At 33.9% G+C, this 70412-nt stretch overlaps 8 protein-coding genes and 1 non-coding gene across 11 annotated transcripts in view; all 9 read left to right on the top strand.

The window, feature by feature from the left end:
- The window catches only part of LOC110657083 (polygalacturonase 1 beta-like protein 1), a 2269-nt gene extending 1983 nt beyond the window's left edge, over positions 1-286 (top strand). The window contains exon 2 of the mRNA XM_021814146.2: positions 1-286. This exon is cut by the window's left edge and continues 1687 nt beyond it. Coding sequence (XP_021669838.2) covers positions 1-140 — 140 coding nt within the window. The 3' untranslated portion in view covers positions 141-286.
- A 3085-nt stretch (positions 287-3371) lies between these two features.
- Positions 3372-5999, top strand: LOC110657117 (polyamine oxidase 1). Its single transcript, XM_021814202.2, has 8 exons — positions 3372-3581; positions 3777-4023; positions 4134-4283; positions 4368-4746; positions 4829-4978; positions 5067-5321; positions 5414-5495; positions 5576-5999. The coding sequence occupies exons 1-8, from the start codon at positions 3467-3469 to the stop codon at positions 5653-5655; spliced, it is 1458 nt and encodes a 485-aa protein (XP_021669894.2). The 5' UTR covers positions 3372-3466; the 3' UTR covers positions 5656-5999.
- Positions 6000-19405: 13406 nt separating this feature from the next.
- LOC110657085 (uncharacterized) lies at positions 19406-22441 on the top strand. Its single transcript, XM_021814148.2, has 5 exons — positions 19406-19792; positions 19967-20212; positions 20529-20610; positions 21812-22026; positions 22115-22441. The coding sequence occupies exons 1-5, from the start codon at positions 19563-19565 to the stop codon at positions 22233-22235; spliced, it is 894 nt and encodes a 297-aa protein (XP_021669840.2). The 5' UTR covers positions 19406-19562; the 3' UTR covers positions 22236-22441.
- A 971-nt stretch (positions 22442-23412) lies between these two features.
- Positions 23413-29017, top strand: LOC110657084 (E3 ubiquitin-protein ligase SIS3). 2 transcript variants are annotated; one of them, XR_009142624.1, is made up of 11 exons: positions 23413-23722; positions 23840-23878; positions 24408-24474; positions 24586-24659; positions 25010-25148; positions 25287-25379; positions 25591-25656; positions 25737-25856; positions 26423-26536; positions 27418-27902; positions 28879-29017. XR_009142624.1 is itself a non-coding variant. In XM_021814147.2 (10 exons), exons 1-10 carry the CDS (start codon positions 23694-23696, stop codon positions 27817-27819), a joined length of 1143 nt encoding a protein of 380 aa, XP_021669839.2. In that variant the 5' UTR covers positions 23414-23693; the 3' UTR covers positions 27820-27931. The 2 variants fall into 2 exon arrangements, 1 of the variants encoding a protein (XP_021669839.2); XM_021814147.2 differs by lacking the exon at positions 28879-29017 and having other exon boundaries at positions 23414-23722; positions 27418-27931.
- LOC110657087 (protein EXECUTER 2, chloroplastic) lies at positions 28908-35260 on the top strand. The gene is made up of 11 exons (XM_021814149.2): positions 28908-29261; positions 29776-29892; positions 29978-30043; positions 30671-30777; positions 30849-30930; positions 31850-32548; positions 33069-33195; positions 33341-33504; positions 33599-33673; positions 34616-34708; positions 34889-35260. Exons 1-11 carry the CDS (start codon positions 28908-28910, stop codon positions 34988-34990), a joined length of 1986 nt encoding a protein of 661 aa, XP_021669841.2. The 3' UTR covers positions 34991-35260.
- Positions 35261-36677: 1417 nt separating this feature from the next.
- Positions 36678-39731, top strand: LOC110657088 (CASP-like protein 4A3). Its single transcript, XM_021814150.2, is given in 4 exon segments — positions 36678-36752; positions 36754-37331; positions 38064-38199; positions 39273-39731. Coding segments are annotated over 4 exon segments (969 nt in total). The 5' UTR covers positions 36678-36686; the 3' UTR covers positions 39462-39731.
- A 6415-nt stretch (positions 39732-46146) lies between these two features.
- On the top strand, positions 46147-51080 carry LOC110657089 (serine/threonine/tyrosine-protein kinase HT1-like). 2 transcript variants are annotated; one of them, XM_058132510.1, is made up of 3 exons: positions 46147-47225; positions 48336-48791; positions 49866-50025. In XM_058132510.1, exons 1-3 carry the CDS (start codon positions 46866-46868, stop codon positions 49902-49904), a joined length of 855 nt encoding a protein of 284 aa, XP_057988493.1. In that variant the 5' UTR covers positions 46147-46865; the 3' UTR covers positions 49905-50025. The 2 variants fall into 2 exon arrangements, with proteins under 2 accessions (XP_057988493.1, XP_057988492.1); XM_058132509.1 differs by lacking the exon at positions 49866-50025 and adding an exon at positions 50648-51080 and having other exon boundaries at positions 46150-47225.
- A 270-nt stretch (positions 51081-51350) lies between these two features.
- TRNAL-UAG (transfer RNA leucine (anticodon UAG)) lies at positions 51351-51430 on the top strand. Its single transcript has one exon. It is a non-coding gene; the product is annotated as a tRNA-Leu (tRNA).
- Positions 51431-53240: 1810 nt separating this feature from the next.
- On the top strand, positions 53241-57250 carry LOC110657091 (protein KINESIN LIGHT CHAIN-RELATED 3). The gene is made up of 3 exons (XM_021814153.2): positions 53241-53749; positions 54335-56431; positions 56744-57250. Exons 2-3 carry the CDS (start codon positions 54381-54383, stop codon positions 56955-56957), a joined length of 2265 nt encoding a protein of 754 aa, XP_021669845.2. The 5' UTR covers positions 53241-53749; positions 54335-54380; the 3' UTR covers positions 56958-57250.
- Positions 57251-70412: the final 13162 nt, after the last annotated feature.

The raw sequence follows: 70412 nt of genomic DNA on the forward strand, positions 1-70412 counted from the left end.
GTGTTGCAATTTGCCATATTGACACGTCTGCTTGGGGACCAGAACATGGGGCATTTTTGGCACTAGGGTCAAGACCTGGGCAAATTGAGGTCTGCCACTGGATCTTTGAGAACGACATGACTTGGACCATTGGTGATTGAAGATGAGCCGCTGTTACTTGCGTTTGATTAATGAAATTTTGTGCTTGGTGATTTGTGTCATTTTTTTTCCTTCGATGAGAATTATGCAAGGAAACGATCTCCATAGACACATTCCATGAAAATGTACTCAATTTCAATTGCTTTAATATTGTTTTCCACTCATTTCTTTTTTTTTTCTTTTGCCTTGAGAGTTTTTTTATAATTAAAATATGTAAATTTTAATTTTAAATATTCTATATTTTTTTTATTTCAGCATAAACATTAATACTAAACTTAAGTAGCATAGTTCTTTATAAAGAGAGAAAAATGGGGTTAGGTGCTTCACTTCTACTCTCACCTTTCTTCATAAATTGACATTATGCTTTCACAGTTTCACTCCCACCTTTCCGTATAAATTGACATGACAATGGACCTTTTTCTCTCTTTTATTCGCAGGAAGTTCTTTGTTGGTGGATCTTATTTATAGCAACAATTTGATGAAGTAATATACATAACTCTCCACTCCACTAAACACCATTCAGAGTTGGCGAACGTAAAGACAACAATAATCGGCAATGATATGTCTAGAAACCTGAGGGCCATTGCCATATTCCATGGCAGAAGTAGAAAGTTAAAGGTCCTGGTGTTTGGAGTAAAAGGAAATCTTTGCTGGGTAATTTTGTCTATACAGTGTAACGGGAATTTTCTCTCTCTACAGCCAAAAAAAGTACCTTAAGACTCCAATCTGAGAATATAACCAATCCAGGCCAATTGTTGATAATTTGGTCCACAAATATAGAGTTAGAGACTGTTCCAGTTTCCGCTAAATAAGTTGTGTTTTCCAAGAAAAAAAGTGTGTGTTTGCCGAGTGAAGTGATTGTGCGGTGAAAAGCAAAAGCAAGGCCAAAGGCATGCCAGAATCCACTACTGCTTGCAGCTTTGGCTTTTGAGTGAAACCCAGGAAATATGCTTCCATCCAAGTGCAAGAAGCGCTGTAGTGGCTCGCACCTTTGATCATGTCATCACACCCTTTGGAAATTTCTGGCTCAGTGGGTCCCTTTCCCTGATAAAAGCTTGAGATAGAACCTCACTTCTCATTGCTTTTCTACAGCCGTCCATCATCCCATTTCCAGGTTTTAGACTAAAACAGTTCTTTTGATCCCATTGTATACCCCAATAAGAAACTCAAATGATGAAGCAGTAAATAAATGCAATTTTAATAATTCCTGTTAAAAAAAAAAAAAAACTATATACAATGATTGTTGTTGTTGGGCATGGGCCACAAATCTAAGCCCAAAACTACAAACACTAGAACTTCAATGCCCTATATTTTGAAGATTTGTTGGGCCTATATTTGTCCCTGATTCAGCTAAAATCAATAATTCCAACCAATAGACAGCCATAATAATTTAACCTAAAATCATAAGCTTAAATTCAAATTTTAATAATATCTATTAATTCAGATCTACCACATTTATTATGGACCAATGAAGAAAATTATGTAATTATATCATAAAGGGTATATCTAATATAAGGATGAACTCATATAAAAATAAATTTAATAAGTGTTAAATTAAATATTTATATCGAGATATTTATAAAATTAATTAAAATTTAAATATAAAGTATATAAATTAATTTATAAAAATTTAATTTAACTGTGAATATATTTATTTTCATATGAATTTGAGCACTCAATATAAAATATTCTATCTTAAAAATTCAATGTGGCTACTATAATAAATAGGAATCAACTTAATTCTTATGGTAATTACTTTTAATTAATTAACTCCAAATTAAATAATACAGGCGATGAAGTAACTGAAATTAACAACCAAATGAAATGATTCCACGCGTAACGGCAGGTGACGGTTGAGGCGAGCGCGGCGGCCAAGGACTTTGACATATTTTCTGATTTTATTTGGTTGTTAAGTATAATAATTGAGGAACTGAATAAGCTGCCAAGAACGTTTTGGTTGATTTGTTATAATTTTCTTTAAACCCTTGAATACCACCACCGACCAATATTATTGTTTCTTCTCATATTTCCATATATGAGAAAGCTAATAGGATTCCTAAAGCAGCATCCCTCATAGCCAATCTAAACGGTGGATGATTTGATCATTAATCATCCATTATTCAATTTAAATTGATATATAATTTATTTTATTTGATTTAAGTTTTTAAAATTTTAATTCAATTTTTAATTAATTTTTTAAAAAATATTATTACACTCTAATATCATAATTTTTTAAAAGTGTTTTTATTATCATAAAAATATTTAAGGAAAAAAATATTATTCTTTTTATATATTTCATTGTATATTACAAGAATATATGTGCAGTGTATTGGGGTTCGGTAGTTTTCCCATATAATTAGTTTTGTTCTCTCAAATTAATCATTTTGTTCTTGATTATACATATTACTATTGGACGTTGGCACATTAAATTTAAAATTGATTTTCTTGTAAAATATTTTTTACATTTTTTAATGTTTGATATATTTAAAAAAATAAATTAATAAAAAATATTTTCTTATTCAAAAAAAAATTAAATCATTTAAAAAAAATAACTTACCTTTTAAAAAAAATTATTTTTTATTTTTTAAACTTTAATATATGATATAAATATATAACATTAGCTTAAGATTATAATCAAAAAATGAAAAGTATTATCATAAAAAATATTTTTTATATATAAATTATTTTTAACGAAATAAATGAGTAAATATATATATATATAAAATAGGAAATTTAGTACAATAATTATTTTTAATATAAAATATAACGATCATTTAAAAAAATGTTCAACAAATATAGCAACTTTGTTTAGAATAAATGAGTAAAAACTAACATAAAAATAAAAAATAAAAGAAAGGATTAATTATTCAATATCAACTATGGAATAAAGGAATCAGAGATCAGGCATGTTTAGTGATGAATCACATCTATTAGTTCTAAAAATCTTTTGGTTGAATGATGAAAATATTATTAAAATGCAAGTTTTTCTTGGGCTTTCAAGTAAAATTTCTATGCTTATATATATATATAAAAAAAAAAAAAAATCTTAAAATGCAAAGGCGGATAAAATTGGAAATGTGTGTAACATCAACATAAAAAAAATACTCTTCTTTTGGTGGGTACTTCATGGAATTGGAATGTGACTTAATAATGATTAATGACCTGCAAAATTCTGATAACTTTTTCCTTGTTAAAACAGTCAAACTTGTGAAAATTATGGTATTGATTGCTGTGCTGCAAATATAAATTGGAATCCAAGGGAAGCCATGCTACTCACCTTCCAAGAAAAATAAGCTGCAATTACTTTACCTATCATACTGTTTTAAGAATGAAGAAAAAGAAGCTTTTGGCCAAGATGCTTGTCCTTCTTTTCCATTTCTCGTTGGCTGCAGCGTCGGCCTCAGAGTCTCCCACCGTCATTGTCATTGGAGCCGGAATGTCAGGTTACCATATCTACAACCTTAAGGAGAACGACTGTATATAGAATATAGAGTGTGGCTTCTGACTTGTTTTTACTATATATATTTTTTTTGGCCTATACTTAGAGACATGCATAATGTTGAATAAAATGTGTGCAAGTCATTCATTTTTCATGTTTCATGTTTCATTTTGGGTTCTTTATCACCTGTACATTTCAGGAATTTCAGCGGCAAAAACTCTGCATGAGGGGGGCATTCACGATATATTGATTCTAGAGGCAACTCCTAGAATTGGTGGCCGTCTGAAGAAAACTCAATTTAGTGGACTCACGGTTGAGCTGGGCGCCAATTGGCTTTTTGGTGGGGGACCTGTACCCAATCCCATACGAGACATGGCCAAAAAACTTAAGCTCAGAACTTCCCTCAATTACTATGAGAATATCACATCAAACACCTATAAACAAGAGTAAACAACTCCTGCTTTTTACTCTTTTGCCCTTTTTGGGTTTGCTTTAAAAAGTATTGAGTCTATTGAGTTGGTAACTAACATTTTTTTTTCGGTTTCACTCTCCACAGAGGTGGACTGTACCCTTCAAAGCTGGTAGAGGAAATTGACAAGGTTGCTACTGCCAGAGATGATTTCTGCGCAAAGTTTTCAGAACAATTGTCGGCCAAACAGAAGGATGTTGATGTCTCAATTTTGTCAGCACAGCGCATACTTAAACAGTAATAAAATATTTTTTATGTATTGATATGGTTTGAAGTTATTGCAGCTGAAAATGTACCAACAGAATTGAATGTATCTTGCAGGGAGCCCAAAACCCCACTTGAAATGGTGATTGACTTCTATCACAATGACTATGAAGACGCAGAGCCACCAAAAGTGACTAGTTTGAAGCACACATACCCTCGAAATGAGATGATGGACCACGGAGAGGATCTATATTTCGTGGCTGATCCGAGAGGCTTTGAGATTATACCTCAGTATCTTGCTAAGCAGTTCCTTTCCTCTTTGACAAGTGATCCCAGGCTTAAGCTAAATAAGGTAGTTAGAGAGATAATTTACTCAAGGAATGGAGTTATTGTAAAAACAGAAGATGGTTGCACATACAATTCCAAGTATGTTATTTTATCTGTCAGCGTTGGAGTCCTCCAGAGTGATCTAATTGAGTTCCAGCCCACGTTACCTGTAAGTTCACTTCCAACTTCCTTTCTCAGTTTACCTAACGATCTTCTCTGTTCCCTGACTCTTAATCTCGAAAATGAATCAGCTATGGAAAAGAATTGCAATAACAGATTTTAGTATGACCATATATACCAAGATCTTTGTAAAGTTCCCTTACAAGTTCTGGCCTACTGGCCCTGGAACTGAATTCTTCCTCTACACTCATGTGAGGCGCGGATACTATCCACTTTGGCAGGTATTGTACACATTAGACAAAGCATCACTGCTAGCTCCAAAATGCAAGAACAAAATGTTTGATTATAAGGTGTTGGTTTATTTTACAGCATTTGGAGAATGAGTATCCAGGATCAAATATATTATTCGTGACGGTAACAGCTGATGAGTCAAGGAGGATAGAGCAATTGCCTGATGAAGAAATTGAAGCAGAGATAATGGAAATACTTAAAAAGTTGTTTGGGGACAACATTCCAAAACCAGAATCCATTCTTGTGCCCAGATGGGGCTTGGACAAGTTCTACAAGGGCAGCTATTCTAATTGGCCTGATAACTACAGTAAAAAACGCAAAGACCATTTAGCGGTAAGAGTGAATGAATTGAATTCCTTTGTTGCCATTGGACACAATTTTTTTTTCCCTGAAAGTTAAAAGAAGAAGTATTTTTCTATATGCAGTATCCTGTTGGTCCGGTATACTTTACAGGGGAGCACACCAACGATAGATATTTAGGATATGCTACCGGTGCTTATTTTGCAGGTTCTCTTATCTCTCTTTCTCAGTTTATTGAAGAGACGGGTTGATGTACTAATATATGCATTGTGCTAATGTATTTGCAGGTATCGATACTGCAAATGATTTAATCGAGTACATAAAGAATAAATCTTGTAAAGGCTTTAACAGAAACAGATGGCATTAAGTCCTGGCTTGCATCTGAAGGTGAATCTCTATTCGATTTATGCAAAAAAATGAGCACAAAATACAAAGAATAGAGATGAGCAACAGCATAGAGTTGTCTTCCTTCCCATGACAAGTCTTTAATCAAAGCTGTCATTGAAGTTGTCCTTTGCACAATGTCCTGTCTATTGTTGTGCTTAATTTGATACATATATAATATCAATGTGCATGGGAAATTTCACCCCCCAATCCGTATAGGAGATATGATTGATGAGTGGCTCATAGTCTTTAGAGTGAATTTGTTTCTTTCTCTGTCCATTACTACGTTAAACTTGTGGCTTTATATTAATAGAAATTTCTTTCTTCTGGTGTGCCTTTGATTAAATTTAAAGATAAATTCAATATATATATATAATCACCAAAAAAATATCATGCAATTAATTTTTAATTACTTTTAATGAATGTAATTTATAAGTGGGTAGTTGGCACGAGAAATGTATGTCAAAAATTAAAAATTAATTCTTTTGAGAAGGAACAATTAAATTTAAATTAATTTTAGATTAATTGTAATATATAATAATTAGGCGAAATCAATTTTTTCCATTAATATAGGTAATAAAAAAATTAAAATTTAGATAAGATATATTTTTACATAATCACTACAAAAACAATTACTATATGGTTAAATTTAATTTATTAAATAAGGAAATAAAAAAAATCAATTAAAAATAGTTGAGAATTTCCTATTAAAATGGGTGCAAATTAATTTATTAATTAAGAAAGGAAAGAAAATCAACTCGTTATTAGTTGAGGAATTTCCTATTATAAAGGTTGAAAAATAATTTGCTAACTAAATAAGGAAAATTAATTAAAAAATTGCTGAGTAAGTTTCTATATATAAATGTGAGTGGAGATTTTTTATTAATTGTTGGGTAAAAAGTAATAAATATGAAATTTCTTATTAGTTTAAGTAGTAATTAATTTACTATTATTCTGATAAATCAATTTTGTTAGAAAAATAATTTTGTATGTGATTAACAATAATTTTAAATTTTATATTTTTAATTTTAATATGTGAAAATAAAATAATATTTGAAAAAAAATTTAATTACTCTATATTTTGTTTTTATTACTCTTTGGGTAGACTAGCATATGTGAAGGAAGCTACTCATTACCGGACGAAGATGGTAGGCCAAGTACGCCATTGTCTTATTGCCTTGGATTATTGTCAAGGATGTGACGTGTTTCAATCTCAATCCAAAGGGAAAGAGCTCCATTGTATACTGACTGGGATGGGATTGAAAAACCAGCACTAAAATTTCTTGCTTCAAGGCATGGATTTTGGAATTATCTACATCATTCATTCAATAAAAAAGAAGATAGAATGGATCCTAGCTGGACCCTGCAAACTAGCTTAAGAAAGAAGAGGCCCAGGGGACCCAAAAACATGATAAGCCTTAGGCTAACCGGGTTATCAACCCGAAAAGGGTTGGCATCGACAAGCCAGGCAACGCCGTAATCCAATCGTATACCTCTCTAATGTTGGCCATGCAAGACAGAGGAACACCCAAAAAGAATTATAATAAAATTAAAATAATAAATATTAACTATTATAATATTGTTGTTTAATTTGATTATTATATAATTTCATAATATTAATTATATAATTTAAAACAATATATTACATTAAATTCATATACCCAAAAGTCAAGATATAAATATAAACACAAAATAATTAACCTATATGACATAAGAATATAAAATTAATAAAATTAAGGAAACAGAAAAAATAGAGATTAGTAAAACAATGATGTAAATATATCAAATAAAAATAAATGTATGTTTAAGTTAATTCATCTAAATTTTATGTAGAAGTTGAAAAAGTTAAATTTTTCTATTTATATTGATATATTATTGGAAATTATTAAATTTGCATGAATTTAATTTTAAAATAATAACTACCAATTAAATTTTAATCATAGATTTAAAAGTTTAAAATTTAATTTTTTTATTGAAATTTTTTTAATAAAATTATAAATTAATATGTTCAATAAAAGATTTGAGAGGGTCAAACGAAAAATAAAAACTTGCTACACTTATTTAATTTTTTTTATAAATATTTGGTGCGATTAATAGAAAATGGAGATTAATTAATAAAATTCAAATTTTAATAACACGTTAAAAATCTTGGAAATATTACGACTAAAATAAGCTAAATTTTTTCCTAAATACACATACATATACCGTAACAACCCAATTTTTTTTCTATAATTTTTTTTCTAATAAATATATTTTCATTATTTTTTTATATTGAGCTAACAATTTATTGATATTTTATTTATGAATTTAATTTTTTCAATAATAATTTTTGTTAAATGGGTATTATTTTTACATGTATTATTATTTTTATCATTATTATTATTATTTATTTATATGACTAGTTTTAAACATTCATATTAAATTTTTAATAAAATATTTAAATATTTAGTGGTAGTATTTAAATTATTAATTGGTAAAATTTTAAGGAAATTTAATTAAAAAAAATTTACTTAATTGTTTATTTAGAATTGGTAATAATAATAATAATTAAAAAAAAAAAAGAAGAAGAAGAAGATAGATAGGATGGGACGTCCAACTGAAAGAAAAAAAAAAAAAAAAAATATATATATATATATATATATATATATATATATATATATATATATATATATTACTTTGATGGGACGTGCAACAGCACAGCAGAAAAAGAAAAAAAAAATCAAATTTTGAACGTTGAAGAGACTCCCCCCCTTCTTTTTTTTCTTTCTTTCTCTTCTCATTTCCCCATTTTTACTCCGACAAGCCACCATCCCCACCGGTGAGACACCGGTGGCCTTCCCCCACATCAGGGCAACCTCCAGGCGGCGGCACCACCCAGCAAGAGGTGGCAGTAAGAGAGAAGGAGAGAGGAAAGAGAAAAGAGAGAGAGAGAGAGAGAGCGCGCAACATGGGCCCAACTTTACAGCGTTGCCCCGACCAACTCCGGCAGGCATTTCAGATGATTTCATGTGCTACGGACTCCCAAGATGATGAACTTTCAGATGAGACCACTGGCACCCAGTTTAGTGGCCGAAGGAAGGAGAACCGGCAAGAGAAAGTTGGAAGAAAATCAAATGGTTTCCGTCGGTTCCGGCCACTTTTCTGGCGATCCGACTGTTGGATCGAAAATTTGAGACCACCGATGGACTCAGAGCGACAAAATCTTCAAGATAGGACCGGTCACGCTACGATCAGACACCGTTTGAAAAAGGCAATAGTCTAACGATCTAGATCGCTAGGTGAGATTTTAAAATTTTTTCGATTTCCAAAATTTTAAAATAATTTTATGATAATTATTAACAAAATTTGGACTTAATTTAGGTGCGATCGGATCGAGGATAGCTCACCGGCTTTGGGACAGCATTTTCAGCTAGATTTGGCTGTCCGATGGCCCGTCTCAGAATGTGATCGATATTATAGTCAATCCTAGTATTTTTGGATGTTCTGAACGCGTTACAGGTGTCAGATTTGGCATAGGTAAACTTGAAATCTAAGCTACTCAATTTTTACCTCATACTAGATTTAGAATAAAATTCATAAAATATTCATGGATCATCAGAAAATTTTGATTCCTTTTGCAATAGCCTTATAATATTGCTAAGGACCTCGGAGCAAAATTTTTTAATTTTTAGAGCTTGTTTGAGTGAATTTTTATAAAATGTCAATTATAGGGACTAAAATGTAATTTTTCAAGTTTATGACTATTGTCTGATTTGGAGGGCTCAGGAGGAGCCATATAATGTTGATGAGATGTGATCATAGAAATTGAGAATTTGAAAGTGTTATTTGAATCTTTTTGCAGGTTGGGTAGGTCCTAGGTATAGAGGCAACTCTGCCGAATTTTCGGCATAAATTAGGATTACCTCTTTAGATTTATTTTTATTTGAATTAACACTAATGAAATCACAATAAAATTATATAGGTAATCAGGGTCAACCATTTTCCTTCACCCAATCTCTACAGTTGTCTCTGGTGTACTGTGAGTAAAATATTAATTTTAATTATAATTTCAATATTATTATATGTTCAAGTATGCCCATGCATCACTTATAAATATGTATCTATGTAGTTAAACACTAGGCACATTTTATATTGCATTCTTAATTGATGAATTGCCATGGATATTGTTTGTGGTAATTTGGAGCAGTGTGCGTGCGTTGGCGTGCGTGTGGTATGGTATTGGATATGAACAGGATAGGTAGACACGGCTTGAGAGACACTCGTTGGGACCCGATCCTTTATGGATAAGTCGAGGTAGACACGGCTTGAGAGACACTCGCTGGGACCCCACATTTGGTTTATTAAGCGAAAGTCCGACTTGAGAGACAGTCGCTAGCAAAGGTTGGATTAAGAGAGCTGTATAGGGGATCAGCTCTCATATATGTACTGTTTGAACAATGTTTGGTGTGTAAGTGCTCCAAATTGCTTTTTTGCTGTTATAATGTGATGTGTATGAAAATTTTGATAGTGTTGCATTCCACTCTTTAGGATGCATTAGCTTTAGATAGCTATAGAAATTGTACTTAAAATTGGTATTTTACTCTCTGAGTCGAGCGCTCACTCCTGTTTACCATATTTTTTCAGGATACAGGAGGAGACCTTTTTAAGAATAACCTGTTCCTTTCCTCGCAGGTTGTGAAAAAAATTATTTAACTGTATTGTTATTATTTAAATTTATAATTTAGGACTCTGCATGTACTAGTAGTAGCATCAATCTTGTCAGGGACTACATGTATTTAAGTTTTTGTATTAACAAATGAAAAATTTTTATGAGTTTTAAACAGTTTGTAAATGATGTAACAAGGTTAAGCTGGACTCCCTTAATTTTAGTTTCTGATAATTGCTGGGTTAAGTTGGCCCAAAATAAAATTATAATAGTTTAATTTAAATTATTTTATTTGCATATTGAGCCTAAATTGTGGGCCTGATCATGGGTTTGAGAACAGCAAGGCTTGCTACGAGCCTCAGGGGCTTTATGCCGGTCCAGGTCCTAGTGCTGGTCCGGCCCATAGGTTGGATCGTGACAAGAGTGGTATCAGAGTTTAGGCTTTAGATTCATGGGAAAGTGCACACCTAGAGTTGTCACATGCGGAGTATAGGATTCTGTTTTGTCTTTTTTCTGTAATTATTCATTTCTAGATTCTGCGTTATTCCTCGGTTAATATAAGAGTGCTTCAGTTTAGCACCTCAGTTTTGTGAAGTACATAGAAGTGCGAAATAGAGTTAGCAGACATGTTGAGGTCTGCCATGGAAATACATTTTCCAAGAAACACTATATTTCTATCAATATAGGTCTAAGTGTTATGCCTATCTGGTGCTAGGCACGAGTACACAAAGGTGAGTTTTGATAGTATAATTGCAATAGATAAGGGTGAGGATACCACTGCTGGTAGTCATCAGTGGATGACCTAGTCAGAGTAAGTTTATGATAATAATAGATTCAAGAGAGATAAGAGATTAGGAAACCTAGTCTGTCAGGACGTATCGTAGTAACTATACAATGTTCTCGATGTCTGCTCTATAAGCTGCAGATTACAGTATCAACATGAGATTATGGTGTAAAGCTGCATACATCCCCGTGGTGCTCCATAATGAGGGTATTTGCAGATGGCCTCTGTTTTGGTACAATTATGCCAGAACAGAGTTCTATATCTGCAGAGGAGTTGGAAACTCCTGGTTAAGGATCTAGAGCTAGAATATCGAAAGGTCACAGTTGGGTGGTAACTAGAGTCAGTAACTCGGTTACCCTAGCATGAGCTCGAGTTACATCAAGAGTTGCCATCATACTAGAGGTTGCAGATTAGTTGCAAAGTAAAGGTGACATCTATAGAGTGAGACCATCTGGTCTTCGGTATGGAATTTTGGATGGTTTTTGCAATACGACAGACATTTTGCTTAGAGCTTAGTGAGAATAGTATACCTAGTGTGTATCAGCAAGGTATAAGGTACAACCCTACTACCTAGAGAAGATCGAAACTGTGAATTGATGATTTACAGAGTTATGACATGATAAAAGAGTCATTAATTTGACATGGTTTTGGCAAGGTGGTAAATATAGTACCTTTGTTGTAGTAAGTTAGGGTATAGTCCTATCTTTTTAGAAGGGATAGAAGGTTATTACTAATAATGATGACTTATAGAATAGTATCCCAGATGGGACTGTAGTGTGAGATAGAGAGTTGTTAGCTCAGGTGTTCTGGAAAGGGTACAAGTTCCATGTAGGAATCATAAGATGTAAGATCAAGATGTATGTAAGCCTTTAAATTGAATGACGTGTTTGGATACCTATTATTTTAAGTTTCAGCTAATTAAATGGATATGAAAAAAATTAGAGTTGCTACAGATCCCCTCCCTAAGGTAGTAGGGGGTAGTATGTAGTCCAAAAAGGGTAAGAACAGAGACCACGAAGGAGAAGTATTACTGCTATTCCCTAAGTTCATCCTTAGCTTCTTAATGCTTAAGACAAAAGTATACTCCAAATAAAGTAAAAGAAAAAGGACAAAAGTTAGCATCGATAAATCATAGAATATGTATATATATATATAGATGGAGTGCGGTTCAAATGTAGTAGGAGAGATAGCCTGAATGCCAGTAGAAGTTTAGCTAAGGCAGTTAGAGGATCAATTCTGAGTAATATTGAGATATAGATGACGTGGTAGGGATAGTAGAAATGTATAAGTTTCTGACATGACAATCAGGTTCAAAAAGAATATAGGGCTAAAGAATAGAAGAGTGAAAGTTCATATTTGGGTAAGATAAAAAGAGTTGGCTAAAGAATAAACTAGAAAAATAGATTATGATAAGATTAAGAAGAATAGAGCCAAGATACTGAGGAGGTGAATGTGGTTCTAGGAAGGGTAAACGAGATAAACAAAAAAAAAATATAAGGATAGAGAGCGTAGAAAATGATGGAATTAGGAAGAACATTGTTAAGTTATGGAACCCAGAAGTACAGGACTTAGAGTAGGTCATAATTGATATAGTGTTAGGAGCCTAAGCCTAGAGCTTAGAGTTACAGGATCTGGATTAGACCTTATCTGTTTTCTAACCCCAAGGTATGATAATGGGGCAATGACATAAGAACCCTTTTAGTTGTTGACAGTATAATGGAAATTAGGTGAGGTGTGCGACCAAAGTAGGTAGTAGCTATTGAGCGTGCTATGGTAACTTGAATTGTATTATCAGATAAAGAAGCAAGATCAGTAGGAGTAAGTTGGATAAAAGTCAACATAAGGGATATAAATATGTAAGATGAGGGATAATGTCATAGAGGCTTGATGTTAAAATTTAGAGTGGTGAGACCTATAGTCTAAAATTGGAGTTAGACAGATTTTCAGTGTGATCGATAGGATAAAAAAAAGTAATAATAAATAAATAAATAAATAATAGTATGATAATATGTAGCAGAACGCTAGTAAAGATCAGAATAAGACAAGATAGGTATAGGTGTAATTATAAGATATTGAGAAGTATATGGATTAGAGGAGTGATTGTTAATAAGATTGGAGTAGATCTGAAAGAATCTGTGAGTGCTTTTATCTTCTAGAATATAACAAAGTATAAGGAGTATTGGACAAATAATTATAAGTATGGAAGATAAATGGAGAGTAAAAAGGAAATAGCAAATTCTAAGATGATATGTCAGGCAGGACAATAGTATAACAAATGGTAGATATAACTGATATCTTGTAATAAAGCACAGTAATTACAAAGAAATAATGAGACTAAAAAGGGAGACTAAGGGGTATGAGCTATATCTTGTTCATCAAACAATGGTATATCATAAATGATGGGAGAACATTTTTCCTTCTTTCCAAATTAGCTAATGTTTCGATTCTAGGAGATTATGTTAAAAAGAGAGGTCATGTCAAAGTGACCTAATTAATTGAATATTTGATGGGCGTTAGCACATATCCAATCTGTTGAGGCGAAAATGACGATAATGGTGTACCTAATGTTAAATACGAAAGAATGATCAGAGAGGTGACAAGAGTTAAATCAAGTTAGTTACTAGGGCTTACAACCCTTTTGAACTATAAGCTGAAGGAAGTGCTATTTGCTAATGAGTTACAGTGAATGGAATTGTTGCTAATGGGAAAAGTTGAGGCTGAAGTTTGAAAAGCTATAGGCAGTATATGTGATTATATTAAGGAGAATGAACACATGAATTATCTTTTTTGGAATTAAGGCATAGCACACATTTCCCACAGCCGTGTTGGTGCAGATGAAACTTATAGTTTTTGGGGCTCATATCCATCCAGGATGAGCAATTTCCTACTAAGGCTGGCAGGGAATGATAATGTTCTGATAGTTAAGTTGGGAAAGGGGATACAAAAAGAGTCTTCTATGATTAATTACAAGTGTTACATAATGTGAATAATGTGCTAGTAGGAGTCAATCGTAAGATTAGAATTCTCGAAGTAATGGAACCAGTAATCAAGATAAGAGTAAGAAATAAAAAGAAAGTTAAAGTTGATGATGGGATGGACATCCTTGGAATAAAAAGGTGTAAGGGTGAGACAGAACTAAGATTAAGAAATAAGTACAGCATGTTGAAAAGATATCAATAATAGCAAAAATAGGAAAAGGAAGTGGATAAGATCCAAAGGACAAGAAGAAAGCTCGGTAGAGCTAGTTATAATAATGAGGATAAGAAGGAATAGGTATGCTAGGAACACACTAAGAAATGTTTGAAATAAGTTATTATGAGATGATAGATTAAATGAGTAGTGGAGCCTCAATCTAAGTGCCAATGTGTCAGAAGTAGGCCACATACTAAGAAGCTTTAGGAAGAAGTCTAGATATTTCCATTCCAGAGAAGGAGTGGGAAACGATAAAGTTGCATTAACTGGGTTGTCAAGGAATACAAATACATTTGTCCTATAAGAGAAGAGACCTAGTTTACTTTCTAATATTGACAAATGGTGTAGGGTACGCTTGACACTTGGATGGAGCTCCACATAACTAGTTACATAAGATGCACAGAAGTTGATATGAGGACCTTAGTAATGACACAAAGTAAATTGGAAGCTTGTCGTATCATGATGTTAAGACGGTGCGAACGTTTTGAATATTGAAGGGATCTAGCTAAAGTTTCAAGGACCAACAAAATCAGTAATGATCTCTAATAAGGTACGCGAAAAAGTAGTTATTTTCAGATGGAGGATGGTAGCGAGCGTGCTACAATAGGAGCAGTTGCAAGCAAAGTGTTTTAACCACCTTTACTTAGCTGGAAGAGTAAATGCTCACACCTATCCCAATAGCTCTCTCTTTTTATCCCTTGTTTATTAGAAAATTTGAGGATGAATTTTTCTTAAGGGCAGAAGAGCGTAACAACCCAATTTTTTTTCTAATAAATATATTTTTATTATTTTCTTTTATTGAGCAAATAATTTATTGATATTTGATTCATGAATTTAAATTAATATTTTTCAATGGTAATTTTTGTTAAATGGGTATTATTATTTATCATTATTATTATTTTTATTTATTTATATGACTAGATTTAAACATCCATATTAAATATTTAATAAAATATTTAAATATGTAGTAGTAGTATATATATTATTAATTGGTTAAATTTTAAGGAAATTTAATTTAAAAAAAATTACTTAATTGTTTATTTGGAATTGGTAATAATAATAATAATAATAATAATAATAATAATAATAATAATAATAATAATAATAATAAAAGAAGAAGAAGAAGAGATAGATAGGATGGGACGTCCAATAGAAAGAAAAAAAAATGTATATATATATATATATATTATAAATTTTACTTTGATGGGACGTGCGACAGCAGGAAAAGAAAAAAAAAATCAAAATTTGAACATTGAACAGACCCTCCCCCCTTTTTTTTCTTTCTTTCTCTTCCCATTCCCCCATTTTTTCCTTCCCATTTTTATTCCGACGAGCCACCATTCCCACCGGCGAGGAACTGATGGCCTTCCCCCACGTCATGGCAACCTCCAAGCGGCGGCACCACCTAGCAAGAGGCGGCAGAAAGAGAGAGAAGGAGAGAGGAAAGAGAAGAGAGAGAGAGAGAGAGAGAGAGAACACAACAGGGGCCCAACTTTGTAGCATTGACCTGGCCGACTCCGGCAGCTATTTCAGATGATTTCAAGTGCCACGGACTCCCAAGATGATGAACTTTCAAATGAGACCAGTGGCACCCTGTTTGATGGTCGGAGGAAGGAGAACTGGCGAGAGAAAGTTGGAAGAAAATCAAATGGGTTCCACCTTCTGGCGATTCGACCGTTGGATCGAAAATCTGAAACCACCGATGGACTCAGGGAGATGAAATCTTCGAGATAGGACCGGTCCCGCTTCGATCAGACATCGTTTGAAAAATGCTATAATCGGACAGTCCAGATAACTTGGTGAGATTTTCGAACTTTTTTTATTTCCAAAATTTTAAAATAATTTTATGATAATTATTAACAAAATTTGAACTTAACTTAGGTGTGATCGAATTGAGGATAGCTCACCAGTGTTGGGACCGCATTTTCAACCAGATCTGACTGCTCGACGGCCCGTCTCAGAATGTGGTCGATATTATAGTTAATCCTAGCATTTTTGGACATTCTGAACACGTTCCAGGTGTCAAATTTGGCATAGGTAAACCCGAACTCTAAGTTACTCAATTTTTACCTCATACTAGATTTAGAATAAAATTCATAAAATATTCGTGAATGATTAGAAAGTTTTGATTCCTTTTGCAATAGCCTTATAATATTGCTAAGGAATGCAGAGCAAAATTTTATAATTTTTAGAGCTTGTTTGAGTGAATTTTTATGAAATGTCAATTATAGAGATTAAAATATAATTTTTCAAGTTTATGACTATTGTCTGATTTGGAGGGCCCAGGAGGGGCCATATAATAATGATGAGATGTGATCATGGAAATTGAGAATTTAAAAGTGTTAGTTAAATCTTTTTGCAGATTGGGTAGGTCCTAGGTATAGGGAAAACTCTGTCAAATTTTTCGCATAAATTAGGATTACCTCTTTAGATTTATTTTTATTTGAATTAATGCTAATGAATTCACAATAAAATTATGTAGGTGATCAGGGTCAACCATTTTCCTTCACCCAACCTCTACAATCGTCTCTAGTGTACTGTGAGTAAAATATTAATTTTAATTATAATTTCAATATTATTATATGTTCAGGTATGCCTATGTATCACTTATAAATATGTATCTATGTAGTTAAACACTAGGCACATTTTATATTGTATTCTTAATTGATGAATTGCCATGGATATTGTTTGTGGTAATTTGGAGCAGTGTGCGTGCGTTGGCGTGTGTGGTATGGTATTGGATATGGATAGGATGGGTAGACACGGCTTGAGAGACACTCGCTGGGATCCGGTCCTTTATGGATAAGCCTGGGTAGACAAGGCTTGAGAGACACTCGCTGGGACCCCGCATTTGGTTTATTAAGTGAAAGTTCGGCTTGAGAGACACTCACTGGCAGATGTTAGATTAGGAGAGTTGTATAGGGGATCAGCTCCCATATATGTACTGTTTGAACAGTGTTGGGTGTGTGAGTGCTCCAAATTGCCTTTTTGCTGTTATGATGCGATGTGTATGAAAATTTTGATAGTGCTGTATTCCACTCTTTAGAATGCATTAGCTTTAGATAACTATAGAAATTGTACTTAAAATTTATATTTTATTCTCTGAGTCGAACGCTCACTCCTATTCATTATATTTTTTCAGGCTACAGGAGGAGATCTTTTTCAGAATAACCTGTTCCTTTTCTTGCAGGTTATGAAAAAAATTACTTAACTATATTAGTATTATCTAAATTTATAATTTATGACTCCGCATGTACTAGTAGTAGCATCAATCCTGTCAGGGACTACATGCATTTAAGTTTTTGTATTAACAAATGAAAAATTTTTATGAGTTTTAAATAGTTTGTAAATGATGTAACAGGGTTGAGCTGGACTCCCCTAATTTTAGTTTCTGATGGATAAAGTTGACCCAAAATAAAATTATAATAGTTAATTTAAATTATTTTATATGCATATTGGGCCTAAATTGTGGACCTGGTCATGGATTTGAGAACAGTAAGGATTACTACGGGCTTCGGGGGCTTTATACCAGTGCTTGTCCGGCCCATAGGTTGGGTCGTGACATATACGAAAGAAAAATTTGAAGATCAAGGCTCCCCAGCTCCCTCCCTCTGGCCCCTGCCTCTCACCATGCCATCAACAAAAGCTCAAGCCAATGGCCAGAGTACATGCAAGTCTCATGAATCTCTCACTAAATTAAGATATAATAATACTCATGCGATATCGAAATAACAAATCTTATTGACTTAAAAATCTCAAGATTATATCCTTTTGTATTGTTATATAAAATCAGATTAAGAAGACCGTAGCAAATGATCAATATTCGAGCATTTTTTGTTACATAGAATCCTTAAGGAAGGTAAGTATAAAGCATACTTATACTTTAATGTGAGATGAATGAATAAGATATTATATCAAACTTTTAGGAGAAGAGAGAAATTTAGTAAACCATGGGCGTAGATAAAAGAACTGGTGTTATTTTTCATTCTCTTGATTTCTAATTCTTATTGATCAAATTATTAACCAATTTTTTTTTGTTGTATGAAAGTTCTGAGATCTGTATCAAATTGATTAATTATGAACTAAAAATCTACATAAAATTTTGCTACTTGAGCTGAGATAGAATTTACCTTTTGTTTCTATCAACTGAGTTTAACTGACGACCAAATCCTAAGAACTTAGTGAAAACATATACACAACCTTATCAAGACTCTGGATAGGGAAGAGGTTGTCATTTACCCAAATGGGACAGAGAAAGGTTGCACATCAACAATCAAAGAGGATGAACTCCCATAAGAAGACGTATCTGAAAGTGAACATTCGGTTAATCGAATCAAAATTTCAGCTAACCAAATTATTAATCAACTCTAAAATATTAACCGAATCAAATCGAAATTGAGAGAACATCAAATTTAACCACAATAAAAAATATTCGGTTGGTTATCAATTATAATTGAATTAATGGAAAAATTAAAAAAATATTTTATATTATCAATTATTTAATTATTAATAAAAATATGTTTATAATTTTGTTTATTTGTAAAAAATAATAAATATAATTTAATATTAATAAGAGAATTATTATGAATTAAATATTATTATAAAACTATAAAAATATTAATTATAAATAATATATTATTAATAAAATTATAATTAATATATCAATTAATAGAAATTCAATTAATTTTAGTTATCAAATAAAATATAACCAAATTGATAATAAAAATTAAAAATTTTTATAGTTATTAACAAAAAATCAAATCGAATTAAATTTACACTTATTAAAATAATTGAGTTTTATCAATTTAATTTAATTATTTAATTATAAAAAAATAATTTACACCCTACTCGCTCCTGAGAACTTTTTACTCTTATTAAAATAATTAAATTTTATCAATATAATTTAATTATTTAATTATAAAAAAATAATTTACTCCCTCGCTACTAATAACTTTTTTATTTTAAATTAAGGAAAGCCATAATTACTAAACATTACAATCACTAAACTTACTAATAATTTTTTTTTAAGGCTAAAGGTGGAAAGAGTAGAACTCACATTAATGCAAATATATATCTTTGAAGATATCTTGGATTGATAATTAAACCTTACACTACATGGGGGCAGAAAAAGAATATTCTATGTTTGGCTTAGCTGAAGCAACGACTTGCCGTTCGACTCAGGCGACAATGAATGCATAGGAAAGAAAAAGGCCCCATAGGAGAGGCTTAAATTACAGATACCAAACAACAGCACCCAGACGCCGCCAAAATGCTAGCGATAACCACCTCTTCATCTTCAATAACAATCCATCCTCCGCGCCTGTCTCCTCCTCCATCTTCCGTTACACCTAATCCCCCTCTAAACCCTCACCATTGCCTTAAACCCATAATCCGCCGCCACCTCCTTGTCCTTGCTTCACTCTCCATCTCCCCTCTTTGCTCACCAGCCGCCGGTGCCCGTGGCCTCTTCCAAATGCCCCCGTTCCGCCTCACTAACCGGTAATTCCATGAAAACCTACAAATTATGTTACGCTATATGTTTGATTTCCGAGTGACTGGGGGTCGTTAAATATAATTTTTTCCCACCGTCGTAGTTGAATACCGTTACTAGTAATCTAGCTACTTTCCTTTTGTTTGATTTTGGGTGATCAATTGTTTTGTTGGTAAGTAAAGGTACTATTTGGTGAGAGCTGGGGAATCTGAATTTGAGAGCCTAGGGATTATCAACACGAATCCAGTTGCGAAAACATCGGTTGATAGCGGTTTGTCAGAGAAAGGAAAGAAGCAGACTGTGAAGGCTGCTTTAGAATTGAAGGCAATGGGAGCTTGTGATAGGGGCTGCTGGATTTGGCCCTCCATTACTCAGAGAGCTTACCAGGCTGCAGAGATTATTGCTGCAATTAATGGAATCAGCAGGAGGTATGCTTATTATCACTGACTATTAATGTCTAATGAACTGATTACTATCAAGGAAGGAATGCAGATGTTGTAAGATTTGTTATTTATAGCCAAATTACCTTTCTTGAACTTTGGCTATTCTGGATTGTGAAGAATTTAATTTTGGAGTTCATTGTTGTAAGTTGAAGCTCAGCTTCATTAGCCATATCACTTGCCAATTTTTGCACATCATACTTCATTTTCTTTTTTAGACGATATTACCTTCTTTGATATCTGTTGATATAATTTTATGGCTACCTATTGTTTTAAAATGTCAAAAGTTTCCTGTTGGCTGTAGTTTTATAGTTCCGGAGTATAGCTTCTTGGATGCTCGTGGATTGGGAGCTTATGAAGGCAAGAACTTGGATGCTCTTTCAGAAGTAAAATCCCTTTCTCTTTGTTGTTATGGAATTTTATGGAATTAACTTCAATGCCTTTTAGGGTTTCCTTTAGATCCCTCAATCCTTAATTTCAGCCCTCAGTGGAATTGGTTTATTTACTTTTCTTTACTCACACAAAATCTCTTTGGATTAGAAGTAAAAATTGAATACTATTATAATAATTTTTGTAATTGTGAATGGTAAGTTCTGAACTATCAGCTAAAGGAAAGAGTTATTATTTGGGGATTCATAAGTAGGAGTGCGCATTGATCGGGTTTAACTGAATTGAACCTATTTAATTCGGGTTTTTGGTTTGGTTTTTGTTATTTTTTTAAAAATTTTCGGTGGTTCGGTTTGGTCAATTCAGTAAAAAAATTGAATTAACTGAACCGAACTGATTTTCTCCCTTAAATACTACAACATTTTACCCCGTACCATTCCAAAACCTAACCCTAACTATTTGAAACGATCCATCCTGCCCCTGTACTCTCCAGTGTTGTATATTTGGAAATTGAGGATTTTGCAGAATTTCTCGAGGGTTTGATTTAATTTATTGCATGTTTGATGTATTTGAGTTACTTGGCACAATTTTAGTTTGAGTTAATCTCTTAGTTTTCATTATGCGTTGGTGATTTATGTTGTATTGTTGATGAATTAAAGATTCGGGGAAGTGTGCTCAGATTTGGGAGGGGGTTGGGCTCTGTAATTGAGGTGTTTTGGAAACGATTGGCCAAACCGAACTGATTTTTTCAGTTCAGTTTGATTCAATTTTACCATTAGTTTGGTTCGGTTTACAGAAATATTTTTTCGTTTATTCGATTTTAATGGTTTGGTTCGGTTTGAAACCGAACCGACCGATTGTGCACCCCTATTCATAAGATTAAATTTTTGCAAAAGAACTTGATTGATTAACTAAACAAAATTTTGCTGAGTATACTTAATATTTTGATCGTTATAAATTTAACAATACAACAAAAGGAAATTAATCATTTAAAATACTTGGGGAATTTTAACAATTAACAATGCGATTATTTTTGGCCCCCAAAGAATTTATTTAAGGATCTATGTAGTACAGACAAGAATGTAAGGTATTGCATTTAGGATCCAGCTAAACCCCTTTTCTCTCTGTGCCTACTTAAGCTGCTGCCGAGTGTGTTGTGTAAATACATTCTTAGCAGTTGCATGTCTGGAAATGGTTCAGGTGTATGAATCAGATACTATTTCTCCAAGAAACAAGCCTCCTCCCATAGATGATGGCACCCCAAATGAGAGTGTTGCAGATGTATTTGTCCGTGTGACACAACTTATGTCCATTCTTGAAACCCAGTATTCTGGGGAGACAATCATTATTGTCTCTCCAGATTCTGACAATTTAACAATTCTACAAGCTGGTTTAGTCGGACTTGATCTTCGAAGGTAACCAAGGAATTTTAACTGCTATTATAATGTCTATAAAGGAATCATTGCCTATTATGTGATAACTTGCCTTTCACCTTTGTTGCAGGCATAGGGATCTTTCATTTGATCCTGGGGAAGTCAGATTTGTTGATACCAGTAGCATTCCTACTTACCAGCAACCAGCATCTGCTGTATATAGATGTCTAAACCCACCAGTTTGCAACTGAAATAATTTGTTTATTTAATTTGTGCTATTTTTTTTTTGGTCAAAGCAACCGACTTTTTATCCCTTCTGTATCTAATCCATTTTTATGCTTATGTTGTTATCCTGAAAAATTAGCTTTTGCACTTGTTAATTTCAACTTCAGAGTATGAAGATGAAAATTTTAAAAAAGTGTCTGCATATGCATTATTGCAGCGAACTCTTTATAGATATCTGATGTCATTGACATCTATTCAACTAGGGAAAAAAAGGGCTGTTTGTGTATGCATCTGTACAGTTAACCTTTTTATGCATTTCTTTAGTCCACTTCTCAAAATGGCTAAGCTCCTCCCCCTTCTTCCCTCCTTGTGATATTGACTTGAGCAGCATTGATTATTCTGTGCTTTGGGGCTGTTAGATTCATTATACAATTTCTCCTATGAATATTGGTAGTGGCTTTGGATAGCCTCACTGGTAGAACATGCTAGAGGTCATGACTTTGCATCTACATGTTTTGGTATGGAGTTCTTCAAGTTCTGGTTTCAGTATCTCGGCAGAGACCCACCTAGCTGGAATGGGCTCGCACTCTAGATTTACTCAAGTCATCAGAGAATCAATTTTTTGAAGGCTTTCACCTGTGGAAGGTTGGGGTGATCTTTTATTTTGGAAATTTTTTTGTATTTTAAAAAATAAATTAAAATATCTTTAAATTTTAATATAATTATGCACTTTCATTTTTTTCATTTATTTCTTTTTTCAACTTTTGCATCAATAAAAAGTAAAAATGTCTTAATTTTTCTCTGCATAAATTATTATTTCATTTACAAATTTTACTATTATGAACACTTTTATTTTTGAATTTTATTAATGTTTGTACTTTTATCTCTCATGAAATTATTTTTTATATTTTTAAAAATAGTTGGAAAGACTAAAGTGTAGATATAATTAAATTTTATGAATATTCTAATATATGTTTTGAAACATAGAGATTTAAGAATTAATTATAATATAATACAGAATTGAAAATTTAATTTAATTTTTTTTTTTAAAATTAATTATTAGCTCGTTATCCAGCAAGTCCTTAGCATTCGAGTCAGCACGTACTTAGCAGATTAAACAAAGCGTACGCCACGCGTAACTCGCTCCCGCTGCCCACTGGGTTATTTAACGCCGTCAATTAACGAGCCATGCAATGCCGTCAACCGTCTGTTCTCCGGAGCACCTCACCAATCTTTTCCTCTGCTTCTCTTCACTTTCTCTCTGCTTCACAGAAAAAGCATCGTTCTCTCCGTAGCATCTCTCTCTCTCTCTCTCTCTCTCTCTCTCTCTCTCTCTCTACTTTTCAATCTCTATTCAAGTAACTGCATAAAACGAAACTCATACATGAAAGATTCAGATTCATCTTGGGGCGTCGGATTCCGAGCATTGTCATGTCATGACTGAAACGCGAATTCAGTTCTTGGTCTTTTAGGGTTTTCTGGTTATGGCTATCAGAGGCGTCGATTTCAAGTGGTCAGTTTCTATCCCTCCTTTATGCAGCAGATTGCTGCGTTTCTTTTCCTTGCTACTACTGCTGCTGCTGCTGCTGCTTCTTTTTTTTTTTTTTTATGCGGTAATGTATTTTTGCAGGTACGATGGCTTCTTCTTGTCGATGCTCGCCACAAGTGTGTATCCTTCTTTTTTTTTTTTTTCCCTGTAGCGTTTTACATTCAAATATTTAGGGTTTTTTTTTTTGGTTGCTTTCTTTAGAAACTGATTTATAGCATTCAATTTCTTCTACTTTGGTTGTGTTGGACTCTTGGGTTAATGTTTTAGCAGCTTTGGAGTTATTGAAGTTTGCACTAACTCTTTAGATTCTTTACTAGGTTCACATTTTGTATAGTTTGCATCGCTTATTTTGATTTCATTTCCAGTCTTAATCGGTCTGTACTGACTTGTCTTTTTTGCATAAGAAGCTATTAATTTTTTTTACATTATTATTGTTATTTTTTTTGTTCCTTCTGGTACTTTTAATAAATAAAATCAAGATCATAAATTGAGCCTGTAAAGGTTGACAACCATTCTGCATGGATTAGTTTGTGCGATCTTTTTCGTTTTCAGAAATTCAATTATCATTGAGCGTTGCATTTTTTATTTTCTTATCTGTGACAAATGAAAATTTAATGTTTGTGTGCATTTCCTTTACAATCTTACATAGAATCATTGTTGCAATCAATTGGAAACGGTATCATCTTTGTACATACCCATTGCACATATGGATTGTGGTGAGTCTCTCTCTAACTTATTGAGTGACTTAATTCTTTATTTTATTTTATTTTTTTATTGAGTTGTACCCTTTACTGACAAGATTCTGGTGTCTTTCTTTACTGCTTCAGGTTGATTATACTACTGTTTTTGTTTTTCGCTTCTTGATGTTCATAGATAATGGACTTGCTGCTGGAATGGGTTTGTAAGGCCTCCTATCTTATATTCCTTGCTATCAATTTCTGTAATGAAGTTGTAGGATTAGATCAACTCCTACATTGTCCTTTGTGTCTCAAGAAAAGGATTATGTGAAAGAGATCTAATTTTATTGGAGTGCAAGCCTATAACATCTAACAGGATATGCGATCAACTAGCTGGAGAATTTGTTGCCTTTTTATTGTGGAATCCTGTTCTCATGCCAGTGAACTCTTGCATAAAGAAATTGAACTTTGAAATTAGAAATTTTGTTTTCCTTTTCATATAGTTAATTTGGCCAGGTTGAGGAATCTTTTTATAATAAGTTGTTCTCCTTTCTTCATTTTTAAATGCTTTTAGGGATTTTGGATGGCAGCAGCGGTACGCTCGTTTTTGTGGAAGAATAGTGGTCCTTTCAATTCTTTCTTTGCTGCTTTACCCATTCCTTTGGGCTTGGACTATAATTGGTACACTCTGGTTCGCTAGTGCAAGAAATTGTGTAAGTTCTTGTCCGATTCTTCATCTTTTGAGAGCATTGTCATCAGTGAGAACATCCCCTCCCCCATTTTCTTTTAGTTTGATCAGTGAGAACGCTTTTATAGAGGAGATGATGTGTAATATGTTTAACTTCTTGCAGTTGCCAGAAGATGGTCAGAAATGGGGTTTTATTATTTGGTTGCTTTTCAGCTACTGTGGACTCCTTTGCATTGCTTGCATGTCTATGGGAAAGGTTAGAATAGCACCTCCTACTTGTGCAGTTGTCATTAGATTTAAGCTTGATCTTGCTTTGTGAAAGCAGCAATAGCTCACTAGTTCTCTTTTCAATCTTTTTCCTTACTTTGCATTGTATTTTCACCCTGCCCATCCAGAAAATATAGCTTCTGATGTTTTCTTACTACTTATACTCCTTCTTACACTTGTTTTTTTGAGTTCTTCCATAGTGGCTTACACGAAGACAAGCACACCTATTGCGTGCTCAGCAAGGAATTCCTATTTCAGAATATGGGGTAGCATTTCTTGCATATTGAATACTTGGATTTTATTACCTTTTTTGGTGGTTCCTTGATTAGTACATATGATAATCCAGGTTTTGGTTGACATGATTCGGGTACCGGATTGGGCATTTGAAGCTGCTGGTCAAGAAATGAGAGGCATGGGACAAGATGCTGCAGCATACCATCCTGGACTTTATCTAACTCCTACTCAAGTGAGTGCTTGTTACCATTAAGGGCAAGAACTGTCTTTTTTTTTTCCTTCCTTTATGAGGATGACACAATGTTGTTATTGTGCATGACCTATAAAGTATGGTGGAGGATTGTTCATTTTTAATTCCTGGGTTTCTTGGACTCTAAGAGATGAAAGCTAGGGGAGTGGTTAGTTTTCAAGTCCGCATTTTAGAATTTTTTCACTATCAGTATTCATAGCTACAACTCTGAATGGAAAAAAAATACATTCTAGTTAAAAATTATTTGCAAAACAGGGACTTGTCTCCGTAGACATGGTGATTGGAAATCAATTAATATGTGAAGATAAGATTCTCTCTCTTGTATCTGTCCTCTGAGAATATGTTACTGTGGTCATATCAACTCTGATAAAATTGGGTACGTTTGTTTCATTTAGGTAGTTATTTTTTGTTGTACTATTTTATTGTACCTTGGGTCATGTATGTTTAATTCTTTCCATTCACTTGTATACTTTGATATTATAGGTGATAAAAATCTTTTATCAGTTCATAATTCTGATGGCTGACTTCTTTGTTTTGGGTTTTTGTAGAGAGAAGCAGTGGAGGCACTCATTCAGGAACTTCCAAAGTTCCGGCTAAAGGCTGTTCCAACTGATTGCAGTGAATGTCCCATCTGCCTAGAAGAGTTCCGTGTAGGGAATGAGGTAAATATTTCATTCTCCAACGACTACTCAATTATGGACAAACTGTTTTTACTGATCATATGTTACTTATTTAAAAAAGTAATGTTTAGTTTATATGTCATACTCTAGACTAGTCCCTATTCTAAAAGGAATTTTTCTGTGATATTTTGGAATCGGCCCCTCCCTCTCCCCAAAAAAAAAAAAAAAAAAAAAAAAGAGAAAGAGGAATATACAAGTGTAAATAAAAAAGAGATTCTGCTCAGCAGAATTTTTTTGTTTGGATTTAATCCATCTATGTCGTTTGAATCCATGTATGGGTATATTAAGGATTAGCTTGAAGAAATATTATCCCTAACCAAACTTCTAATCATAACTTTGGAGGAATGTGTGTTTTTTCGCTTGGATTTAATCCTTCTATGCCATTTGGATCCATGTATGACCATATTAAGGGTTAACTTGAAGAAAAACTACACTATCCAAACTTCGAATAATAGTTTTGGAGGTATAGTGCTGATAATTAACCTTATGGTGGTGGCAAAGCTAGAACCTGAAGCCAGAGAGAGGGCAGGGGTTCTGGTTGGGGTTTAATGGTGCCGACTGTTGCGGATAGGGAAGTTCCTTAGAAATGACGAGATAATGAGGGCTGGGGAAGCGGTGGCCTTCCTTTACAAACATCAGTTGCACTGCTTATGCATCTACTTCCTTTCTTATGACTCTTTATAGAGAGCTGTTTGAAATGCCAGACATATAGATGGTATAAATGGCATAGGCTACCTGATGTGGGATAATCAGACAATTGAACCATTAAAATCCTGCACCAAGACACTCATGAACAATGAGTTCCAATTGTAGTATCATTAATTATGTATTTTGATGGAAGCTACTTACTAGCGATGGTGCAGGTTCGTGGCCTGCCTTGTGCACATAATTTCCATGTAGAATGCATTGATGAGTGGCTTCGACTGAATGTGAAATGTCCACGGTGCCGTTGCTCAGTTTTCCCCAACCTTGATCTTAGTGCCTTATCCAATCTTCGCGCCGACTCTGAACGGCCCTCTGCCACTGTTGTAACAACCACCAGATATGTGAGAAGCCAACCTTCTAGCCAGAGTTACCTGTTGAGATTGCAGGGTCTGCTCCGACCAGTCCGCACTGAGAATGCAGGGGCTTCCAGTGATGTAGATGTTGATCTGGAAGCTGTTGAGAATGGAAATGCAGTTTTGGCAACTGGAGAAGCAACAGGTGTGGAGCCAGCTTCCTCAATTGGATGCATGCTTGTTGGTCAATCCCCATCTCAACACTAGTCTGTTAATCAATTTCTGACCTTGTGCTGAGAAAGGATCCTTGTCAACGGCCATTGCTTAGTGGTTGTACTGGTTCTTTCACGGTAATGAAAATACAACTCATTCATCAAAAGCCATATGAACGGAAAAATCAGTAATGATACACACACACACACACACACACACACACACACATATATACTTTTTTGTTTAGCTACTGGAAAAAAAAAATCCAAATCATGTTTGTTTACTGATTTCAAACATGCATGAAAAGAACAATTTTCGAACACGGTTGGTTCTGGTTAAATTGGTACTGGTTTTACCCAAGCAATATGTGAACTATACTATCTAGTTCACATTTTGGTGGACGTGGATTGTTTACGATTAGAAGAAAGCCCTGATGAAACCGACATGAAAATCCAAATGGAATTATGTAGGGTGTGAATTTTTTGTGGTGTTATGGCGAAGTCTTGACCAGTTGGTTTGCACAGCAGAGCTCTTACAAGTAAAAAATAAACAACATACGGTGTTCTTTTAATCAATTATTTGCCTGTAAGAAGGAATCAATCAAAGCATCATTCCTACTTTTGCACTTGCTAGTTGAGTCTTTTAGATTTCGACAATAACAGTGCAATTGAAATTATGGATAACAATGCAATTGAGATTATGGTTTTTCTTAGGAAATTAAAAAAAAAATTATTACTTTTTTGAAACTTTTTTATGCACTAAAATGAGATTAAAATGTTGTTTTTAATAATATTTTAATGATTAAAGTGTTCTTTTTTTTTAATTAAATATGAAATATATAAATTATTAATTAAATATGTAAATATAAGTTAAATTAAATAATATTTTGATTGTAAGTATCGAGTTTAAAATATTTTAATTAGATTTTAAAATAAATTTGAAAATTTCACTTATTAATAATCGATTGGAGTAGAGCAAACCCGACTCCTAATTTGTATTAAAAAAAATAAATAAATAAAAATGAAGCGTACCTGGATATTTTTCCGCTTGGCCTCTGCAGAGTTTATCCTCTAAATACAATATTTTTCCTCAAACAGACTCTTACCAATCCAGATTGAGAAAACCCTCAGCGATTCGGAGGGATGACAGCGCCAAATATATGGGGGATGGGGCAAGCTGCTGCAACTGTGCCCCATCTCAGCCCCTTTTGTTGCTTAGATTTCTCAGCCAAGAAATCCACCAATTTCAGCTTTGTTTTTGGTTGGGGCTACACTGCTATTCACTATTACCGCTGCAACAGGAACAAGATGTCTTCTTTCTTCCCAAATAATAACCGCAAGAACTCTATTTTCCAGTGTTGCCGTTGTAGTAACAATAACAATTATAGCGCTAACATTAGTGGTGCTGCTAGTTCCTCGTTGGATTGGGATTGGAATAGATGGAGTCGCCATTTCTCTGAGATTGAGCAAGCTGAAAGCTTCGCCTCCGTACTCGAGGTACCTCTTTTATATATTTTGGGTAATTTTTGGATTGCTTTCTTCTCCCTTAGGAATATTCTTCATCTGTACTGAAATTGGAATATAGTTCCCTTCTTGTGTGTTCAATTGGCTGGCTTCTCTGCTGCTACACAATTGCCTGAATATTTTCGCCAATACATGCAAGTTTTATATGGTTTGGCATTTTGGAGCCCCAAAGAAAATGAGGAATTTGACTTTGTGCGATTGAAAACTTCATATCTTTATTGAGTCAATATCTGTGTAATTTGTCCAATTTGACTAATCACATATTTCAGTATATTCTGAAAGCACACAAATTAATTAACTTTTGACAATTTCAGTAGTTGTTTCAGTCCAACAATTAAGCAAGAATTATACCTGCTTAATGAATTGTGAATATAGTTTTGAGTATTATTGAGGTCCATCCAATTTAGTCTAACTTCGTTTGAATTGAAGAGCAAGTTGCATACATATTGCATATTCTTTTTTACTAATGAAATGCTGATTTTTGCAGTTCCAACTTGAAGATGCAATTGAGAAGGAAGACTTCCAAGAAGCTGCAAAATTGAAAATGGCCATTGCAGAAACTACTTCAAAGGATAGTGTTGCTGAAATAATGACCAAGTTGCAGGTTAGAGTCCCTACAAATGTGAATCTAGAAATTTCTCTAAGTCCTTTGGGGAACTGTATGAATCTAACCTCTGTTTTATCTGCAGAATGCAATAGATGAAGAACGGTACCATGATGCTTCAAGATTGTGTAAATATACTGGCAGTGGATTGGTAATTAGAATAGCCCCTAGTCACTATAATCTCATTTCTCCATTTAATTGTTACCTACTTTCAAGTTTTTAGTGAAATTCTTGATTTGCTTTCTTGGCCAGTAAGGCAGAAAGGCAAAGATTGGTAACATATATAGCATAAGGTGAATAAGGAACCCCAATTCAGGGGAGATTTGTTGATTTGATTAAAGTTTTGTGGTTCCACTTTGGCCCCACAGCTCATATAAACTCCCTTTTCCAGAGGCACTACTTTTCTGAGTTTTTATGTTTAATCAATAACTAAGGACTGGTTTTGTGAGCTTCTAGTGCATGTCAGCACTTCTTACACAGCATACTTACCAGTAAACTATGGCCAACACCTTTTCAATGTACGATAAAAGATTGCTTCTTGTTAATTTACCTCTATTCAATTGATACGGCCGGTGGAAGCCTGTTGGATTAGCATGGAAGTGAGTTAGATTTGAATTTCATGCTTTTGTGCCAAAAATTTAGGATATTGTGATTTTTGCTGGTATTGTCACTGAGACAATTGGATAAGTTCAATTGAATGATTACATTATACCAAACACGAACTAATATATTATAGGTTTTGAAGTTTTGAGCACAATTTTCTGTTTTCTGTTAACAGGTAGGTTGGTGGGTGGGCTACTCAACAGATTCTGATGATCCCTTTGGTAGACTTGTACGAATAACACCTGGAGTGGGCAGATTTGTTGGCAGGAGTTACAGTCCAAGGTTGTAGAATCTTTGTGGCTTTTATTATTGTTCGATTCACCAGAAAGTGTGATAAATAATGTTTGCTACAGGCAGTTGGTCACTGCATCTCCTGGAACTCCATTATTTGAAATTTTTGTGGTCAAAGATGCAGATGAAAGATATGTTATGCAGGTAAGCTTAAAACACAGGTCATGTAAGTTTTCCAGTTATGAAGTACAAAAAGGAAATTTGTCAGGGTTGACAGACAGCACTTGGTAGATTTCAGATTATGCATTTAATTGTCTTGGTCAGTGTATACTACGGCCGATTTCATCCTTTTAACTTATATTCATTGTTTTAAGTCCACATACTTTTGGCATTATTTCTGCCCAATTTTTATTATTATACGTTTAATTAATTTTGTATGTTACTTGAGGGCTCTTTTTGGATCAGTTCTCATTACTGGCTGTTTCCTTAATCCTTATCTTCCTTTTCTTTTTTTTTTTTTTTCCTTCAACCAACACTCTAAAGCAGAAAGTTAAAATCAACTTTATTTTGTCTTTACGTAGTAAAGTTAAGCAGATGCTACATATGAGTTTTGGTGGCCCATGCAAGGATATTCAAATGGCTGCTAACTTTTTCCATAACTTGCTCAGTCTGGGGTGCTGGTTATATGTGCAGTTGGTTTTTGACTTTTAGGAATATGAGGATTTGCCTCTGGGCCTAATCAATCTCTATCTGAACTTTAGACACATTGCTAAAGTTTATAGATACGTGGCATCTCTTTTTCTGGTGTTGACTTGTAACATTGGACACGGACAGAAACAATTGCAAGTGTTCAACCAATTATAGACAGGCATCTAATCTGCATCTGTCCTTTACCCTTGTTGGATGTGTATGTGTATGTGTATGCATACGTATCTCTGAAAGACTTTGGTGTCATTCAAGGAGGACATCTAACATAAGATAAATATCACAAAACACATATATTGAGAATTTCCTGTTGTAAAGATCTGTAGAGGTGCTAATATTATTAACTTTAGATATAATTTTTATTCTTTCCATTCTCAGTCTCCCTATATTGTGGCACTTATATTGGATCTTTTGACAGGTCGTATGTCTGCAGCGAGCTAAAGGAGTTTCAACAAACTCCACAAGTTCACATTCTAAATATGGTAATAGCCCATTCACTTCTGAAGTTGAGACGGCTTCTGCAGTAGATGGTCAGCGAAATGAAGTCAAGGCAGAGAGAAGTGAGGAGAAGGGGATAAATATTGAGGTAGCAACTGAGGAAGGGATAAAAAGTGTGATAAATTTTCTTAAAGATAAGATTCCAGGGCTGAAAGTAAAAGTCATGAACATTAATGCTGCTGAGGAAGTGATAGAGGATAATGATTCTGTGAAGCAGCTGATGCAAGGAGATGAAGAGAAGACTACTTCTAGTGAAAATTCTGAAGATGAAATTGGTAACTTGGAAGAGATTCAGCCTGATGGAGTTTCCCTGGAAGGTGGTAGTGATCCCTCAGAAGATGCAAAAGATTTGGATATGAAGCTTTTTATTGGTGGAGTTGTACACAATGATGAGGACACTCCTAATAAGGATGAGTATGTGCGTTTACCAGCTGAAATTAATGACATGGAGAGAGATTCTTTTGTCTTACATATTCCTGAGAAAAGTCTAGATTATGACAGTAGAGAAAGTAAAGCATCCAGGATAAAAGTGGCAGCTATAGCAGCTAAAGGTGTTTCTGAGCTGATGCCTCCAGATGTTGCAAAGGCATTTTGGAGTGCTGATAAAGTTTCTTCAAAGGTGAGGTTTAATTTTGAATTAATGCACTAGATTCATGAAGTTGATTTAATTACTTTTCATCTTCTATTTAATATTTTAGAACGAACTTATAATATGAACATTTTTATTATCAGACCCTTAATTTTCATTTAAAATATGCTTTTTGATGTCAAAAAAAAAAAAAAAGAAAGCCTACCCTGTTGTACAATTTCTTAGTTTCCTATCAAGCTATATGAAAATCGTTATTCCGATAATAGCTATGATTTTCATTAGCGTTCCAGGCTTCCAGCATCAAATTGGACAACCACAGGATGCTGGAATTTTATAAATATTGAAGTTCAGTGCTATTGTGTTGGTCAAATTTCATCCTGTTTGATTCATAATCAAAATCTGGTAACTATATGAATGTTAAAATCTTTGTAATTGTTAGTCACTGTTCAGATCTTTTTTCCCTGAAAGATGTCTATAACATCCTGCTACTTTATTTCAAGAATATGTTTCTCTCAACAAGAAGTTGATTAATCTTTTGTTTTTATATCAGGTTTCAAGAGATGTGCGTGAAATTGTCAAACTTGCTGTTAGTCAAGCTCAGAAACAAAGCCGTTTAGCCAAGTATACAAATTTCAGTAGAATTACCACTTCTAATAATAATTTTGATCCATTTGATGGTCAGTCAGTTTACATTTCTTTTTTCCCAATTTCCTTGATATACTCTGACCCTCACAGAGTGGGGTTCATTGTGCACTGTGATCATCCTTGATTTAATTGATAGAAGATATTTATTGATGGTATAATCTGTTGGTTGAAGTGCAGGCCTATATGTTGGTGCTTTTGGCCCTTATGGAGCAGAGGTAGTACAATTGAGGCGAAAATTTGGTCATTGGAATGGTGGGGATGAAAAGCCCTCGGATGTGGAATTCTTCGAGTATGTTGAGGCAGTGAAACTGACTGGGGATCTCAATGTTCCTGCTGGCCAGGTTTGCATCATACAAATTTCTTGGTAATCATGCTAATGTAAATTGTTCAAGCAAGTGATGGAAAATTCATGCTAATGAATGTACCATTTCTTAGGTAACTTTTCGTGCTAGAATTGGGAAAGGGAGTCGCAATTCTAACCGTGGAATGTATCCTGATGAATTAGGAGTGGTAACTACTTGCACATGCATCTCTCTCTCTCTCTCTCTCTCTCTCTCTCTCTCTCTCTCTACGTGTGGGTCTGTGTGTATCAATTATTTTGTTTGTTTGGTATTTCTTCATATTGACCATTGTTATTATCTCATCAATATTATTGTTGTTCTCTCTCTTCTTTTTTGATGTAAAAATTTCAAAGATACTAGACCTATTGCTAATCAGGAAGTCCAATAAACAAGTAATTCCTTGCAATAATCCGCACCATGATTGCACCACTCCCTAATAAAAAAAAAAAAAAAAAAAATCCAGAAAACTTAAAATCGCCTCTAAGAAATCTTACAGCTTACAAAGTAGAGACAAATGTGATTCAATAGTTGCACATATTAAGGATTGAAGGGTGCATATCTGTTGAAGTAGGAATTTTGAGAGAAAAAATCTTTATTTCTATGTGTGAAAAAAACTCTGATTACTTCCTCCTATTTATACAATAATTTTAGAACTAAAAAAAGAAACCTAGATTCATTTGAAGACTAATTACAGAAGGAAGAAGGCAATTACAATTACATACAAACTCTACAATGATTGAGACACTCCTATAGGGAATAAAACAAAGGATTCCAACAATATCTATTAATGTAATCTCAAACTCAGCCAGTAAATCTATTGGTTTGTTTGCATATTTTTTGGTATTCAGCTTCTTTGCTTTATAGCCATATTTTTCAGTGAATTTGTGTCTATGTTTGAAAGGAAATGTGAACAAAGCAAATAAGGTCTAGAATTTGAATTCATCTTCTTAGTCACGTGTGCTAAGCAGATAAGTTTGTAATTTTGCAAGTTCAATCGCATTTGAATATTAAAATCACTTGTTGGCTGCTTCATTTTGGTCTCCTTGTTACGTGTATCCTGAAGGTGCCTAATGCATGCAATAGTTTGTTAAAAAAAGGCTATTTTATCCAGGTTGCAAGTTACAAAGGTCAAGGAAGAATAGCAGAATTTGGGTTTCGAAATCCTCAATGGGTTGACGGTGAACTTCTCCAACTCAATGGGAAGGTAATGAAGTTCTTCAAGATGTTTGCTAACAATTCTTCCTGCTGCTGCTCCTACATCTCTTCTTCTTCTTCTTCTTCTTCTTCTTCTTCTTCTTCTTCTTGCAGTTTGCTAAGTAGAATTTCTCTTCATATAATCATAATCATGAATTTGGCTAATTTATTTTTATTTATTCATTTTTAGGGCATTGGACCATATGTCAAAGGTGCAGATCTTGGTTTCCTTTACGTTATTCCTGAGCAAAGTTTCCTGGTGTTGTTTAACCGGTTGAAATTACCAGACTAAACCACTTTTTGTCTCCATCCTGATATGGCAAGAGATAAAAGATCTGATAGTGAGGAGAGTACTTGTGTGTATTGTTTGTTGAGAAATGCAGGAGGTTTTATCCCACTTCGTAGGCCCTTGTACCTTAACATATTTTCTTGCATTTTATTTTATTTTTATGAGGGGGCATTTTTCCTTGTATGCCTTCCATGTATAAATTCTTTCCTCCTTGTGTAAATCTTCTTTGTTAATTAACCAAACTAATAAACACGTAGTGCATTTGAAGGATCATTCAACTGCAGTTTTCTGAGGTGTGGATGCTTTGTTAAGGGTATTGTAGTGGATCTTTTCAAGGGACATTTTAATGGGGTTTGATTCCCCGGGGATGAGTATGCTTATTCATTGAATGATTAGGAGCTTTTGGTACCAGAAATGTGTTTTAGATGCTAGTTTGCATGATTAAAGTCTTTTTATTTATTTATTTAACTTGAATTGAGACTTGAAACCGCACTGTTCTAAATAAGATTCTAATATAGTATGCATGATTATAGTCTGAAACATAGTCATTGACTGCTGGGTAGCATTGACATTGAAATGGCAATTTAAGTTGAGAAAAAGACGGGGACATCATCATCATGTCACTATGCAATTCCTGGCTTAAAGGTTTCCATTTTCAATGGAAAGTAGATATTGAAATTTCTGGTGGCATCAAAAGTTTAAAAAAAAAAAAAAAATGCAAAAGACGCTGGCTGGTTCATTTTGTTAAACGCTAAAGCAGTCTAGCTGCAAAGGAGAAAAGAGGGCTCTGGATTTGGAGAGAGAGAGAGAGAGAGAAATAGTGATTAGATGCTTTTCTTGTAACTTTTTAGGTATATCCACGCAAAAGCAATAGGGTTAAAAAAATAATATATGTGAAGCAGGTACTGGGAAGATGTAGAGAAGCAGGGTCCACTATGAGATGGGTTTCTTCTCATGGACACCAAGCAAAGCAAGCATTGTAAGGAATCTGATCACTCTTAAGAAAATGAAAAAGTTAGGAGAGAAATTTGTGCCTTGCTGCCTTTAGCCTAAAAAGAAACCCCACTCATAAAGAAATGCTAAAGAAGTTCACTTTTGGTCACTGCATGTAAAAGCCTCCACTCAATGCTTGCTCTTATTGGTTTTGTGTTTATTCCTTAGCTTAAGCTTTGTTGTTAACCTAGTACATCCCAATTAAAATTCAAATAATAATAATAATAATAAATAGAATCCTCTCATAATAAAATTTATTGTTTACCTAATGATGTTTCTAATTTTTAATTTCTTTGTAAAATTAATACTAATATGTAATTGCTTGAAAAATATTCAAAGGAGACAATAATTATATTATAATTATTAATTATAGTAAAATTTATCATAATTCACAGTCAAAATTTAAAACAATTTAAAAAAAAACGTATTTGTACAAAGAATTAAAAAAAAAAAAAGGGGCGAAATTTAAGATTTTTTTGGGGGGGTATATATATAATTTGCACGAAATTCTTTCTCCCGCGTTGCGTGCAATATTTTACGTGGAATCTCACTCTCTTTTTTTTGAACCGTGGAATCTCACCGTCTTAAGTAAGAGCAAAAACCACAATTGCACCTTCATCCCCCCTAAGCCAATAATATACTGCCACGTTTCCCCATGTGCAGTTAAAGGTGCTACTCAGTGTTCACTTTAGTATGCCACGTGGTCATGGTCCCCACTATCAATTCAAACATGAATTTAAAGCCTCCTTCTTCTGCTTTCTCTTTTTCATGCTCCTCCACTGAAAAACATAAACCTGTCCATAGAATTCCGCGAAATCAAATTCATGGAAACCAAATCCAAACCCAAAATTCAAATCCCAAACAACATGAAACGATCATCCTCTTCCAATTCCGATTCACACTTCGAGTCCCCCCACTCCCCTCTCCGACTCAATTCGCCGCTCCCTTCCGACCAGGGCGATCCCCATGAGTCTCCTCCCTTCGTCTCCCCGATGAACTCCCCGGGAAAGTCTCCACCGATGGATAACTCCATGGCTATCGTCGCAGTTGATAAGTTTCCGAAGCCATCCCCGCTCCCGCAGGAAAATGCTGCGTATCCTCAGGCGCCGGCGATGACGTTTAACAGGGCGGTGAGAGAAGAGGGGCCTCCAGTCGTGGGAAAGGTCAGGCCTGAGGGGAGATCGGCGGTGGTGGAGCCTTGGAAATCAAGGAGAGAGGATATGATGAAGGTCGCTGAGTTAGGGTTTAGAATTAGTGAGTTTGTCTTGTGCTTGATTTCGTTCTCGGTAATGGCAGCTGACAAGACTCAGGGGTGGAGTGGTGATTCCTATGATCGATATAGAGAATACAGGTTTGTTCTATATTGAAAACCTTAAATAATAAATGTTCATGTTCTGTATGTTATTGATAATTGGCTTGTAAAAATTGTCACTTTGGTGTTTATTCACTATTATGCATTTGGTTTGTGTCTTTCACCCAAATAATTGTTATTCTGTTTGGAGAAATCTTCCATGGTTGTTTAAGTTGCTTACATAAGTGTGGTATTTTGTTCTCTACCTCATTTAGCTGCTTTTTTAACTTTAGCCCTTTCAAAAGTAGCTATTTAACAAGATATTGATTTTTTTTTTAAGGTAAAAAAATTACTTCAGGAACAAGTATAGACAACTTAATAACAATTTTTAATATAATAATTTCAAAATTTTCTGGGAAAAAAACAAATTCTTACTGGCAGTCACTGTTTATTTTCTTCTATACTTTTGTTGTCATTTTTTGATTAATAGTGATTGGTAGGGTGATCATTGTTTCCTAAGGTCTTAACTATGCATGTGTTAACTTGTTTATTAAAATTTTTGGCTATCATGGATATATGACCTAAAGAAGAGAAAATCCTTGGTGATTGTAGCAGCAATCTTTGCTATACATTATTACATATATGTTTGTCTATGTGCTGAAATTTCATTGAATTGACATGTGAGATACTCTTCTTACTCCTTCCCTTCTTCGTGTGTTACTTCTTTTTAACTCCACTCCGCACTTCTTCTTGAAGTGATTTGATTGCCTGATTGAGCTCATTTGATGACAGGTATTGCTTGTCTGTGAATGTTATTGCATTTGTATATTCAGGATTCCAAGCTTATGATCTGGGCTACCATCTGGTCACAGGCAAACATGTGATCCGCCACCACCTACGCCGTAATTTTAATTTCTTTATGGATCAGGCAACTTACCTAAACTCGCTATTTGTTTGACTTCAGTTTTCTTGCATTCCATGTTAGTCATGTCCGCTGGGGTCTGGGAATGTTCTATTCAGTTCATGTCATTTCTCATTATGTTGCCAGAGGCTGCAGAGAATCAATCTTTTTGCAGAAATATATCAGTGGCCTAGGAAACTGATATTTCAGTTTAATGATTTATCAGTCAGGCCTGCAACTTGTGATTTAGAGTCTTACATGAAATGTGTGTTTAACTTGTTCAGTGGTAGGGTCCTTGCCAGAGGTAATTGGATAAGAAATGTGTTGCTTTTTGTATTAGCTTAATGTTATCTAGATGGAAGAACATGCACCTGCTTACTTCTGGGTTTGGGCAATAACCTGTCATCTCATGGCTGATAATTTTCCTATTGTAATAACTTTTTGAATGTGTGTGGAAATTCTTATACTTACTGCAATAGGTAATTATCCTATTGCTTAGAAGGTCCTGATTAATTTGGCTGATAGAATTTTAATAATGGTTTCCGCATGGGACAGTGGTAAATGTATTGAACTTTCAATAGAAATTGTGGGTCTAACTCGTGAACCATTTTGTGCTCATTTTGTTTTGGTGGGGTGTGGTTGGTTTCTGGAGTTACTTTACCAGGACATTGCTTATGTGTGGCTACGACTGCTTGGTACACATTTCTTATAAGGTGGTTTAACTTGATTAGACAGTGCACGCTCAAAAAAAAAAAACACTTGATTAGACATAGTGGATGTTTGGCAGCAGAATTTGGTCTGTACTTTTTTGCCCTTAGCTATTTAGGGGATAAAATGGCTTTTGATCTCTCAACCTTGGTGCCGATGGGTGGATGATCATATCTGGTCCTTTTAACTGTTTGAATTCAACTCCATTTTGCATGGCTTCCAATTTGGCAATAATGTTTTTACAGTTTTTAATTGCAGTGGAAGTATGTATTTTAGGCATAGGGGATGGAATTTACATTTAAAACAAAACTAGCATAATTACGTGCACATTAAATGATTTTACATTTTTGTTTACTAAAAGGGAAGACTTGCTTTGTTGGTTCAACTGGCAGATATTGGCATATCTTCTGATATCAGCTGCTTCATCAGCAGCCACCCGGGTCGATGACTGGCAATCTAATTGGGGCAAAGATGAGTTTACAGAGATGGCTAGTGCTTCAGTTGCGATGGCCTTCCTAGCTTTTATTGCCTTTGCTGTTAGCTCGCTCATTTCTGGTTACAACCTATACAAGAATAGCTGATCTCGGAGGCAGTTTCATACTGTATCAAATAATGGTGTGGGGAAAGGAATTAAGAAAATGCCAATTTCCAATCATTTTTCTTACGCTGTACAGAGACAGACAGCCATTTTTTTTCAACCTTTTTTCTCCTCTCCTTTTCTCCCTCCCTTTCAGCAATAGAGAAAAATTGAACATTTGGAATGTATATGAAGCCACGCTACCAAGCCATCAATAACAGAGTATGTTAGCAGGTATTTAACATGAATAAGAAGGCATTCTTCTTTGATCATCGACTAATTTATTTTGAGCCTTTCGCCTTGAGAAGTGAGTTGATCTGCACTACCATTTTGAGTAGTTTCTGTTTAAACCAAAATTCTAAATAGAATTGATGCATTTGGTTTAGTTTTGTTTGTTGTTCTAAGGCATTAGGCCATTTCCTGATAACCTGACCAGGTGGAATTGGAAGCCATAAAGCTGGGCACAATACAAATCAAATGGGATCTTTAAGTTGAATAATTTATATTGTCGTGCTCCTCCTTTTTTTTTTTTATACCGTTAAATAGACTCTTGATTAATTTTATACATATTTTAATTAATTTATCTTTTTGAATGAATTTAAAAATACACCACTTATTTAAGTTATAGATTTAAGAATTACTTCTTTAATATAGACCTTGATATCAATTATAAAACAAATTTAATTACTATTCAAGCTAATTCTCATAGTTGAAGCATGTGATCGGAGATTAGCGTTTAAATATCAAATATCTCTCTCTTGAAGAAAAGGTCCATTGCCCTTTGAGGGAAAGTGCAAGCTTGGTAATTAGTGTTAAAAAAATCTTAAGAATTACGGTGATTGTGATTGTGAAGGGAATTGATTGGGACAAGGGTGACTGTCAAGTTTCGGGTAAAAGCAATGTTATTGACACTAGGAAAATACGAGTGCCCAAACCTACGGTTTATGCTTGCGTGACATGGAGGAGTGGCAAATGGGTGGGAATGAGTTGGATCAAAATCAATTTGGTAGTAAATGATTCACATATTTTATTTATTATTCATTTAAATTTTAAATGAATACTTTAAAATGACCATCGAATTCAAGTTCTCTGATTTTAATTCGATTAAATTAAGTAGCTGATTTTTTTTTAAGGAAAAAATTCTGATTTTCGTTTGTAATTAAATCAATCAATTTTAATTCAATTTAATTTTAATTTTATTTAATTTTTATTAGGAATTGAATTGATCCGGCTCTGATCTAGATGTAAGATAATTACATCATTTAACTATAATTAACTCTAAATGACATATTGTAAAAGGATAGCTACGGGTGGATAAATGGGTAATGGATGAGATTTTCCACCAATGACATATTAAACATCCTTCATTTTTTTCCCCTTAATTAATCCCCAACAATTCTATGCTGGACTCTCAAATCAATCATTAATTGAACAGATTTTGATGGATCATGTCCTAGTCTAACGAACATAGAACCTTTCTATTGATAGTGCTCTCCATGGTGTGCAAACATTGATCAACCCTTTCAACAACACTTGCCTTGTCAATTCTCATTTTGATTATATATCAATTCTATGCTCCTCATCAAATTTTCCATGATTAAATGCTTAATCAAACATCCTCCAACGTGCCATTGCATAAATAGCTTAATTTCCAACCTCTCATTTTCTTTTTGAAATAATCATTAAACACTCATTGATTAATAATAGTATATTCGCCCATTTTTATTTATCATTATCTAAAAGTTGTTTTATTTAAAATTATTTATCACTTTGAGAGTATTAAAATGTATTAATTATTTTTTTTTAATTTTACGCTTGTCTCTACTAAATATAATAATTATTTTTATAAAAAAATTATAATTTATCTTATTACTTTCTCTTTCTTAATTATGTAAGATAAATGATAATTTAATCAAATTATAAAAAATTTTATTATAATTTATGTGATTTAATTATTTTTTAATCGACTTATAAAAACTTTAAATGATATATAAAAATAGACGGAATTAGTAATTTAAATAATATTTAATGAAAATAAATATTTTTTTAGGATGATGGAGATTAAAGCGGATATTTGTATAGAAAAATCATGAAACTAGAGAGAAAAAAGAGAGATTGGAAAATTAACAAAGCATTTGTTTGATTAAGAAATAAGTTTGCTCATTTATTTCTTATATTTGAATAAGGTTTTTCTCATGAATTTTTAAATTTACATATAAAGTTTGAAAATAAAATTAAATAAAAATTTATTACCTTAATTATATTAACTTCATTTTCGCATAAAAATCATAGATGAAGTATATTAATGGTTAATTTACATATTTTGTCAATCTTATCCAACATTTTAAAATTTTTATATTATTTTTTATATGAATAGTTAAAATGTAATATATTAATTTATATTTTTTATATTTTATTTTTAATTAATGAAATAGTTTTTTTATATTTTTATAAAAAAAAAGTAAGTCTATGAAACAAAGGGAGTAAATGATTATAATTAATTTTAAATAATAAAATAAAATTATTTTAATTTATTTTTTTTATTTTGGCTTTTCAATGTAAACATATAATTTTTTTGTTTTAAAATTTTGATTTTTTAATATTAAAATAATCGAATAGATTAATATTTTTCCTTTCCCTAATTAATGTCATTTTAATATTAGATAAAAAACTCTCGACTCTCATTTTTCATCTTTCTCTCATTTCTTGTTTCTAAATTCTTACTTCACCTTTGCTAATGCTTCTAGTTTTTCCTTTCTTACCTCTCCTTTTCGATTATTGATTCACACTCATGATCCAGTTATCCTCGCAGCCTTGCATCATCTCGTCTTTTGCCATGCCTCCTCTCTTTTCTTTCATTGCTGGTCTGCCATTGTTGATCAGCCTGTCTTACTGTTGCTGTTTGCGCACTTCTCGGCCCTCGCAATCTCACCTCCTCTAGTAATCTTGCTGTCTCGATCTCTCACTCAATTTGATTTTTTTACACAGTTTGGTTGTTCTCCCACCCCCCTTCTTTTTTTTTCTTAAATTAATTTGTCTTCTATATATTTTTTTAATAAAGTTATATAAGTGATTAATAATTTGTTTGGAATTGAATGAGTTTAAATTTTTTGAAATTTTTATTTTGTTGATTATGAAATGGACTGCACATTTGCATGTTGGATATTGTGTTGATTCTTTAAAAAAATTATTTAGTTATCTTATTGATTGTTTGATTCCATGGAAAAAAGAATAACAAGATCTGGAAAACCAAAATTGGCACCAACATCCTATCTTCACCTAGCAAAGCCACTATTAATACTCAGAGAGTGACATGACAGAGCTCATTGGCCTCTTAATTTTGTTTAGCCTTAAGTTAAGGGTCAGCCTTCTATCAATGAGGAAAGGCTATGAAACGCCAGAGTTACGCATATTGAAACAATGCTTAGATCCTCGTATTGAGCAGTGGCAGCTTCTAGACCCTTTTGTCGTCAACCCAAGTAGAACTCCAAACAAACTAGCTCACTTGAAAATCGAATCTTCCACTCTTCTTCTCCTGATGAAACTCTAAGATCAGTGACCGAAAACCCAAAAATGCCACTATTAATAACCCAACATGAGATAGGGAAGGGATCCACACTCATTACTGGAACAAAAAGCCTTCCCTGCCCTTTGGGTAAGGGAAACCAAACGAAAATACCATGGTTTTGAAAATCGGATCATTTGATTGAATTGATTTAACTGAGAAATAGATCATGATCTAGTTCGGTTTAGATATTAAATCCTTATTTATGAGAATCGGAGAAAATCAGTTTAATCTACTGAAAAATAAATTTTACAGTGAGCAGCAACAGAAATTGAACATTGAGCCAACAAGTTACTAAGTCACATCATTGTTTTATATATATATATATATATATATATATATATATATATATATATATATATATATATATATATATATATATATAATTAACAACCTTTTTTAATTTCATTCACTTGCAATTTTAATAATTAAGGATATTAATAATTTATTATATTAATATGTTAAATTATTGAATTATCTTTCTATTATTATTATTATTATTATTATTATTATTATTATTATTTTCATTTGTTATTTTATATAGATTAATATATTAATACGAATAAAATTATTATAAAAAATTTCAATTTTAAAATTCTTTTTGTAAATAATTAAATGTTACTATTTAAAAATTTTAATTAAATATTTAAATTATATTTTAAAAAATTACACATAAAAATTTAATTAAAATTTTTTAATAATTATTTATAAAACATATAAAAATATTAATTATAATAAAATATTATTATTAATAATTTTGTAATATTTATTTAATGATATATTGATTTAATCTCAATTTAATTCTAATTGAATTTTAAACTCTTAATTATCTATTTTCACCAATTGTATGACTAGTCTGAGCTTGAAAATCTTGGGAAATACAAAACTCAACTAAATCGAAAAAACTTAAACTAGGAGGAGGAAAAATTGAGAGAAAATTCTCTTGCTAGAAAACTAGAGTGAGAAACGGTCTCAAATATTGATCTTAAACAATAGACTAAAGGTTATCTGAAATAAAAATTCTTGGCATGACTAATGTCCACCACACTCCTATTGTCACACTCCAATATACAATACTTCTATAACCCTTCATTTCAATTTTATTTTTATAAATTAGTATTGTTTTGATAGCTGTAACATTTGGTGCTTTATATAGTGGTAGTGACCCCTTCTCATCTCTATCTTTATGCAAAAGCATGTAACATTAGTTAATTAATTACTTTATCACTGCCACAGTTTTTAATACGATTCAATTTTGCCAAAAAATGAATTAATCATTTTGAATTCAATTTTATTTATATTTTTTTACTTTAATTCTTATATTTTAAGATCTCACTTACAAATTAATTCAATTCAGAATAAACAGACTGTTTGCAGTTGCCTAACATGTACCACCCCACCTAACATTTAGCTTGTTTTCTTTTATTTTGCAATGCTTACAAGCAATTTGCTACATACGTACCACCTTTCACCTAAACTATGTTTCTTTTTCTACTCGCGACCTTGGTTAAGTACGGATTAAGAATATGTTGACTGGTTGTTAAATTTTGAAATTTAAAGTTCTATTTGTTTTATAAAAAAATAATTTATATATAAAAAATATTATGTATAAAAAAATATTTTTTATAAAAATATTTTTTTATTATTTAATTATAATATTAAACTAGTTAATATTATGTATTTATATAATGTATGTTTAAATATTTTACATTTTAATAAGATTATCAAAATTTATAAAATTAAAAATTACTCTTATTTAAAAAGAAAAAATCATATTTCTCAAAAATAGCTTAATTTTACCTTTGACTAAAAAAATATTTTTTATTGATTAATTTTTTTTTCTCTGAACACTAAAAAATATTATAAAATAAACGAAACTTAAGTAATGTTCATTGATATAATTAATTTTAATTAAAACTTATATTTGAGGTTGTAATTATAATTATAGAGATAAATATAATACTTTTTAAGCTAAATTTTATTGATAAATTTATAATTTTTATTATAAATATAAAATTTATCAAAAAATAAAAAATAAATTTTTATTATGAATAAGGGGTGTAATTGCAAAGATTAAATCTAGGAATGAAAATGCTTGATATTTATGGTATCCAAATGATTGAATTCTACTAAAGCGAATTTAAAATAGATTTCAATTAAAAAAAATAATACTTCTAATAAATTTAGGCAATTTTAAATTTTATTTATTGAATATTAATTATTTGAATTTATTTACATAAATAAATAATTAAATATAAATATAAATATATTTTTTTATGTATCTTAAATATTTTTTAAATAAATTATTAATTAAAATATATAAAATTAAAAAAATTAAAATATTATTTAAATAATAATAATTAAAATTAAAATATATTTAATTAATATAAATATAATTAACTTTAAATTTAAATAGAGTGATTTTCAAGAATATTTACCTTTTCTATCCTAATTAAATCCATGGCAGACAAAAGAAGACTCAAAACCGAGTATGTCTGAAGAGTTGCCGGGCCAAGGGTTGGAAATGCTAGCCATTCCTGGCGGGTAGTTCCTCGCCTGTGGTGGTGGGGCGTACTCCACGCGTTTCCCTGCTAAGAGTGGGCCTTCTGTTTCAGCCTCAAGAGATTTGCCTGCAATTAATTACTATGCCATTAATAAACTTTAAAAAAAATATTTAGTAAAATTAAAAATTTTCTGTGTTTGTTTTCTTCTTTCTTCCACCCTTTCCTGCTTTACTAATATCGATGAAGAAGAGCGAGACAAAGACCGTATACGGAAGAGGACCATACCATACGGCTTTGTCCGACGCATCCATGGATACCACTCTCCTCTGCTGGGTCCCACCTTTCTCACTCTCTCTCTCTCTCTCTCTCTTTGCTTCCGTTCTTGTTTCTGTTATGTAGTAGTAGGAGTAACGGGTAACGCCTCGGCTAATTCATTGACCCAATTGCCCTTTTCCTTGCTTTTACATAACTAACCTTTTTCTTATGGGACAAAATCTAGATCCCAGAAAGGACAAAGTCGAAAATAAGGAACAAATGAAAGGACAAAATGGAAAATGATGGGCAGATGTCACCGTCACAAGACCATCAGTGTCTCCTACTTGTGGATCTTCGCACGTTATGAATGTTATAATAGAGAATTTCAGGAGAGAGAACCGCCAGCTCTTTGCATATGCTCTGTACTGTACACACCAGAGACAACAACAGCAGCAACAGTAGGTTCAACAACCCAACCGTCTGTATCTCCCGTCTTCAACCTTCACAAGTTGTAATCTTTCTCGCTCTAGAAATAGCTCTCTGAAACCCTTATGCCTTAGCTTCAACGTTTCAAAATGATCAAAAGCGGTGTTTTTTGAGTTTTTTTTTTTTTAAATCAAGACGGTGGCTTTTTCTGTTCGTTCGGTCCTTTTTTGTCTGATTTTATGCTAAAGAAACGGGATTTGAAAAGGGTCTCTCTCTCTCTCTCTCTCTCTTAGCTAAAGAATGACTTTTGTTTCTGCTGCAAAACTAGCCAACTTATTATTTTGATTTTGATATGATAGGCAGTTTTTCAATTTTCAAATTAACGTGAATTAATTTAAATGGTTGATTAGAGCCTTTTCTTTCTGTGTTTTACTTTACCCATTTTAATCAACGTTTCAATACATGAATAAAGAAGCTTTTTTTCAAAATGTAGTTGAGAGAGAAATAGTTTCAATGCTTGCCAGTTCAAAATTTGCTCATCGGATCACATTCAAGTGGTGGTTTCACTTTGAATTTTGTGGCCTTCTTCTTTCCACATTAGTTTCTAGAGGCTAAGAGATCAAAAATTTGATGATTTTGTTAAGTTTGGTTCAGACCCATGAAAAATTTTTCCTTTTTTAAGCAAATCTCCAACAATGGCAGATCAGGAAGGAGACTCTCTCTTGGAGAGTACAATAATGCAGTTTCTTGGTCCAAGTATTTGGTGTCGTCTGGGGCAGAGATTAAGGGAGAGGGCGAGGTAGAATGGAGTGCAGATATGTCCCAGTTGTTTATTGGTAACAAATTTGCATCAGGGAGGCATAGTAGAATTTATAGAGGTATTTATAAGCAAAGAGACGTGGCAATTAAGATCATAAGCCAACCCGAAGAGGACGAGGACTTGGCTGCTACGCTTGAGAGGCAGTTTAGTTCAGAGGTGGCTCTGCTTTTTCGGTTAAGCCATCCTAATATAGTCACTGTAAGCTCTTATTTCTTAATGGCGTGTTTTTGCATCTGTGCTTAAGAGGTTAATTTAAAAAAAAAAAAAAAAGCCATAGGAAAGGAACTTTGTTATAATAATGAAATGATTAGATTTGGGGAACCACAATATCCTTTGTTCTATGATAGATGCCATTGTTCTGCTTTTTATTGATTCCAACGGTTAATACTTATCTGGGGTCGGGGTTATATAAACCACTCTGATAGACATTTATTGCATCTTTGCATATCATGCCTATAGACATTACCCATGCGAATTATTTATTACAATTAATTTTTAGCATCTGTTGATAAGGAGCTTGAAAATCTCTGCCAATAGCCTATAATTTTACCTGCTAATTGCCCTTTAAATGACAAAGGGACTTACAAATTCTAACATTTGATTTATGCTATCAAGAATTCTTCTGTTTTCCTGGTGATGCAACAGATGTTTGCTCCAACAATGGGGTGAACATGCAATTATAATTGATAAGTGTCACGTACATGCTCGTTAGCTAGTATTTATGATCTGTGGTGCTTATCTTCTGCATTAGAAGCATTTACCAGTACTTTCCTCCGACGGTTGTAATGTAGTTCCAATTCACTATTCATATAAGTTAATTTTATTATAAAACACAAACCAGCAAGATAAATATATTATCGGAAATTATGATGGTAAATAGAGCCCTTGTTATCTTTTCCAGAATAATGAGTTTAAGTGACAGCGATAGTTGGAGACTTAGCATAGCTCAAGACTGAAGACTTAAGTAGAGTGTAGAAAATTGTATGGATATATAATGTATTTATTGTTTGTATGAGTATGCATATTTTTTGAAATGAGGAATCCTTTAAATGGATCTGAAATGTCTTAATAGGACGTCAGGTTTATTCTCAATCCCTCATCCATATTAATGCATATCCGAAGTTAAAGAGTATAATTTTATTTGAAATGCTACTGTCAATGGGTTAGCCTTCTGAGATTTTACATCTAGGATTCTGTGGACATGGGAGTTGTGTCCTTCCTAAATGGGGGAAATCAAAGAACATAATAGTCCTTGTTAAACTTCATTTATGAAGAATCTCTTTGTATCCTTTTGACTTCTTCATTCAGTTTGTTGCAGCTTGCAAGAAACCTCCTGTGTTTTGTATAATCACTGAGTATTTGGCTGGAGGCTCATTGAGAAAATATCTCCACCAGCAAGAGCCGCATTCAGTTCCACTCAACCTAGTTCTGAAATTAGGTCTTGACATTGCACGGGGAATGCAGTATCTTCATTCGCAAGGGGTACTTCATAGGGATCTGAAATCAGAAAATTTACTGCTCGGAGAAGATATGTGTGTTAAAGTTGCTGATTTTGGCATCTCGTGCTTGGAATCTCAGTGTGGTAGTGCAAAGGGATTTATGGGGACATACCGTTGGATGGCTCCTGAAATGATTAAAGAGAAACATCACACAAAGAAGGTTGATGTTTATAGTTTTGGCATTGTGCTGTGGGAGCTTTTAACTGCACTGACACCATTTGACAACATGACCCCAGAACAAGCTGCATTTGCAGTCTGCCAAAAGGTAAATTCATGCGATTAGTTTCTCTGGTATGACTTTTTCCAATTTTAAATAGTTATCGCGCGATTTTGTGCATTGCACCTTTAGTCCATTTATGCATGCAAATCAGTAGGATTTGCAATATCTCCTTTTTGGTTGTTCAATGAAACCTCCATTGCATTGCATTTTATTAGTTACATGAACAATTAACCTATAGGGGAAAAATTTAAGAAAAATTGGAATTGAAAGGAACAAATCTAGTCTGCTGGAAAATTGATGTTTGATGTAATAATGAGTTTGCCATGGACTAAAGGAGATTTTGCATGATGAAATGGTCATAAAGTACTGATTTTGAACAATTTATCTTGAGAAGAATTTCCAAATTTTAACCAATTGAAATTTCATAGAAAGAGATTATATGGCCAACTAACATAAATATTTTAATGAACTTCTAAGTATGTCTGAAGACTTTGGGGTATATATTTTTATTGAAACCCTGCATAATTCTTTTTCCCTTTTAATTCCTAAGAGAATGTTCTAACCTTGTTGAGTTTGAAATAGTTTTGAGGACTACTAGGAGCAGCTATATCTATTAGTTGTATCTTAATCTAGTTAATTATGCAAACCAAAAAAATTGGTGAAATGAAAGTCCAAGAATACTTTCAGCTGATCATAGAAGAAGACAGATGATGACAACATGTGGGATTTAACTCTGATGGTCTAATGTGTGTATATGTGATGTTTATTTTTCGAGATTTTTTTGTTAAATTTATTTTTTTCTTTAGGATATTAATAAGGTTCTCCATGTTGGTATATTTATATAGAGGTTAGCAGTAATTTTAGGAAGGTTTTAATAAGAAAACAAGAGTTCTAGTGATACTGCCTGTGCAATGCCAATGATTTCTATTACCAGTGAGATCTTTGGTGGGGCATATTAATTTGGTCTGGCAAATGCATTCAGTATCATACAGGTACATACCATGGTTTATGCAGTTGATAGTGCATAAAGATTCTAGGTTTTTATGATGATGATAGACCTGGCATGGTCAAAGCATTGTTGCTGAAATTTATGCTAACATGATCATGTGTGTGGATTAGGCTGATAATCGGCATACATTGTGGAAAATAATTGTGTGAGAGGTAATCAGAGATAAGTATCCTCCTATCCTTGTCATGGTATTGATAGTTTATATGACAGGAAATAGCTGTACAGTTTTGTATAGAGAGAGTAATATTACAGTTTTGTAATGTTTTTGTATCAGAGAGGTGTTCTATTCGAATGCTGTTTACCTGAAGGAAGATTAAGCAATCCAGCAGTAGAGAACACATACACATGCTGGTAACAATTATTTGATATAACCACAAACAAATCTTTATCAATGATCGCAACTTTTGCCATGATTACTGAACTGTATCTTCCTGAAATGCTTGAGCAATATGAGCACAAATCACTCATGTGTCCATCTCTGTGTTGTGGCCATCACGTGTGACCCCACTGTCTTGGTCATTCTCATCTGTGCAATATATCTCCTTGAAAACTGAAGAAAATATAAAGTCTAAATGTTAATAATCTGCACTTCCCATTTGAAAGCATTCATTGTGTAGTCGTTCAGACATTAATGCATGATTATCTACCCATCCTTGTGGCAGTGTCCATGAGCGTGCAAGTGACACATCCATACAATGAAAGAATTGATCATATTACTTCTTGCTCATAATAAATAGATGATTAGAAAATGACTTGTCATTTTCACATTGCGCACCTTATGGTCTGACACACTTTGTGGTGGTTTCTTGTTTCACCTGAAAAGAGTTTTATTTTTCTTTTTTGCCAGAGACCATTAAGTTCTAATATCTGATATCTTCTGAGTTTTCTCCAGAATGCACGACCACCATTGCCCCCTGCATGTCCGTTGGCATTTAGTCATCTCATCAATAGATGCTGGTCAAGCTATCCAGATAAAAGACCACATTTTGATGAGATAGTTGAAATTTTGGACAGATATTCAGAGTCCCTTGAACAGGATCCAGAATTTTTCTCAAATTACAAACCTTCCTCTGAACAGACTATTCTGCGTTGCTTACCGAAATGTATGCAGGCCATCGTTCTTCTTCTGTAAAAGCCTAGTACCTCTTTCGTCAATTATGTGTGATGCTAAGCGTAACATAATTGATAATTCTTTTCTTGTCATTGGTTTGTTAGGAACTTATCTGTAGCCCCTTTTTTTGTGTAATCCTTTGGCATCAAATATATTGGAACAACAAAGCAGTTCCTTTCATTGATGCTTTAATGATTATGTGCTACCTTCTATACTTGTCCTCCTCTATCCATTTTGGCAGTACATCCAGTCAGAAGTGAGAATTGATCAACTGAACCCAATTCTCAAGTCTTCAATTGTTAATATTGGTTTGACTTTAGGCATTTCTCTCCAATTCTGCATTATTGGCCTGATTATATTGAGCATCTTCTCTTTTTTTTTTTTTTTCTTTCTTTTTTTTTTTTCTATTTTATAGGGGAAATGGGCTTTTAAGTCCACATTGTAGGTCAACTATTTGAAAAACTCTTGAGTCATGAACAGAAGGGACAGTTTGGCCGAGTGGTCTAAGGCGCCAGATTTAGGCTCTGGTCCGAAAGGGCGTGGGTTCAAATCCCACAGCTGTCAAAAGTGTTGCTAGTTTTTTGGGAAAATTAATATTTGGTCTTGTTAAAATTAATTATTTAACTCTATAATTTTATTTTATTCTATTTATTCTTTAAACTATTGCTTGAAATTACTAAAGAGAAAGCAAAACAAAAAATACATAAACTAACAAATATTTTTAAAAAATTAAAAGATTAAATAATTAATTTTATTAAAATAAAAAAATGAAATTGTAATTTTTCTTTTTGTTTTCAACAAAGTTGTACAATTTAGAACAAAAATTGCACCGCGGAGCTAAATCATTGAGGTGGTGTTTATTGAAATTTCAATAATAATAAAGAAGGGAAGGAACGTGGGAAGCATTATTGTTTTTATTTGGGAAAAGATGAATAATAACGATAATTGTATATAGTTTTTTTGGATTATGCAAATCTCTTTTTAAAGTAACAAAATATCATTGGAAACTGCATGAGTCCAAGCAGCTTTAGGCACTGCAAAACTCTCTTTGTTCTTGCCTTCAAATATATAATTTATGCAAAAGTTGGCCACCTTTACAGCACTTGTCATCTTTATTCTATATTAAATTATTAGGATTTGCTTGTGTGTATGTTATTTATATGGGTTAACACATCTTAATAAAATTATTATAATTTTATCAAGAAGTATATTTTATTTCTAAATTACGTGTGTGTATCTGAGAAAAATTATTAGAGTGCTACAAATAATTGCTCTAAAAAAGCTAAAAAGGCATCACCTTAAATCACTCGATTGCTAAATTATTTATATTTAATTTATTTTTATAAAATTTATATATTTAGAAAATATATTATTTAAATTTAACTTTTTTAAAAAATAATGAAATTTAAGGCTAAGATGTTGACCAACTAACTACGTTTATTATTGATTCGCTTTTAATATTCTCTAATGTCACAATCCTAAGCGTCTAGATGAAACTCTAAATGTGCAGAGGAAATGCATAGTAATTACTGCTTCATATTCCATTGCTGTGTTCAGATAAATGATATGAGATATTGGCAGCCTCAAGGTAGGGAAAATCTATTGAGCGACATGTGAACTATTATTGAAAATTCTTGGATTCTGCCTACCAACCTCTTTCAGGTCCACATAACTATTCTGAGCTATTTCTTTTTTTTTTCCTTTAATTGTAAAAAATGGGGGCCCTCTAAATATCTCTAAATATGAGGTTGCTGCAAGAAAAGATAGAACAACGATATCTTCATTCTTTTTACCTCTTTTTTACTTATAAGTTGTTAATGCCCATCACACAATGTATCCCACTTTTTTTTTTTTTTCTTTTTAAAAATAAGGGTAAAAGGGTAATTTCATCTCAAACTTACTCGCCTGTTATTCATGAATGTAAAACTTTAACAACAGTTAAATAGAATTCGAACTCGAAATAAAATTGATCAAGAACTGAATTCTTAATCATTAAGTTCATCTTTCATGGCAGAATCTTCTCCTTTTTAATGCATAATATATATATATATATATATATATATATTTCTCTTAATGATTAATGACTAATTCCTCCCTATAAAAGGTAATACTCATAATTGAGTTATTCACTCAATTCATCCACCGACAGGCCTATATAGATATGAAAATCTACAACTTTTCTTTTACATGATATAAGCTATTTCTCTCTACCTTTAATGCAACATCTTCCAACAACTTTATAGATTCTTTTACATGTAATTCACTAACTTGAAACAGTTTTGTTAAAAAAGAATGAGTTGGACACTCACCTTGCATCCTTAGATCTAAAGGTTGAAAGAGGGTAAGTAAACTTCATGACTGTGACCCCAAATTCCATTCCAATGATCCTAACATTTCACCACCCAGGTCAAAAGTCAAAAAACCCATCGATTACACATGGGCATACTTCATTGGACTGCAAGTTGTAGGGTCATAATCGTCTTTTCGGTTGACCCAAGTTACCTAAGGCAACGTGGCAAAGTCCAGTTAAACAGGAAAAATACAGACAGGAAGCAGATCGGCAGTTGCAGGTCTTTCGCGCTGTTTGGGTGGGAGGGAAGTCCCCTTTCCCTCTTCTGACATTCCACCTCTGAAAATTTTTTACCCTCTTTGATATTCTATATTGAATACTTTTTTTCAAAATTCCCATCTTAGCCCTGTTCTTTTCTTCAAACCTTACTTGTTTTTATCTTCTTTCCTACCCCTCGTCCTTTTATATACACACAAACCAAAATATGGATTTTTTCTGTGCGTATATATGTGCCTGAATATCTTGCTCTATCTTTCGTTTAGAAGTTAGATAATTTATAACCTTGGTATCTTCCTTCATGGCTGGTTTCTGAGGTATTGAATTCATTCCATGCTTTTTATTTATGTTACCCATTTTATTTTTGTTCTTGTTGGATTACTTTGAGAGGTCAACTACAGGAAAATGGATTTTTTTGCCATTTTCTGGTAGAATTTATTTATTTTTATTAGTTATCTTGTTTATGGGTTTGCGTTATGTAGTTGGCTTAAATTGATTTCTGCTATTGTCAATATTATTTGTTGCTTTAGTTAACATGTGGGTTCATTTTTGTTGATTTTTTGGAAAGATCCAATAAGGAACGTTGAGTTTTCTTTTGCTGTTAGATCACGTCGGGCTATGTATTTTTTGGCAAAACATGGAAAGTTTGATTTGCAATTTACTTTTTCGCATAGAAGTTAAAGATTGTACTTTTAATGTTATCATTGCTTTTTTGGCTTTGTTTTCAACTGACCTCTTCGTTATATGGTAAATTATGTATATTGGTTCTTCCCAAAAAAAAATTATGAATATTGGTTGGTGGATGTAATTGGATTTTTACTATAAATATATGATTCTCTTTGTTGGATCTGCTCTGAAAACTGTTTGATAGAGTTATTCAATATATTAAAACTCTGCTGCAGGAAATTTACTAGAATTCAGTGTTTCTGCTGATTTGCGAAGATAAGGATGCCTGGAATGGTAACAGATGGAATTAATGAGGAAGCAGTAGTTGATGAAATGGATGGAAATTCTGTGCCCATTAAAGAAAATGCGGAGTCAAATAAGTCCCCCAGGAGTAAATTGAGTCCGCAGAGCCCTCACAACACAGGCCTAGATTTTCCTGCTGGTAGGGTGCCTGTTGGTGAGGTTGCTGTTGATGGGACTGTTCATGGTGTGGTTGACACCTCCATTGAGCAGCTTTATGAGAATGTCTGTGATATGCAGAGTTCTGATCTATCGCCTTCGAGGCATAGTTTTGGATCTGATGGTGAGGAGTCTCGGATTGACTTAGAATTGCGACATCTTGTGGGAGGAGAAATGAGAGAGGTTGAGATAATGGAAGAGGAAGAGGTAGACAAGCCAGAGCACGACAATCATAGTAACTCCTCTTCTAAGAAGGGAGGTTCATCTGGAAGTAAGAAGTCAGGAAAATTGGACAAGAATGCAAGCACCAAATCCATTTCTTCAAACACCTCAAGGAAAGGTTCTCACTTAGCATTGGACTCTGAAGCATCAGCAAAGTTGAGTCCCAAGGGCAAAAGTCCTCCAGAGAAACCCCCTATTGATAAGCGAAATGATAAGAATTTGAAAAAAGCAAATGGAGTAGTCAAATCAGCAAAGAAGCGAAGGAATTCTCCTTTAGGAGGTTTGAAGTTAAAGAATGAAGCTGAGGATTCATCTGAATCAGGGTTGGACAATCCAGATCTTGGACGATTTTTGCTAAAGCAAGCAAGGGATTTGATTTCTTCAGGGGATAATCCCCAGAAGGCTCTTGAATTAGCTCTTCGAGCAGCCAAATCATTTGAAATTTGTGCAAATGGGACATCCAGTTTAGAATTGGTGATGAGCCTGCATGTTGTGGCAGCAATATACTGCAGCATAGGCCAATATAACAAAGCCATTCCTGTTCTTGAGCACTCAATTGAGATTCCGGTGATTGAGGAAGGCCAAGAGCATGCCCTTGCTAAGTTTGCTGGTCACATGCAGTTGGGTGATACTTACGCAATGCTGGGCCAACTTGAGAATTCAACAAAGTGCTACTCAACTGGGTTGGAAGTCCAGAAACAAGTTCTGGGAGAAACAGACCCTCGAGTTGGTGAGACCTGTAGGTATTTGGCTGAAGCCCATGTTCAAGCATTACAGTTTGATGAAGCTCAGAGGCTTTGTGAGATGGCTCTAGACATCCATATAGAGAATGGCACACCCGCTTCTCTTGAAGAGGTTGCTGATCGGAGGCTTATGGGTCTCATACGTGAAACAAAGGGAGATCATGAAGCAGCTCTTGAGCATCTTGTTTTAGCTAGCATGGCAATGGTGGCGAATGACCAGGAATCTGAGGTTGCCTCTGTTGATTGTAGCATTGGAGACGCTTACTTATCTTTGTCTAGATATGATGAGGCTGTTTTTGCTTATCAAAAAGCTCTGACTGCTTTTAAGACCACAAAGGGAGAGCATCACCCAGCTGTTGGTTCAGTATTTGTACGCATGGCTGACTTATACAACAAAACTGGGAAATTAAGGGAATGTAAATCATACTGTGAGAACGCTCTTCGGATCTATGAAAAACCCATGCCTGGGATCCCTCCAGAGGAGATAGCTAGTGGTCTCACTGATGTTTCTGCTATCTATGAGTCGATGAATGAGCTTGAGCCGGCAATCAAGTTGCTACAGAAGGCATTAAAAATATATAACGATGCCCCTGGTCAGCAGAGCACAATTGCCGGAATTGAAGCCCAACTGGGGGTCATGTACTACATGCTGGGGAATTATTCTGAATCTTACAGCTACTTCAAGGATGCAATTTCAAAGCTCCGTGCAAGTGGAGAGAGGAAAACTGCTTTCTTTGGCATTGCTCTTAACCAAATGGGACTTGCTTGTGTGCAACGTTACTCTATTAGTGAGGCTGCAGAGTTGTTTGAAGAAGCTAAGAGTATTTTGGAACAAGAGTGTGGACCATATCACCCTGACACTCTTGGGGTATATAGCAATCTTGCTGGAACTTATGATGCAATGGGCAGGTGATCACCACTTACCAGTTCTTTTAGTATCATCTTCCATATGCCTCTATCATAAGTTAATTCTGCATTTTGTGTGAAGCATATATATACATTTGCAGTAAGTTGTTTACGTTACTGTTTTCAAAAAGCCATGATAGGTTTTATGTTTAATCTAGTGAGAGTAGATAATATCTGGATTTGCCTTGCTTCACTTGACTTTCACAACTCTTGGAAAGTGCATATGTGTGCATGTACACTTCTCTCTTTCTCTGTACAAGAAGTTTGAATTGGTCATGAGGTAGATTGCTGAGGAGCAATGCAACTTTAATGCAGGTTGGATGATGCAATTGAGATGTTGGAACACGTTGTTGGGGTGAGGGAGGAAAAACTTGGGACAGCAAATCCAGATGTTGATGATGAGAAGAAGAGGTTAGCTGAGTTATTGAAAGAAGCAGGAAGAGTTCGTAGCAGAAAAGCCAGGTCACTTGAGAATCTCCTTGATTCCAACTCTCATAGCATAAACAAAGATGGCATTACAGTATCTTAAGGATGTTTTATACACACAAGTATTTAAACTGCATATAATATAGTAATGTATTATAGGACTTAATTTAAGAAAAAATGAAAACGAAGAAAGGAATACGGTGATTGGAGTTTCACTATTTCTTTTAGATGCTTACTTTGGGTGGGGGTTGTGGGAGAGTTGAACAAAATAACTGCGGGTGCAGATTTGGTTGTATTATTGTTCTCTATTTTTACATTTATCAAAGGTTATTCTATTTTGTATAACACTAGTTTACGTTATCAATGTAAATCCTTGGTGGTATTATATTGTTTCCATGTCATGATCAAGAAGCTACAGAATATAGATTCACTTGTATTCTATTTATATGCAAGGCTTCTCAATGGGGTATCTCTAATTCACCTTTGCGAGGATAATTTCTGCAGTATCAGTTGTAGCCTTTAAGATAATCAATCTTTCTTTGTTTTGAGGATTTCTAACTATCTATCATATTCCAAGAAAGTGAGGGGTCATTTTGGCATGATACATCATCTTCTTTCGCCCAGCAAGGTGATCGATTATGATGCCAGCAGCTGATCGGTATTCAAATTATGTTTGGATGAACTAATTGAGGTTATCTTGTAATAGATCATTGATGATTCAATCCTTCCTCTGGTTAATGAATATTAAGATGAAGTTGGCAGTCCTGCCAAACTGAAAGAGCCCTGGTTCTAACAGCAGAGCTTCACTGTGACTCACATCTCTATCAGTTTACTTGCAGTCCAAATTCTAATTTTGCACTCGTAAGAAAATATTTTAGGATATCCCTTGAAGAAGGCAGTTTGAATGGTTTTTTGATGTCACGTTTCATTTAAGAGTTCTGTTTGTCTTAAAAGAACTGCATTAAATGCTGAGGGACAAGACAGCATCAAAGCATTAGCGGAAGCCAATGGGGATGTTTTCATTCTTCAACAGGTTTAGGGGTTCGGCCCTGCTGGACGCCTGGAACAAACAGCCTTCTTTTTTTTGGTAGTTTTTCTTAGGTAATTTACAAAAGAATATGCTATTTTGGTCATTTCATATTGTTATATTTGTGGCTTTGAATTTTGGATATATTTTTCATGGACCTGAATTGTAACCCAATCCAAAAGTTTCGTGCTGTGACCCGATTGGGGATAAAAAGTGTGATTTGTGGTGGTAGCCAAGGGTATGGGCCAATAGCCCCGGGCTCAAAACCCACCATTGATCTCTTTGGGGCTGCGATATGGACCAATATAAATATTATAATATTCTACTCTTTGTGGTAGAGATGTGAGATATTCAGGAAACACACTGGGGTTAGGATTTGAGAATTCTAATTGATTGTATCTTGCTCTTTTCATCATAGTGGAACTTTTTTTTTCTTGTATTGCTCGTGGACGTAGACCTTACGGTTGAACCACGTTAAATACTATGTTATTCTTCTTCTCTTTTCAATACTGTGTGATTGTGCGATTTGTGTGTGTGCCTTATATTTGCGTACTTGTTATAACAAACTGGTATAAGAGCTTTGTGCGCAAAACCTAGGGTTTATAGATGGCGTCATCTTTAACGAAGTATGAGATGGAGAAGTTTGATGGTGGATCGAATTTCAGTCTGTGGAATATTAAAATTAAATCTTCCTTGATCCTACAAGGTCTATGGAAGGCAATCGATGATAACTTTCCAGAAGGTATGAAAGAGGCGGAGAAGGCTGATCTAAAGGAGAGAGCCTTGAGTGCGATTTTCATGAGTGTAACTGATAATGTCCTACGCGAGATTGCTGGTGAAAGCTCAGCATCTGCAGCATGGAAGAAATTAGAGGAGTTATACTCTGCCAAATTGCTGACCAAGTGCCTGTATCTAAAAAAAAGACTTTACAATCTGAGAATGAGCGAAGGTACGCCCATTAAAGAATATCTGGATGAATTCAATTCAATCATTATGGATCTGAAGAATATTGATATTGAGATTGATAATGAGGATCAAGCCCTTATTATGTTATGTTCTTTGCCACCCTCCTATGAAACTTTTGTTGATACTGTGTTGTATGGGAAAGACGGTCTTTCACTGGATGATGTTAGTAATTCTCTAAAATCGAAGGAGTTGAAAAAGAAATTTTTAGATAATAGAGAAATATTTGAGGGGGAAGGTTTGGTCGGCAGGGGAAGAGCACATTCAAGGGAGGGTTCTTCCAGCATGAAGAAATCTAAGGCCAGATCTAAGTCAAGAATGAAAAAGGCCAACTGTTTTGAGTGCGGAGAGCAAGGTCACTACAGGAGAGACTGTTCTAAGTTAAAAAATAAAAAGGGAAAGCAACCAGAAAGTTCTATGAATGTGGTTGATAGTTTTATTGATTTTGATGGTGATGACAGTGTTAGAGAAATTCTATCCGTGAGTTCAGATCATGGACAAAATTCCTGGATTCTTGATACTGGTACTACTTATAACATGTGTCCACACAGAAACTAGTTTGTCACTTACAAACAGATGAGTGGCAATGTGTTTCTGGGCAATGATCGTGCATTATCTGTTGAAGGAATTGCTAACATCAGATTGAGGATGTTTGATGGCGTTGTCAGAACTATAGAGTGTTGGCATGTTCCAGGACTAAAGAGGAACCTGATTTCTCTTGGGACACTTGACTCTCATGAATTCAGATACCATGCAGAGAATGGAGTTCTCAAAGTGTGCAAGGGCTCTATGGTACTCATGAAGAGCAGTTTGGTTTCATGATTATATTTTCTTCAGGGTAGTACAGTTTCAGGGGAAGTTGCAGTAGCATCCGGAAGCAATAATCAGAATTAGACTCAATTGTGGTATATGTGTCTTGGTCATATGAGTGAAAGAGGATTATCTTTGTTCAGCAAGCGGAATTTGTTGGACGGGCAGAAAATAGAATCTATGGACTTTTGTGAATACTATGTGTTTGGTAAACAGACCAGGGTGAAGTTCGACAAAAAGGCAGTGCGTAAGACCAGAGGAACGGTGAATTATATCCACTCAGATCTATGGGGTCCTAACAGAATCCCTTCCAAGAGCGGTGCCAGGTACTTCATGACTTTGATTGATGATTACTATCGGATGGTGTGGTGTATTTTCTAAAAACAAAAGATGAGGCATTTTCAACCTTTGTAAAGTGGAATACGATGATTGAGAAGCAGACATAAAAGAAGGTCAAGCGTTTTAGACTTGATAATGGGTTGGAATTTTGCAATCGTGAGTTCGATATATTCTGCAGCAATGAAGGTATAGTGAGACATCACACTTGTATAAGGACACCACAACAGAATGGTATTGCAGAACGCATGAACAGAATGCTTTGTGACAAAGCACGGAGCATGCTCTCACATTCAGGATTGGAAAAGGATTTCTGGGCTAAAATAATTAATACAGCCTGTTTCTTAGTTAATAGATCTTCATCTACAGCTATTGAGTACAAAACTCCTTTTGAGATCTGGTCCGGTTCATCTGCTAATTACTCTCAGCTGAGAGTATTTGGTTGCTCTGTTTATGCTCATGTGAGAGATGGTAAGCTTGAGCCGAGGGCAAGAAAATGTATATTTCTAGGGTATGCATATTGAGTGAAAGGCTACAAATTGTGGTGCAATGATCCAAAGTCTCTAGGATTAATTATCAGCATGAATGTGACATTTAATGAGTCTACTTCATTGGATAGTCAGAGGGAGAAGTTAATAGCAGAATCAGATTATGGTGTTAGAGAATAGGTGGAGCTTGATATTGATATTTTAGCAGTTCAGTCCAGTGATTCAGAGGATGAGGTGCAAGATCCTGATCAACAAGAGGATGCACCTGAGCAATAGCAACATGAACCATATAGCATTGCAACTAGTAGAGAGAGAAGACAGATTAGACCACCACAGAGATATGCATATGCAGATCTAGTTGCATTTGCCTTATCAGTTGCTAAAACAGTTGATGTGCATTAACCCAGCAATTATAAAGAAGCTATTTCTTGTTCAGATGTAGATCAGTGTGTTGGTGCTATGAGTGAAGAAATTGAACCTCTTCACAAGAATCAAACTTGGGAGCTTGTAACATTGCTTAAGGGACAAAAAGTGGTAGGTTGCAAATAGGTGTTCAAGAAAAAGGAATGCACTCCAGGAGTTAAAGCACCTCGATATAAGGCACGGTTGGTAACAAAAGGCTTTACTCAGAGGGAGGGAATTGACTTTAATGAAGTGTTTTCTCCAGTTGTGAAGCACAGTTCTATCAGAGTCTTACTTGCTATAGTTGCTCTTCAATATCTAGAGCTTGAGCAACTAGATGTGAAGACAACATTTTTGCATGGCGAGTTGGAGGAGCAAATTTATATGAGTCAGCCTGAGGGATATGTCATTTCAGGTATGGAAAACCGTGTTTGCTTGCTTAAGAAATCTTTATATGGTCTGAAACCGTCTCCTAGCCAATGGTACAAAAAATTTGATACATTCATGATTCGTAATGGCTTTAATCGTAGTTTATATGACAGTTGTGTGTATCATAAGAAGCTTTCAGATGGCCCAGACGCGTTCCAAGTGTCAGAATTAGCATAGGTAAACCTAAACTCCGAGTTTCTTCAATTTTGTAGTGCTGGATTTTGAATAAAATTTTATAAAATATTAGTGGATAGTTAGAAAATTATAATTTCTTTTGTATTAGCTTAGTAATATTGCTAAAGACTACAAAGTAAAATTTTTTGGGTAGTTTTTGCAAAAAGGGTTAGTTGTAGGGACTAAATTATAATTTTTCAAAATTATAGTTGTTGACTATTTGGATGGGCCCAGGAGGAACCATGTGATGTGATTGAGATATGGTTGTATGACTTGTGGATATGGAAGTGTATTTTTGAGCCCTTTTGCAGGTTGGATAGATCCTAAGTATAGAGGAAATTCTGTCGGATTTTCGTACGACTTAAGATGTCTTTGGTTCTTTTTAAGCTTGTATTGAGTCAATTATATTAAATAGTTGTAATGAAATTGTTAGGTGAGCCGGGACAGCCTTCCTCCTCTGCTCAGCCGTCACAGTGACCTCAGTTCACGTCTGTAAGTAAAATATTGATTTTAATTATAATTTCAATATTATTATATGTTTAGACATACCCATGCATTATTTATAAATATATATCTATATAGTTAAACACTAGGCACATTTTATATTGCATTCTTAATTGATGATATGCTATGGATGTTGTTTTATGGTAACTTGGAGCAGTGTGCGTGTGTTAGCGTGCATGTGGTGTGTGGTATTAAATATGGACAGGATGGGTAAACGCGGCTAGATTCGCTGGGACTCGATCCTTTTATGGATAAATTGGGGTAGACACGACTCGAGATGATCTCGTTGGCCCCCGCATTTGGTCTATTAAGCGAAAGTCCAGCTTGAGATGTACTCGCTGGCAGAGGTCGGATTAAGAGAGCTGTATAGGGGATCAGCTCCCATATATGTACTGTTTGAATATTATGTGGGTGTGTGAGTGCTCCAAATTACCTTTTTACTGTTATGATGTGATTTGTATGAAAATGATGAAGGTCTTGCATTCCATTTTTTAGGATGCACTAGCTTTAGATAGCTATAGAAATTGTGCTTAAAATTGGTATTTTACTCTCTGAGTCGAACTCTCACTCCTGTTCACCTTATTTTTCCAGGATGCAGGAGATCTTGTTGAGTTCTAACCTGCCTCTCTCCTTCGCAAGATATCTATTAATATTTGTTAAGTTTTGTATAATTTTACTAACTTCTAGAACTTCGCATATATTAGAAGTACTTTATTTGATTTGGGTCTGTATTATAATTGCCATGTTGGATCTGTAAACCTATTAAATGCTTATATGATTGGATTGGATAGGGAGCTGAGCTTCCATTTGATTTTATGATAATATGAGTATGTGGAGGGTGAGCTGAGCTCTCCAAGTTGGTATATATTGTGTTTACAAGTCAAATGAGTCAAAAACTCCCCGTTGGGTGGTCCCAGTTATGGTCAAACTTTGTTCGGTTATTTTCTTAAAATTGGGCTCAATGTGGGCCTTGGGATTGGGTTAAGAAATAGTTAGGCTTATTACGGGCGTCGGGAGCTTTAGGCTAGCCCAGGTCCTAGTGCTGATCCGGCTCATAAGTTGGGTCGTGATAAATGTGGTATCAAAGCTTAGGCTCCAGATTCATGGAAAATACATGTTTAAGGCTTAAGAAGAGTCTGATTAGGGGTTCACATGCTGAGTATAGAATCCTATTTCGTCTTCTTCTGTAACTCCTTGTTTCTAACTTCTGCATTATACCTCGGATAATATAAGAGTGTTTCAGTTAGTGTCTTGGTTTTCGTGAAGTATGTAGAGATGTAAAATAGAGTTAGCAGACATGTTAAGGTCTGCCATGAGGATACGTACTCCAAGAAATGTTATATTTTTGTTAGTATGGGTTTAAGTGGCATGCCTATTTGGTGCAAGGCACAAGGACATAAAGGTGATTTTTAGCAATATAGCTGCCCTAAGTGAGAGTGAGGATACCACTGTTAGTAGTCATCGGTGGATAGCCTAGTCATAGTAAGTTCATGCTATTAGTGGATTCAAGAGAGATAAGAGATCTAGTTTGTCGGGATATATCATAGTAACTATACAATATTCTCGATATTTGCTCTGTAAGCAATATTCTCAATGTCTGCTCTGTAAGTTGTAGATTACAGTACCGACATGAGATTATTGTGTAGAGCTACGTGCTTCTTCGTGGTGCAGCATGATTAGGGTGCTTGTAAAAAATCTCTGTTTTGGTACAGTTATGTCAAGACAAAGTTTTATTTCTACAGAGGAGTTCGGAAAACTCCTAGTTAGGGTTTAAGACCCTAGAGATTGAACACCAAAGGTCGCAGTTGGGTGATAACTAGAGTCAGTGACTCAGTTATCCTACTTTGAGCGCAAAGTTAGAGCATAAGTGGCACAAGACTAGAGGTTTTTAGTATGATTGCAGTGTAATGGTGAAACCTACTTGGTGGGATCATCTGGTCTTCGGTATGAGATCGTTAGCAGTGTTAGCATTACAGTGGATGTATTGCCTAAAGTATAATAAAGATAGCACCTCCTTCGTGTGACATTGGAGCGTAAGTACGACTCTACTCCCTAAAGAAGATTGGAGGTTATGAATAATATTTGTAGCCTGTGAAATGACATTCTAAGAAGGTTGACAATATAAAAAGAGAGCAGACAACTTTATATAGTTGTGGTAATGGGGTTGAGGTAGTATCTCTCTTGCAGTCAGTTATACTGTAGAGTATGGTAATATTTTATGAGGAGAGACAAAAGAGTACCACTAATATAATGATCTATGGAATGATGTCCTAAATGGGGCTGTAGTGTGATAGGAAATAGTGGCTCAGGTATCTCCTTAGAAAGAGTATAATTTTCGTTGTAAGGATCATAAGAGATCAGATCGTGATGGATGCAGAGCTTTGGAGTAGTAAGGAAAAAAGAGGGGATCCTGTAGATTCCCTCCTTGAGGTATTAGAGGGTAGTTTAGAGTTAAACAGAGGAAAGGACAATAGCTGCAAGTCAGCGAAAATAAGTCATAAAATATCAGTAGATAAAAGGAAATATAGAAATGAAAATTTGGATAGTTAGTTTTAGATGCAATAGGAGAGAAATTCGAATGACAGTAAAAGTACCAACCAGAGTGGTTAGAGCACCAATTTTGAGTAACATTAAGGTGTTGATAACTTGATAGAGACAATGAAGAGATATTGTAACACCCTTAACCCGTTTACAGTGTAGTCGAGCAAGGTGTGCTACATTCGGTGTCGGAGCACCCTATCTTGTCTTGTCGTGTACAATATTAATTTAATGTCTATTTAATTTCATTATCTTACGTGTAAATTTTTTTTATCCCATTTCATTTTTATGGAGACCTAGACAGAGTCTCCTCTATTTTATTAGTGCATGGCGGGTTTCCTTATTTACCTATTAAAATCAATTATATCAATTTCTCATATCAATTATTCATATACCATATCATACCATTACTCATAAAATTTTTAGGAAAATAAACTTTCATTTCATTCACATAACATTACATATAATAATGTACAATTATGTACAATCCAAAATTTAATTACATGTCTCAAAATAATTTACAACATTTGTTTATGTACAATGATCAAAATGCAAAATCTAAATTTATATGAGCCCTACCAAAACGGACCACTGAGGTGACAATCTATCTTGTAGCAGATCTGATCAAGCCTTGTCTATGCTTTACTGCTGCTGCTAGGGGTCTTCTGTACCTACGTGATAGAAAAACCAATACGCCAAACATTTCTGCTTAGTGGTACAATAATTTGAAATAAAAATAATAAAATAATTGAAATAATTATCTGTGACACCCCTTACCCATCCACAATGTAGTCGAGCAAGATATACCACACAGTGTACCGGAACACCATAACTTATCTCATTGATATTTATCAGTTCTTAATTTATTTGTTATAGTTATTAAGTAAAATTTATGAAATTGATCTCATTTAGATCATTTATTGAAATTATAAATTAATTTGCAGCTCCGAAAATTTTATAGAAAATCTGGCAGAGTGCCGGCTAAAAATAGAGAAAACAGTTCTTCAGAACCAGTGAAAAACACTTCCAATAATTTTCAATCATTCTCAAACTCCATTTGTATCACATCAATTTACAACAATTTCTTAACAATTCCTCCATTTGTCATTCATTCATTTCACATCATCATCATGCTCAAATCATAAATAAATTTTCATATGTTATTTATAAATACAAAGTTACAAATACTTACATTAGTACAAAATTATATTACATAGATTTCAAATATACATGATAAAATAAGAGTTTAATTACAAAACTTACAAAAATCACAAAATAAAAAATAGGACCTAGTGTCGTATCAATGCATTGTAGTATGTAAGGTGACACGGACACTATGCAGAACTGTGAACGGCCTTACCTAGTCTGTGATCTACTAGGCTCTCTGTCCAAATCTTCAGTACCTACGCGTTGTAAAAGCGACGCGCTAAACATAAAACTTAGTAGTGCCAATAATACAAAAAAATATAATATGCAAATAAAAATGATAATTTCCTAGTTATTGTGTTCATAAGAAATGAATAATTACTAACTTATTGTTTAGTTGAAGGCTAATTACATTATATGATATTAACTTCTTCATGCATTTTGTTAATTATTTTCTTGATGATTTTGAGCTTCTTTATTTTATTGTAATAATTCTTGATTTTTATCTTGATTTTTAAATTCCTTAATTTCTTTAATAATCAATTCAATTACAATTATATTTTTTCATATTCAAGTAACCTATACAAATTGACCAGACTGGATAAACGGGTAAACTAGCACTGGGTACCAGATACCTCGAGCCGTCACACCATCGGTCACAATGTGTCTCCCGGTGTGCAAACAGAATGGCTAATAAGCCATAAAAGCAATAAGGCATAAAGCCAAGTAAAACATCATAATCAGTATAGCCATAGGCTATCACATCGCAGAATGACAATGAAGCCATACATCATATGCAGTACTGCTATCAGAACCCTATTGGCATGCCAACCTATCTAAACCAATCACATTAGGCCTACTAGGGCATATTACAAAGTTATTTCTTGAATATTTATACTTTACATATAGGGTTACTATTTATTTCATTAGTCAACTAAAATGTTGACTTTTTCATAGATAATAGGTATATTGGTTCAAATATCACCAACATACCATATTTTGCATTCTAAAGTTATTGGCATTGGTTGCCAATTTCATTTCAAAGCTTAGTGTTAGTTATTCACAATTTTCAGATTTCAAGCATTAAGTTTACTGTTCCATTGGTCATTTCTATAGTAGGAATTTGGCAAAGTTGTCTTCACGAAAGTTGTTCCTTATTGTGTCTAGTTACATTTCTTTTTTTGAATCACTCCATTTGGAGTTTTTTAGCTCAAGTTATGACCTAAACACCATAACTGGCCGGATTGCAATTTTCCAGATTTTTCTGGGCAGAACCAATTCTGCAGGTTTTGTGCACTAACTACAGGTTAGTTTTTGAATATGTTATGATCAAAATTTGGGTTTTTTTTCTTCATAAAAGTTGTATGTCTATGTCTCAGCTTTCTGCTGTTAAAATTTCAGGTCAATTGGACCTTCCTTCACTGAGTTATGACTAAATGAATAAATACTGTTCATTTAGTCATTTTGCCCAGGCAGAATGCAAGTCACCCAGATTAGGGTAATTTTTAGGTCAACTTGGTTTGATTTTCTGGGCAGATTTTCTTCACCAAAGTTGTGCCATTATGTGTCTAGTTTCATGTCCAATTGGCCTTACACCAATTGAACCTCTACAACTCCATTTATAGCTGCCCAAACCTGCTAGACTCACAATCAGTCCTGCAGGTCACCAAGGGCAGCATGCCTAAGTTCCACTCCAACATCCTTACTCACTTCAATTCCTCCTCACACACATTCAAATGGTCACTAATTGACTATTACAAGGTTAACATACCATTACATGAGCAAACCCTAATGTTATTCAAATGTCCAAGTTCTCAAGTTCATTCATGCACTATACTTACATTTCACTTATACAATCATGTTCAAGCACTCATCTCATGCTATGGGCAGCTCATAAACACTTTACTTCAAGTAAATTCATCAAACCCTAATCACCCCTAGGCTATTGAAATTTATAGGGATGGATACACATAATTTTTATTTTATTTTTCTTACATTTTCTACTTATCTTATGGCATTAAGCATGAATAAAGTAAAAGTGCTAAGAGATTGGACATTAACCTCTTTTGCTCACTCTTCCAAGTTTCCAAAACTTCCTTCTTTCTTCTTCTTTTTGCTGGCTAGAGGTTATTCAAGATGCAAGATCACTTTTTTGTGAAGCAAGGTAGTGGTTTCAAGGCGAGATGAGATTAGGTTTAAAGCTTTCATTAAGCTTCCATGGAGGAATGGGTTTGGGAAAGGAAAACGTTTGGTCTGGGGTGAGGAAGAGCAGATTATGTTTTGTTAATCTTTACCTCATTTTACCTCTTTTTAATTGGTTTTTAATAACTTGTTCAAATGTGATTGGTAGGAGCACTTTTAATGACCTCATGGTGATGTCATAATTAATATTTTTCTCATTTTCTTTTCTTTTCTTCTCTACTCATTTTTAATTTAATTTTTAGCAATATTTATTCATATTTTATTTCATAATAATTATTTACTTAACTAGACAAGTTGGCCAAAAATCATCTCTAAAGACGAAATGACCAAAATGTCCTCCGTTTGCCTTAACAAACTAAAATTATCTGTACCGATTGAAAAATTTTTCTAAATATTTTCTTGGCATTCTAATACCATAGAAACCTCAATGACTTTTCTCTGGAGTCCCAAAAATTATTTTATAAATTTTCTCCCGGGTCTATGGCTCCTACTTGCGAGAACCGCAACTTCCTACTGGGTTACCCATCGCTAGGGCACCGGCTTATTTAACTTGATTGTATTTTATTTCTAAATTTTTTCATACTTTTTTCTTGTTAATATTTGAGTTAATTATAGTTCCTCACTTTAGTTTAAGTATTTTTTCCAGGCGTTCTAGCTGTCTGGACTGACACCGGTCACCGAAACAGTAGAATGTATGAAATGGTTACAGTAAGGGTGTTACATTATCCATATACGATTTACTAAATTTTTTAATTAATTACATATTTATGAAACTTTGGGAGCAACAAATTATCGGGATCTTTTTATTCATATTTTTCATATTCAGTATTATTAAATCCATGATAGTGATCTCTTCATGTACTTATTTAAATTTAAAATGTATTACTAATATCTGTGCCCAAGTAACCTATGACAGACTATAAAGACAGATACACAGGAGTATACTAGTTAAACATCCATATGTCTAACATGTATACATCTGTCATGTCAGGCACAAGGCCAATGGGCATACATGCAGCCAGAAATAAAATTAGGCACAATGGCCAACGGGCAGGCATAAAGCCTGAAGAACAATCATATCAGACATATGTTGTTTGTCAATGGTCATTCCTATGGACAGTACTGCAATCTGTAGTCTATAGTTGGTATACCAATCGATCCATGCTATATAAATAAGTCTAGATGTACTTTGGGCAAATTAAATATTTCTAATTACTTATGATCTTATCATTTCATGTCATGCACTATTAGTGCTTTATAGTAGTTTCATGTTAATTTATAGTAGGAAAATAGGTTCGCCTTTCATTTTCATGGAACTTATGCATTTAGCAATTCATATAGGTAATTTACATGTCATGTATCACATAATATCTTGAACCTTTCTTTAGGTCCAAATTTAGTATCTTATCTTCTCCTAGCAATTTGGCCAAGATGTGTCCGCTGTTTGGCTAAACTTCCTTCATGGAAGTTGTCTCTCTATGTTTTGTCTTTGTTTTGCTTTTTGAATCATGTCATTTGGAGTTTTAGAACTCAAGTTATGGTCAAATAACCAAAACTGGTTCTTTAACTCATTCAAGTTCCAGAACCAGGCAGATTCTGAAGTTAATATTTTCATAATTATTTGTACATGTTACAACCACTTTTACGCCTAATGTTCTCCATAGAAGTTGTTACCTTATGTCTTATGATTACTTATAATTTTGAATTACAATTTTTCAGGTCTTGTAGAATTAATTATAGCAAATTAACTGGCCTAAACTCAGGTACCCTGTGTCTACAGGATTCCAAGTTCAGGTCAGTGGCTTTGACTCTCATTTTAGGGTTCTTACACTTAAATTTTGAGAATAGTTTCTAAATCAAAGTTGAAGCCCTATCTCTTAGGTTTCCAGAACAGTTTGGCTCATCCCATTTGGGATTTTCTAGTAAAAGTTATCATATAAATTCTATTATAGGGTCAGGTGGTAGTTAAGGTAAATTCCAGGATTTGGTGTACTAACTTGTTCTAACAATTTAACTTAGTTCCCTTGGGTTCTGGGTTCTGGTTAAAACATCAATATTGTAGATCTATGTCTTATAAAAATTTTAGCATTGGTTTCATTGCATTTTCAATTTTTTAGACCAAGTTATGGCTTTTTTCCCAAAACTGAACGGGTGAGCCTAAGTCCAATAAATTTTGGGCAGATTGGTTCTAGACAGTTTTATTAATCTAACTTTTACTAACAATTTGACTTGGTTAGAGACAGATCTGGGTTCTATGTTCTCCCTTAAAAATGTGCTCTTATGTCTAACCTATCCAATGGTTCAAAAACCAGGTCATTCTGACATTCCTAGTGTGAGTTATGGCCATTTGAACATCTACTGTTCATTTGGTCATTTTTCCAGGTCCAAATTACGATTACCCAAATTCAAGTCAATTTTAGGCTAGGTTAGGGACAATTTTTGGTTATGATTTCTTCATGAAAAATGGGGCATTATGACCCTAGTTTCATCTCCAATTGACCTTATACCAATTGGAGCAACAAAACTCTATTTATGATTC

The sequence above is a fragment of the Hevea brasiliensis genome, chromosome 13 (genome assembly GCF_030052815.1).
Source record: "Hevea brasiliensis isolate MT/VB/25A 57/8 chromosome 13, ASM3005281v1, whole genome shotgun sequence".
NCBI classification, from domain to species: Eukaryota; Viridiplantae; Streptophyta; class Magnoliopsida; order Malpighiales; family Euphorbiaceae; genus Hevea; species Hevea brasiliensis.

Excerpts from the sequence above, each read along its gene's own strand:
- LOC110657117 (XM_021814202.2), top strand. The coding sequence starts at position 3,467 with ATGAAGAAAAAGAAGCTTTTGGCCAAGATGCTTGTCCTTCTTTTCCAT. Across the intron at positions 4,024-4,133 it reads TCAAACACCTATAAACAAGA|AGGTGGACTGTACCCTTCAA; the intron begins GTAAACAACTCC and ends CACTCTCCACAG. Across the intron at positions 5,322-5,413 it reads AACGCAAAGACCATTTAGCG|TATCCTGTTGGTCCGGTATA; the intron begins GTAAGAGTGAAT and ends TTCTATATGCAG.
- LOC110657085 (XM_021814148.2), top strand. The coding sequence starts at position 19,563 with ATGCTAGCGATAACCACCTCTTCATCTTCAATAACAATCCATCCTCCG. Across the intron at positions 19,793-19,966 it reads CCGTTCCGCCTCACTAACCG|GTACTATTTGGTGAGAGCTG; the intron begins GTAATTCCATGA and ends TGGTAAGTAAAG. Across the intron at positions 22,027-22,114 it reads GTCGGACTTGATCTTCGAAG|GCATAGGGATCTTTCATTTG; the intron begins GTAACCAAGGAA and ends CCTTTGTTGCAG.
- LOC110657084 (XM_021814147.2), top strand. The coding sequence starts at position 23,694 with ATGGCTATCAGAGGCGTCGATTTCAAGTG. Across the intron at positions 23,723-23,839 it reads AGAGGCGTCGATTTCAAGTG|GTACGATGGCTTCTTCTTGT; the intron begins GTCAGTTTCTAT and ends GTATTTTTGCAG. Across the intron at positions 25,657-25,736 it reads TTCCTATTTCAGAATATGGG|GTTTTGGTTGACATGATTCG; the intron begins GTAGCATTTCTT and ends ATGATAATCCAG.
- LOC110657087 (XM_021814149.2), top strand. The coding sequence starts at position 28,908 with ATGACAGCGCCAAATATATGGGGGATGGGGCAAGCTGCTGCAACTGTG. Across the intron at positions 33,196-33,340 it reads TAATTTTGATCCATTTGATG|GCCTATATGTTGGTGCTTTT; the intron begins GTCAGTCAGTTT and ends GTTGAAGTGCAG. Across the intron at positions 33,505-33,598 it reads TCAATGTTCCTGCTGGCCAG|GTAACTTTTCGTGCTAGAAT; the intron begins GTTTGCATCATA and ends ACCATTTCTTAG.
- LOC110657089 (XM_058132509.1), top strand. The coding sequence starts at position 46,866 with ATGAAAAATTTTTCCTTTTTTAAGCAAATCTCCAACAATGGCAGATCA. Across the intron at positions 47,226-48,335 it reads GCCATCCTAATATAGTCACT|TTTGTTGCAGCTTGCAAGAA; the intron begins GTAAGCTCTTAT and ends TTCTTCATTCAG. Across the intron at positions 48,792-50,647 it reads CATTTGCAGTCTGCCAAAAG|AATGCACGACCACCATTGCC; the intron begins GTAAATTCATGC and ends AGTTTTCTCCAG.
- LOC110657091 (XM_021814153.2), top strand. The coding sequence starts at position 54,381 with ATGCCTGGAATGGTAACAGATGGAATTAATGAGGAAGCAGTAGTTGAT. Across the intron at positions 56,432-56,743 it reads ACTTATGATGCAATGGGCAG|GTTGGATGATGCAATTGAGA; the intron begins GTGATCACCACT and ends ACTTTAATGCAG.